The sequence below is a fragment of the Malania oleifera genome, chromosome 1, assembly GCF_029873635.1.
Source record: "Malania oleifera isolate guangnan ecotype guangnan chromosome 1, ASM2987363v1, whole genome shotgun sequence".
Taxonomy (NCBI): domain Eukaryota; kingdom Viridiplantae; phylum Streptophyta; class Magnoliopsida; order Santalales; family Ximeniaceae; genus Malania; species Malania oleifera.
The window spans coordinates 23,481,480-23,545,606 of NC_080417.1; the positions used below are offsets into that span (position 1 = coordinate 23,481,480).

The window sequence follows — 64,127 nt, forward strand, 5'->3', positions numbered from 1 at the left end:
TTTCATTTGAATTATTTTGTAATTTTATTATTTTGATAATATTTTTAATTATCATTTGGTTCAAAGCCAGAAATACATATTTGTTTAATGAAGTTTTTAATTTGTTTCAATTTTGAAAATATTATCCAAATTATAATCAAGCCCTTGCCATATCTAGTTATTATTATTATTATTATTATTATTTATTACATAGGAACTCCAGCCACCAACGAGCCCTTCGGATCCCTTGGTGTGACACCAAACTTACGGATCAGTGTCCTTCCCGCCCTAGGTCACGTTGATCAGGGTAAAGTCCCGGTGTGGACACGACTTCCATGCACTAGTTGGACGTTCAACCAACTCGACTTCCAAGACACATCTCCATTACCATCCATGGTCTTCACTAGTTCATAGAGAACTCTCACCATTCACAGTCCCCGTTGACTCATAGAGCGAACTCTCACCATCCACGGTCCCTACTGGCTCATAGAGTAAACTCTCACAATCTACAGGTATTGCTGGTTTCGTTAGTGTATCTACCTAGAATTGAATTCCCAATGCTCATTCTTACATGCTGATGCATTTTCACCGCATCATGTCCGTGGAGGCAATTTGTACCATTAAGTATCAAATACAATTGTACAAATTTATTCAGTACTTGATAGAAGGATCATGAAATTGGTAAATGGGTTGGATCCTCAATGGATGGGACTAAAATAGACTGGGCGAGTAACACATACATTTTAATTCGTCCAACTAAATAATAGGCTAGAAATAGGTTTCTATTAATAAATATATAATAATTTTATACTTATAGATTTATTTATTTATTTATTGAAGATGATGGTATGTGACGTTGCATTTGAGAGCATAGATTTCATATCTTAAATTTGAATTTGGGTGAATTTAAACAAATGCAATTTTATATTACTTCTTATTTAAATCCAAGATCTCTCCAAATATAGGGTGAAACTTTTTGGTAAGATCTCTCTTTTATCTTTTTCTACATAAATATCAGACCATAATCTCAAATGGAAAGGAGAAGTCTCAAAACACAACTTCTGATATTTTAGTTACAAGAGAAAAATAACACGTAATTATTAATTGTCGGAAGCTAGATGTGGAACTAAAAGGACAAGAAGAAAGGAATGAAAGGTTGAAATTGAAAATCAAAACCTAAATAGTAATAACCTAAGTAAAAGCGATGTTGTTGCTGCTGCTAAATTAGGAGTGACAAAACGAGTCGAAACATGACGGGTGATCCGTGACCCGCTCATTTAAACCGAATTTGAGTTTAATACAAACTAACCTGTTTATAAACGGGTCAACTTGGATGCAACCCGTTTATTAAATTGATTAGGCGGGGTTCGAGTCTGGGTGACCCATTTATGACCTGTTTAAAAATAAACTAAATAAGTTTTTATTTTTTTAATATGTCATTTTAGATGGAATGTTTAAAAATTTTTAAAAAAGAATAAAATTATATTTTTTATACGAGTGATTTATTTATGACTCGTTTATTGAACAGATAGGTTTGAGTTTATATAATAGTCACCTGTTAATAAACGGATTAACCCGAACCCGAACACGTTTAACCCTGACCCGTTTATGATCGATCTGAATCCGATCCGTTAACCCGTTTTGCTATCCCTATGCAGAATAGAGTGGATTTTTGTGGCTATAAATTATTTAGAAGGTGTAGACTATTGCTAAACATATAATTCAAGAAATATGAAACTTAGCTCATTGAACCTAATAAAAACGAGTTGCAATCTTAAAGTGAAATCCAATTTAAATGGACAGAATAAGGGAAACATTTGGAAGAAACCCATCGTTCCAAGATGCCAACAAAACACGATCTCCCCTAAAATCGCGTTTGCAAAAAACACTTCCACTCTAGTTTCCTAGAATTGATTGGAGAGCCATCTACATTTGGACTGGAAGGAGTTAGCAGTCGAAGGCACTGCGCTCCATTTTCGCCTATCAGAAATAGACTAGGTGACTTAACTGATACATCTTCTCCACAGATCACCCAAAGTTCTAGGGTTTCATCTGCTAAATCAATTCCGATCGGATCTCCATCGTTTAATCATCAAGTTCTGCTGCTCTTTCTAACCCCGTCAGTCTTTTCTCAACATCCACCATGAACTGTGAAGTTTGCCAACTTAAAGAACTGGTTGGCTTCCTTACGCGCTGTAAATCGATTCTTTTTTACTCTATATTGCTTCATTGTAATGTTGTGATGTCGATTTTATGTAGGAAGTGGAACACTTCGAGATACGGGAGGTTCTACGCTGTGAGTTATCTAAAAAAATACCCTTTCTAAAAACAAGCTATCCCAAAAATATCACTCATAGATTTTGTTTGTGACATGTTACGTAGACATTCTGCACTTTGACATATTAAGTCATCCCAGAAACACTAATTTATGTTTCTCTCTCCTAATTTAATACGGTTCGTGTAGAATTTTGATGGGAATTGTTCATTCGTTTATTTGATGGCTGAAACTGAAGTCCAGTATTGCGATAATAAATTTTAAGTACAGTACTTGAATTTATTCTCTTTGCTGCTTGTTTGCCATCAGAGTAACCTCAGTAGCTGTTAGTGCCGTCAGGTTGCCAACCTCTCAATGATGGTTGGAGATCTTTAACCTTCCATGTTCTAATCATAGGCAACTGCCACGAAAAAATGAAGAGTTATTAATATTTTGATTGATATTATGCTCACTCTGCTGCACTTTTTTTTTTCCCTTTTAATTGATGACTTCTTATTCTGTTTGTTTGATTGTTTGCTTCTGTTAGAAGGGATCGATTATGCAGTGGGATGGATAAGCAATGCCTTTTCACTGCATTGGCCAGAGTGCTAGTCTACCCAAGATGTAGATGTAGAATCCACTCAACTTTCTTTTTTTGAGAGATGCGGTTTAGCATCCCAGTTGGATGGCTATAAAAGTTGGGCTACCCGTGTGGTGACAAGTAATTTTCTAGAATTGGAATTGAAGTCTTAGTAGAGCACTGAAGACAGTGATGCTAAGAATAGCTTAGGCAGTTGTTTGTTTCTTTGTTTCTTTTGTTTTTCTATTTTGTAATCTAAAATAAATTGAAAATTAAATGTTAAAAAATTCAACACTTAAGAGTGAGAGATGGTGAAGGGAAGAAAGAAGAAGAGAAAGCCCAGTGGTAGTTTCCTGGAGCATATGTATAGCTCCTGGTTTTCCCTCTTATATATCAACAATAAAAAAAGATATAAGGACGAAAATATCCTCAGTCACACCACCTAATTACTAAAATAATATACTCTTTTAGTACTCCCCCTTGAAGTTGGAGGTGCATAAATATGACTAACCTCAACTTGGTTCAATTGTTAACAAGGAAGGCTTAAATAAACCTTTTGTGAAAACATCGCCCAACTGATCCACAAATTTCATAAAAGGAGTCCTCACAACCTTCAACAAAACATCCCTCTTAAAAGGATATTTAACTTCAACGTGCTTTATCTTCTTATGAAACACTAGGCTGCTAGCAATATAAATGGCTGCTTGATTATTACAAAAAAGTATCTATTGACTCCATTACCAAGGATCCCATCTTTGACATAGGAGACTTCACTGCATATGCTCATTCATAGTATGATCCATAGCTTGGTATTTTGCTTCATCTCTAGATGCTGCAGCTGCTACGATAGTTTGTTTCTTATTAGGCCAGGTAATAAGATTATCTCTCACAAATCTACAATATCCAGTATACTTTTGATCATCAACAAAGCCATCACAATCTCATGGATTCTATTACTTTTATACTTCAAAACTTAGTCAGGAGGTCCTTTGAGATACTGCGGAGTACTACAAAATACATCTCATTTTGGTTGGGATTTTTTATAAATTGATTCATTGACCCCATAGCAAAGGATATCTCAAGTCCAATATCAATTTTCCAACCAATTGCTTATGTCTATGTTTTTCTTCAAAGTCTAGCTTGACATCCATAGACAACTTCATGTTGGAAACTTAGAAACCATAAAAGTATCAACTAGTTTACCTCCCAACGTACGAGTCTCACTTAACAAGTCTATGGTATATTTTCGTTGAGATAGTTTCAACCCTTTCTTACACCGTTCAATCTCAATACCAAGAAAGTGATGCAGAATACCCAACCTTCTTTTTAAATTTTTCTTGAAGCCACTGGTTGGCAACTGCAATCTCGCTTTGGCCAGAACATAGATTGCTAGAAGTACCACACCTCTCGTTTTTTAGGACAAAAATCAATTGATTATGGTAGCACTGGATAAAGCCAAACGCAAAGACCACCATATTAAATTTGTCAATCAGTCTCAAGGGGATTTATCAAGACCATAAATGACCTTATGCAATCTACATACCTTACCCTCCTCCCCTCATGGTCTTAAATTTTCACAAAATTATTGAAATTTCTATGGAATTTTCATAATTTCCATTGGAATTTCTTCTTTCCATTACCCTTGAAATTGAAATGGCAATCGATGTCCTTCTTACAAAATTTCTGTTGAAGTTTCAGCTAATTATAAAATTTTTATCAAAATCTCGAAATTTTAGCTAAACTTGTTAGGAATTTTAACTATAAATGAAATTTCCTTGGGATTCAAATATGAAATTTAAACACAAAGTGTAAATTCTCTCTCATTTTATCTTATTTTTTATTATAAGGGTTTTTGAAATTATATGAAAAATTGAACTTAGATACTGGCAACAACGTTTTATTTAACTAGCGATGCCTAAATTACCTTCGTTTGTATAATAAATAATATTTTTTAATTGATTAAAGAATTTCATTTATATTAACTAATCATGTTTAATATGATTATTTTATTACAACTATTGCTCCTCATACACAAGATATCTATTATTGATGTATTTAATTTATAATTTTTTATTTCTAAAACTTGCATTGTTATGTTTGTTAACCATTTCCAAAGTTTCATAAAAGAATTCCATTCTTTACTTCTTTTTTCCATCATTAAAAAAAAAAAAAATTTGAAATCAAAATCAAAATTTATGTATTTTTAAGCTTCAAAATTTTAGTTGAATTTAAAATTTAAGACTTTGCCACCCCTTGAGATACATTGGAGGTTGCTCCATGTATACCTCTTCCAGCAAATCTCCACACAAGAAGTCATTCTTCACATCGAACTAGCATATGGGCCAATCAAAATCAAAACGCTAATAGAATTTAGTTGAGCCATAGGAGAGAAGATCTTAATATTATCAATATCATATGATTAGGTGTACCCATTGGCAATCAATCAAGCCTTAAGCTATTTGATAGAGCCTACAGGAAGATATTTGATGTTATAGGACCAATAACGCCTAACCAACTCTTTACTAGGACCCAACCCCTAGGAGGAAGATTTGCCAAGCTTCATTTCCTTGAGTGGTCAAGGCATCCATTTTTATGTCCTCTTGCTTCCACCCAAGCTTAGCAAGCACTTCAACGTGTGAAGGATGGATAGAAATAAAGGAAGTATATAAGGCAAAAGAACACGTAGTACTATGAATTTGATTCATTGAATAATTGAAACACATAATGAATGACAGGCCTTTGGAGTACTCGCTCAAGTACATCTCCAATGAGCAATAAACATATCTAAGTCATGTTGGGATGGGACAAGAAGTTGAGTCAAAATAGTGATGAGCATATGTGGTGGTCACATGGTTGTATTGATGTTTGCACCTTTTTTCGCTGTTAATAAAGCCCTCTAGTTGACTTGGTCAGTAACTAGTGGATTCAAAAGAGGAGCATAACTTTTCTTGAGGGGGACAAGAGTTGGAATAGGAAGATATTAACTCATGGTGGGGTATCATAGATTGTTGGACTTGAAGTAGATTCATTCATGGAGGACTCGACAATAGAGAAACCAGGTGCCCCCTAAAGAAAGGTGACATTGGAACTAACATATATCCTGCAATTGTGGGGATCATAATTCATAACATCTATACTCTTTATGAGTTCTCAAGTGCCTAACAAGGACACATTTTAACAACACAAGGAGAGATCTTGTCTTTATTTGTTTGTGGAACATGAACAAAACATGTGCGCCTAAAGACATGAATCACAATCATATGGATGTTTCTGGGTACACAAAGGAAAAGGGAATTTGTCTCCCTAGAACATTGTACGGCATCTTGTTAGGTGGAAAACAGGTTGTAAGAAGAACATTAGTTCAAAAAGTTTTGAGAACATGCATATGAAGGAGCAGAGACGATCCTATGACAAGTAAATGTTATTTTTTTCATTTAGCTGCTCCACTGGAAGGGTATTTACACATGATGTTTGATGAACAATCCCTTTATACCCAAGTAAAAAGAAGGGTAAAAGATATTCACCTCCCCTGAGGTTTGATAAAAAGACAGAGACCTCCCCTGAGATTTCAAAAATGCTTCAGACCTCTCCTAAGGGCTGCCTAAAAGACACAAACTTCCCCTAAAAAAACTTGTCTTTTTTCCAAACTCAAGGGGAGGTTTGTGTCTTTTTCACAAATCTTAGGGGGTTCCCTGGGGTTTTGAAACCTCAGGAGAGGTGATTGTCTTTTTGCCAAACCTCAGGAGAGGTTAGTGTCTTTTGCCCTAAAAAGAATAAGGCGCATTTTGAACAAAATTCAAATGCATTATCGAATCCAAAAATTCGAATATCAACGCCTAGGTGAGTTATATTTTCAGTAAAATTGAGTAAATATATTGAGAAATAGATTCAAGTCAGAAACAAAAAATATCCACGAATGAATTTAAAATATTGATGACTAGCCAAATTATTGGGTCTACATGGACCCTAATTATCTAAATGAATAATAGAAAACAATGATTTATGATGATACTCAACTCTTGAATGAAAAAATACCCTAATATGCTTTCCTAATTGACACTCAGATTACTCAAAATGAGAAATAGACTTGGTCATGGAAAAAAAATAGATTCAAGTCAGAAACAAAAAATATCCACAAATGAATTTAAAATATTGATGACTAGCCAAATTATTGGGTCTACATGGACCCTAATTATCTAAATGAATAATAGAAAACAATGATTTATGATGATACTCAACTCTAGAATGAAAAAATGCCCTAATATGCTTTCCCAATTGACACTCAGATTACTCAAAATGAGAAATAGACTTGGTCATGGAAAAAAATATTGTAGTTTTTGAAGGGGTAGTTGTCCCAAATGAGCATGCCACTCATCTAATGAAACACCAAGAAAAAAACATGAGTAGAAATTAAAGAAGCATGGATTTATCACCACCATGATCGAAATAGTGCAGGTGATCATTCTCAAGCTCTCTACCAAACCTATTCTTGGTTTAGAGGTCTTGAATAACACAATGAGAAGGAAAGAAAGTTACAAAACAATTATGAGATTTAGTTAATTTTGTAACTGACAATAGATTTAAGGAAAATTTTGTTACATAAGATAGATGAAAACGGAATAGAAGGAAACAAAAGATCATTGCCGCAACTAGAATTGGTGTAACCAAACCATGAGTTCTAGTAACCTTAGACTGAAGTAGTGTGTTTTGAGGCTTAAAATAAATTAGTATGACCAATCATATGGGAAGAGGCACGGGAATCAATAAGCGAGCTTGAGCAAGATGGAGAGGCAAGAAGCTGGGATGTACTTGCATGGGCCAGAGTAGCATTAGATGTAGAAGGCTGAGTTTGGAGTTGTTGCATCATGCGATTAAGATTGTTGTACTCCTCTAGGGACACACGAGATAATTCAACTCTCTGGTGGAGTTGCGAGGTGCACTTGTGGTGTCGGCAATAGAATAACCCTTGGCAAGAGATTTATTAACTCAAGTTGGTTTTCCTTGGAGATCCCAACAATGATCAATTATGTCCTTGCTATAATGCATGTAAATGTGAGAATTGCAACAACAAACTCCTCGTATTGATGCACTACCTTGGCCAAGTCTGCCATCCGAAACTTGTTCTCATCTTCCAACACTTCCTCTACCACGGTTAGAGACCAAGGTTAAACTTTCATGAGATGAATCTTGAGAAGAAGACAGAGGGCCATCTCCGGTGATATATTGGATTCTAAGATATGTTTCATTCACGGGCAGTATGGATCCATTCTGCATGTTGCATCTTAATAATCTCAATGTGGGAACTAAGTTGTTGATAGATATGGAGATCCTCCCACATACCCTTCAAAGAGCTATAATACTCATTGATGGAGCTACCTTCTTGGTCATAGTTGAAAATTTTCTCACATAGGTTAAAAACACGAGTTTTATTTTTATCTTGTGAGAAGGTTTCATGAAGATCATCCATACAACCTTGGCTGTTCTGTGGAACATCATGTTCTCAGAAGTTCATGGTTCCATGCTATTCCACAACCATACAAGCAATGTGTCAGTCTCTTTCAGCTGATCTTCATAATCCTTGGAGTTTGGAGACAGAGGAGAATGCAGCTGTGACTTGGACTTCCCTTCTGCACATATATACTTATGCACTGCCTGTACCACAAGTAGTTGAAGGATCCAACCAATTTGATGGCTGTGATCTGTATGTTAATAGTTCAGTTAAGGCTCTTTATATAGAGGCCATCGGAAACGCCCCATTACACTACAATCATACACATTATTATCAGGAATGAACAACACACAGCAACAAAGCAGAACAGGCAGCACAGTCTAGCACAGATCAATATTCTAGATCTTCAAAGGTCTAGAACTTCAGCAAGTAGCTAAGGAACATGGAACTGAAGTTACTTTTTCCTAGGGGGAATCAAAGATATAAATAGTCTTTCACTCATCCTGTCAAAATTGGATTTGACATCAGAGAACAGTTCAGACCACACTTTGACCACACAGAACATGCCAGCCTACTATGAAGCACTTAAACAGCAGTGCAGCCACTCAACAACCAACCTGGCAGCAGCTAGAAGCATCGGCAGGCATGAAACAACATTACAACATCATACCAGTTTCACTAGTCAACCAGCAGTTGGAGGAAAAATCAGAACTGCAATCCACAAGAAACAGTAGGGTGTTTTCTACACAAGCAAACTACCACGAGCCACACCACACCACACCACAAGAGTGGCTGAAGGCTGAGGGGAGAAGGATAAGAAACCCTAAACTCTCAAACCAGAAAAAAGTCCCTAGTTTAAGAGTTGACAAGGTAGAGAAAAAGGAGAGGAAGAGAAGAGCTGTAACTGTGCCGGATTAGTCAGGCTTAAAAACTGTTCTGATTCCATGTTGTGATCTGAATAAATTGATGTTAAAAGTGTTAAAGATGGAGAAGAGAAGAAGAGACGAAGAATAAGCCTAGCCAGCAGTTTCCTGGAGCATACGTACAGCTCCAGGTCTGTGCTCATATATGATAAAAAAGAGACAAGGACAAAGTACCCCACTCGCACAAAAATAACATATTCTATTTTAATCATTTTTTTGTTTGTTTGTCTATTTATTTTTTCTTTTTGGGTACTTTTGTCTGGGCAATGGTGCATTTCCCACTTCATGTATGATTTCTCTTATAATGAGGTTGAAGTGCTAAAACAAAACTAGTTTGTTGAGAAATGTACTTCATTATATACAAAGGATGGTGTTAGCTTCTTTTTTGAGTGCCTGGTATATCTGTTATAAACTATATCATATATGTGTTTGCTTGTTTATATTGTATCTTAGATATTGGAAAATCTACAAAAATAAAAAAGGAGAAAAGTGGAGACTAAAGTATTAGCTTGTGGTTGGCAGTTTTCTCCTTGTATGGAAGGGTCTAGATTCATGTCTCCTTGCTAGTTTTAAGGGGATTAAATTTAAAAGAGCTTGGACTACATCCCACGCAATGCAAATAATTTAATATGTGACTGAGGTGGATGAGTGTATCCCCTCTGGCCTTTGTTGATTCGTACATTATGAGGGCAGGACTGTGAGACGCCTATTTAAGGAGAGTTGCTTGGCTTGCTCAATGTCCACTCAATAGTGTTAAAGCTTTGTTAGTTATAAGTTATAAATTTATATTCCTTCTTAATTTCTGCATCAATTTTGAATTGACAGCTTTGTATTTCATTTGCTTAAATTTTAATTTATATCCTGCTTTTTGTTTCTGCTTGAGCTAACAACTTGTTGAAAATGGTGCAGGCATACTACACACGATTGTGTTTCATAGGGCTTTAGGTCTTGTGCGGCCCAAAGACATTGATTTGGAACTTTTTGACATTACATATGTAAGAGCGATTCACTATTTTTGGAATTGGTGTACACTCTCATCCGTTGAAGGCATTTAATTTTTCATGAAGTGTGAAAGAAGTACTTCAGTTAGTCTTAATTGAGAGTCTCTTTGCGTTTTAAATGCAGAAGAAAATCTATTAAATTTGGCATATGAGTTTTTTAGTGGAATGTGTTGGTTATCTGCAAATTCCTTTTTGGGCATGCACTAGAATTGGGAAATGAATTTGCATGTGATTCCTCAGTTTCTTACAACAAGGCAAAACTCTTTAATTTATTGTTGATTTCAACTACCTTAAAAGATAATCTTAATACCTGTAGGCAAGTGCATAATTTGCAAATTTGTTATATGGGGAAAAGAAATTTGCAAAGATGCAAATTTGGCCAAAGAAGCAAGGTTTATGTGGTTCATGCAATAGTAAAACCCCACATCATACATACTGTGGGACCCTAAGATGTGTGGCTCTTTATAAAGCCAGGGAAGATGAGTATGCAATGAAAGGGACAACTCTCCTTCTTAAGCATGATTTGTTTTTAACATGAAGCATCTTGTGAAGAATGTAATACTGATGCCTGCAGTTTTTACAATTCTGAAACATGTCTCAAGAATGATTGATATGGTCTGGATTACATTACTTGTATTACTTGACTCAATGGCTTTATGCATCTGTTTGACATTTGAAACTTGCATTTTCTTGTTATCTTACTTTGATCAGATTGTTGAACGCAAATAGAGCATAAAGTCCAACTGGAGTGTAGTGGAAATGTACTCATTGAAATATGTGTTTTCTTCTTATATTATTTGGAATGGATTGTTAAAAGCAAATAGAACTTATAGTCTGAATGGAATGTGGAGGAAGCTTATGCATGAACTGTGTGTCAAGTTGTGATTTTTTTCTATTAGAAATGTATGCCTACTTGCATTTAAAATCTGAATAAGAAAACTGTGGAGGTTTGTCTCTTTTCTATGGTTGCTTGACTGAAATAATGCAAAGACTGAAAAGCTTTTGTTTTAACTTTGAGTCTTTTCATTGTTCTTAGAGCAGCTTGTAGATTCCAATAATATTTTGATTTGTTGTGGTGTTTTTTTTATTTTTTTTAAATTTTTTTCCTTCTTTCTTCTTTTTCCTCTTTTTTTTTAATAAAATCATTCTCTCGATTGTTAACAGTGTAATATTCTCTATTTTACTTCACCCTTAGAAATGATTAATGGCAACATATGCTAATGTTGGCAATTGGCATTGGAAGTCCGAAACCTTAGGGTCTATTTGTTATCGTTGTTGTTTTCTGTTTTCGGTTTCTGTTTCTTCATAGTTAAGAAATAGATTATAAAAACACATATGTTTTTGTTGTCAATTTTCTATTTTTGTTGTTAGTTTTCAGCTATTTGCCAAAAAACTGAAAACCAAATTTTATGGTTGTCAGTTGTTTTGGCAACCTGTTGCCAGAAATTTTTGATATCTAGAAATAATTTTTTTTGGATTAAATTATTCATTTTTTACACTTTTAAAATTAAAATCAAAATTAAATAATCATATGAATTTAAATATAATTAAAATAAAAATATATATAAATTTCAAAAAATAATAATAAAGCCAATTACAAAATTTTTACTATTTTTTAATTATCATGTCCAATAAAATTTTTATTATAATTTTATTTTAAAGTAATTTTTGAAAATAGAACAATTAAATAAAATCGTTATAAAATTTTTTATTTTTATTATAGCAATTTTTATGTGTATTATTTTGTAATTTTATTATTTTAATCATATTTTTATGATATTATTTAGTTTAAAGATGAAAATGAGCCTTTTTAAGTTTTTAATTTGTATTATTTTATAAATGTTAACCAAGTAGGTTGCTGGTTTCTAGTTTTTAATTTCTGTTTCTGGTTTTTGGTTTTTGTTTCTAGTTTTCATTTCTCTAATTTTTGATAGTGACACCAAGCGGTCCCTTGTGTACAGGTGCAATGTGGGGATCCGGAACTTGAGAAGAAGATAGATGAGAAGATTGAGCAGTTCATCAGTTGGGTGGAGAAACACCCAAACAAGAAAAGTCAGGTTATGGTTTGCCCTTGGCTTTAATATCATTTAATTTGGTTTATAGGTTGTATTATTGTTATTATTATCATCTTGTATGTGTGCGTGCAAAGTTGTACCAGTACCATAAATGCTGTAAATGTTAATTGTAGAAGCTGCATGTGCTACACTGCATGGAAATATCCTTTTTGGATTTTTATTGAATGCCCCTTCTCCATCACCACCTCATAGGGCCGAACCCTTTTTTTTTTTCGGTGCATAGCGAATACCTAATGTTATTTAGTGCTAGTGTTGGTTTATGCGGTTAACCAGCTAGTTGACAGCTGTGGTTCCTTAGTTGGTATCTGGTATGTAGCTGAAGTAACTTAGTGATCACAATGATAAGGAATTTATTCTACTGAAGCCAAGTAATCCTAAATTATAATATACTTCACTGGATAGGTCGAAAGTTTTGTCCACTTGCCTGTCATTGGAAGTTCCAAGGACCAGCCTTTATATTTTGGAAGGCGCTTTCATCACTGCTTTGGCCATATTTCATTTCCCCAGACTTTGATAATACTTAACCCAATTTACTCTATCATCTTACACATTTTGAATTCTCAAATTGTTCTATCATTTTTATTGGATTTTAATGATGCAGATCTGTTTATCTTTCTATGAAGTGAAAAACAAACAAGCGTCGTGGTTTAACAAAACTGAACGCCTATATTGGGAGCAGTGGTATATCAATTTGAATGTTGCGCAGCACACTAAAGCAAATTCTAGCAAGTCTCATAATTCCAAAATTGTTGTAGATCCAGGGGGTACGATCAATTCTTTGCATTTTGTGGATGATTTAGCAATATTACTCTTTTTAAATGCAAATAGAGTCCCCTGTTCAAAATTCTTTCTCTATCAACGTTTGCAGATAGTGTCATGGAGCAGAGAAGTGCTCGCAGGGCATCACTTGAAGCATCTCTTCGTGAGGTTCTCTTTCAGATAATAAAATTTGTGAATGAGAAAAAGGATCACATTCCGCCTATACCAAGCCTGGAGGGTATCTCATTTCCCTATGAAATCACCATTCCAAGGTGAGCCTTTTGATCCTTTTAACCCAACCTGGTGATGCTGCGGTGATGCTGCTTTATTATAATTTCAGTTGTATCAACTATTATACCTGTTTCTTTGAAGGAGATTGTCATTGCTTGCTTTTTGTCAAGGATACTTCCTATCCTTTTGTTGGGTGAAAGAAGACAGTTCTTTACTTCTTATTAAAATGGTTGTGGCCTTTCTATTTTTTTAAAATGGAATTTAAGCTAGTACGTGGGCAACATTTTACCTGTCTTTGGCAAGACATGGCCATTAATATTTTGTTATAAATTGTTGGCAGTATAATTTTTTCCCTTGGCTAGTTGGCTTTCTTTGGATTACCTTGGGGGAATGACTGTGTTGTGTTGTGAGTAAAATATGATTGTCCCTGAAGTGATAATATTGGGAGTTTTTGAAAAGAAATTGGTATCTAGTACTAATATTTATGTTATCAGTCTTTCATATGTACTGTAGATTAGTACTTGTTAGAGAATAGTTGGATGAGAGAGAAATATGTTCTCTTTCACTATAGGCTTGTATTAAGGCATATTTTTTTGCATTAGTTATAGATGAACTTACCAGAGATATTTTTAGAGTATAGTCCTGATGATGTGTGTGATTTATTGATGATGTTGTGCAAGTTGATGAGATGAGTGGATCAATTTTGAATTAGTTAAGATTGTACTAGTGGATAAAGGACAGCCCGGTGCACAAAGCTCCCGCATATGCGGGGTATGGGGAAGGGGTAGACCACAATGGGTCTATAGTACGCTGCCTTACCTTGCGTTTTTGCAAGAGGCTGTTTCCATGCCTCGGACCTATGACCTCTAGGTCACACAGCGACAACCTTATCATTGTGCCTAAGCTCCCCTTCAAGATTGTGCTAGTGGATCAATTTTAAAAATTCTAGAATAAGCAAGTGATGTAGAACAGTAAAATGTTTATAGGGAAAGAGAAAAATTATGGAGAGAATGAAAGAATAGTGGGAAGAAGACGAAGGAAGATTAGAGAGGATAAAGGAGATATGACAAACAACAATGAGAAGGGCAGTATCCTCTTTCGCCGTTCTGCTTAATTTAGGGCAGTATCCTCTGACACTGGAGGGTTGTCAATTCTGTACTCACTATCAAAGTCCAAGTTATTTTATGTTTTTCCTACCCCATTAATTAGCTCACTCCTTAGTACTGTTTTATTTGCCCTACATAGCAAGTGCCAAAACCATCTTACTCGCCCATCCCTTAACTTATTTCTACAGGTGCTATGCCTGACTTACCTCAAATATATTCTTTCCTTAATTTATCTTTTAGAGTTGCACCACTCATCAACCTTAGCATTCTCATCTACAAAGAGGAAAATCACATGTTAACTTTCTACTTCAAATTCACAAGAAACTGTCCTTGCATGAAATTCACACAAAATGACTAAAACTTAATGACAGATAAACCTCAGCCAAAAGACATCTATTTACAAACAAACTCCACATTCACATAAACCTAACTACTAATCAAACTAAACACAGTTGGATTTTGGACCAAACAACTCCTTTGAACCTATTCTTCAAAATTGGTGTCCAAGTTGGGTCAAAACAATCTATCCAATAACACACTTATCATCTTGCATCAATTCCCTGCTGTTTGAAAATAACTTTACTCTGTCAAGTTGGAGGAAACATGAAGGAGTCCATTGTTGCAAAGGGAATTGTTGTGCTTCATGACAAAGGAACAAATAATGTGCTTCAATTTGGTGAGTGGAAGAGCTTGAGATGGCATCAACTAATAACTCTTCTTGTTGATAGAGAAGGTATGTGAATTTTTATAAACCCTCTTATTGAACAGTCATGAATGTCCCAAAAAATGTTGGTAAATCTTGAAGGACGTTACACTGCACAATCTCCATAATTGAACCAGTCTTGAAAGTAAGCAAGCAAGTGAAGCAACAATCATGGACCTTCAAGTTGGTGTTGTTTATCCAGGCAATCTTGCTTGTATGATTAGGATGTTCAACCTTGAATCCAACTTCCTTGCAGTTTAGAAAGTAGAAACTACATCTTTAAGGCCAGCTAGATCAATAATCATAGTGCAAAGTTGCTTGTAACAAATCACCTTATTTTTAAAAAATGCTGGTTCATCTCCAATTTTCATTTCCTTCAACTTTGTGAAAAGAAAGAATAGGTTGAAGTATTAAATAATCTCCCACGTTGCCATCTTCAATTGGGACTTCTATCTTAGCTTCAAAAACTTGATTAGCATTGTCCTCAAGCTTCAATAACTTGGTTAGCATTGTCCTCATCTTCTTTTTCTGCAATTGATGTGACTTAATTAGGACATTGTGCAGCTTGATGCTGAAAACCTTGACGCGAATTTCCGGAGGGACCTTATAAGTCTTGAAATGCTTAGGGGTCTTCAAGGAATAGTGGCCTGAACTCATTCGCCCAACTACTCAATTGACTTCTCCTGCACTCCACCAGTAGTCTTCTCAAATCAAGGGCTACAGGATTATGCGGCAAATCCTCTATCTGAGTGGCATCTCCAAGTGAAATGAGACAACAGACAGCTAGCTTGCAAGTGATTACTGGTATCAACCTTTTCTTGTACAAAGCAATCATCACATCCTCTTTCCACTTTATGTTACATAAGTAGCTGAATGGTAGAACCTAGCATAATCAGCCATACAATGATCCCTTCGCCATTTGGGGTGTTAATTTACCTACTAAAATATCACTCGTTTCCACCCAAGATCCCGGCTTAACAATTTCATTTTATCTAGTTCAAGTGGTGGCATAGCATAGAATCTTCTAAAATAAATGAGATACAATGTCTTACCTTCTTGCTTCAAATCTCATAAAGTTGTAGATGAACACACAGCTGGTGGTTGGGACTCTTGAGGTACAAATTGTTTCTGCATGGTTGCCTTGTCTTATCCCATGTTTTAATCTCACCATATCTTCTCCTTCTAAAGACCTCTTGTTCTTTAAGCCACCAAATTCGAGATTTTCTCTTCAATTTAGACTCAGCCAAATATAACTTTCAAGCTTCATTCATGTCATACCATTAAAATAGTTACCAAAGTATACACCCAATTATCCAGTTCATTAGAAAACCATCTCCACTACAACTGAAACTTTCAATTTGGTTCCCCTATTCCAATGGTCGTTTCGGTCATTATAGAGCTGAAAAGTGTGGGGCACAACAGCACTCAACCTCTTGCCTGTTTGTTAGGACAATAAATCAGCCTCTTCCCATGTCTACAACTTCAGTTGTTAGCCTGTTCAAAGTATTAGTAGTTGTCTCCAAATCTATTTTCACGTTGTGTTCCCTATTGGATTGTAATTCCACCTTTTCAAACAATTCAATTTTAGTTACAATCTTTTATATATATAATTATATAAATGTGTAAATAAGAAGAGAATGTGGTCTGAATCTGCACATAATTCAGGGGCAGTTTACAGTTTGGGTAGGATGATGAAGTGGCAGGTCTGCTGATGTGTCAAGTCTGCTGACATGTTGAATGATTTTGCTGAAGGTGATGCTTGTTTGGCAGTTTAGGTAGAATTGTGGGCTGGATTGAATACTGTTCAAGAAAACAAAAGGGGTTGAGTCCTTGGGTTGTTTGATGTTAAAACTCATGGGGTCGGGTTTGTTTTAAAAAAGAGGCCTGAGCCTTCCTTTTTCCTGTGGTATTTGTTGGGCTGGACTCTGATGGGTTATTAATGCAAGTATGGGTTTGGCTAGGTTTTCTGGGAAAAAATGTAGCTAAAAAGCAAAAGGGTAGAAACAAAAAAGAGAAGGAACCTGGGAAATATGCTGCTTCCACTTGCTGGTGCATGAGCCACCGCTGGAAACTTTCAAATGATGATTTTCCAGCTGAAGGCAGATCTGGGGATGGCGATCCTGTTGGTACAGCGGTGTGTCAAGAAAAGACCAAAAGATTTGAGATTTCAAGGGGCGACAGCTGGATATAAAATTTTGGGGATCTCCCATTTGGCGCACTCTGTTTCTGATGGTAGTGATGGTGTTGCAAAAATTTTCTGGCATTTTGGTGTTTGAAAATGAGGCTAGTGATAGTAATTTTCTGAAGAACTTGCAGCTGCAGGGTGTGAGTCTGCCTCTGCGAGTTCTATATGAGCTTTGCTGGGCTTTGATTGATGGGATTTTAGTATGAATTGCAGCAATTGGAACTTGTGGAAGTAAATTGCAGTCTGCGCACTGTGGTTGTGGTTTGAGTTTTGGGATGATTTTTCGATGGAGATTGCTATGGCAGGAGCGAATGAGGTTTGCTGTGATACTAAATGATGCAAACAGTGAAGGGTTTTTTTGAGGAAAGAGTGAAATTAGGGATAGAGTTTTGGGATGATTTTTTGATGGAGATTGCTATGGCAGGAATGAATGAGGCTTGCTGTGATACTAAATGATGCAAACAGTGAGGGGTTTTTTGGGGAAAGAGTGAAATTAGGGATAGAGAAGTAGTAGTTAGAAGAAGGGAGAAGAGAGGAGGAAGGAGATATAGGAGGAAAATCACATGTTAGTTTCGAGCTTCAAATTCATAGAAAACTGTCTTTACACGATGTTCACACACTAATTTATTGACAATATTAAAAATATAAGAGATATATGAATAAACTCCTAAAGACATCTATTTATAAACAAACCCCTCAGCTATAAGCATGACTAGTTGGGTTTAGGAGCCAACAATCCTTTGACACTATTCTTTGTGGTTGACCTCCAATCTCAAAATAATCCTTCCAATAACCCCTTTTTTGTGCTACATCAGCAGGACTAAGTCAAATTATATGGAATGTAAATTTTGTAATAATTGACGAGGAAATAATGAAATAGATAACATAAATGCTATTCCTAGAAATGATCCATTTTGTTACTTAGGATGACTTGTTTATCAGAATGGAGAGATTAAGGACATTATGCATAGACTAGTTGGATAAATATAGGATGGTTAAAAGGGAGAAGTGCAACCTGACTGTAAGGCTGGCCATCTAAAATTAGGAAAAGCATATTTAAAGGATCAAAATTATGATGTTGAAGTGAGATCCTCGGAATTTTTGAGTCTGGCCATTGCCCCATTATCAATTGTTTGTTTCTATCAAGCTGTTCTTGGAGTGTAGCTTCTCCTATCTCGGCCTTGCTACATGTTTCATCATTTTTCCATAGGCACTAGGCAATGGCAAACTTGCCCATTAGCCTCTCTGAAATCCTCTTCTTGGCTCATCCTCTATGGAATTCTGGAGCATGTGAGTGCACTTTTGACCTTTATATGCCTCACTTTTCAACCCCCACAAAATATGGCATTGGGATTTTTATTTTTGCAGGCAAGTCTCTTATTTTTCGCTTTCAGACAAATCTACCTCTTGAGTTGCTCACATTTCAGCTAAACGGTCGTCTTCTGGGGTTTCACTGATTCTTGGCATGCAGAAGCCTTTTGACTCTCTTAGCATGCTAAATTGGTTAGCCTCAGAGGCATAATCTGCCGATCCTCTCTACTTTTTTTTTCGCTGTCATCACATTCCTTTATATGGGGAACTCAGTTTTGTTGGCAAACTTGTGCTAATTTAGACTGTGTCATGGGAATAAATCGTTTGGAGCCAAACTGCCTCCTAACCATTGCAGGCATGTAACTGAAGTTCTCCCCAAGGTCTTAGGAGGGGCATCCATGGATATCTTCTGCATCAGTAAAGGAATTTATCGTGAGACAGTGAGACACCCAGGGAGCCCTCCATGCCATCTGCTGTGGTCCATCTTTCAATTGGAGATTGGTGCTGGCCAATTTCAAAGAAAAATCTGAGATTGGCGTTTCATCAATCCTGCATTGACCTGGGCATTGGCTTTTCAGGCACTTGAAATGAAACTTCATCCAAATGTTTAGTAGCAGGAAGTAACCATGGAAAGGACCTTCTCTTTTGACTTGACAGAAATTCAAAGATCAGATTGGCTTTGCAGGTGTAGCTTGGATCCGGTTGACTTCATGCTTAATCTGTTCGAAGAGTTCACAACTGTTACATTGGTGTGACCTGAAGTCTGGAAAGAGAACTAGTCCATAAACTGCTGAAGCCATGACCATTGGAGATCTGTCCATACTCATGTTGCTGCTTTGTAAACTTTGTCAAGAAGAATTCTTTGATCACTGTCATTCCTTCACCCTTGTCTTTCACATCATGTTCTAAAACTTTTATAGAACCTCATTAATTTGGCCAATCTATTCTTAAAAATGCTATTGGTTCGTGGAGGTAAATCAGGAAAAGGTGAAAGAATTCGCAGAAGTGCATTGTAATCCTTGGTTGTGGGGACCATATTGACCTTGTTGAAAGTATACCGTCGGACTGCAGGTCCAGAATTGAATCATGGCTTGAATAATTGACTTTTCTATTGGCACATAGATAAGCAATGCAGTAGGACCATACTTGCTAAAAACTGTATGATATCAACATATTGCTCATAAACTAAGCTTTCTTCTCTTGAGGCCAATAGCAATTCTGTTTGAGGTACTTGCTAATAAACTGTGCAATATGTCAGTAATTGCTCATAAACTAAGCTTTCTTTTCTTGAGGCCAATAGTTACTCTGTTTAAGGTTTGAGCCAAACTCCTATCAGCAATTGAACAGTCATCCCTTTTCATAGAAAGCTTGTGAAAATTAATTTTGCATGTATGCCCCATTTTCTTTCGTTGTACTAGATTTAAAGAGTTAAGAGATAGTTGGTGGGTTCATTTTTGGTGAGATCTTTGGCTTGGAAAGCATTGTTTTTCTGTTGGTTTTCCTACTTTCTTTTGTTTTACTTTGTGTCGCCATGCACCCATTTCTTCCCATCTCATTTTTTTTTTATTTTTGATGTGATATTATTTCTTGGAATTTTTATTTTCAAAGGGATCTTAATGATAAGGAAGTTCAGGAGCTTTCTTTACTTACACTGTTACTTACACTGTTTTACTTTGGATGCTTTGGTGTTTTCTCTTGTAAACCTAATATTTCGTCTTGTTAATCATTTGTGAATAACTAGGATTCCTTCAAAGGTTTAGGTGTGGATGGCCGTTATTAGTAGAGTTAACATCAACAATCGGTTGCAGAAGACCTTAGGCTTTGTGTCTCCTGAAATGTGTGTGATGTGCTATGCTGGTGGTGAGACTTAAGCTCCTTTCTTTCTTCATTGATGTATGCCTTGGACTTCATGGGACAAGCTTTTTGGTTTTTTTTAGAGAATGTTGTATGTGCCCTACTTCTTTGGGGGCTTTTCTGATGATTGCCTTCAGAGGTTTTGGGAGGTGTAATGATGGCAGGACACTATGGTGGTGTATAGTATTTGCCACCTTTTGGGCGCTTCGATTGGGGAAAAATGCTAATATTTTTGTGCATTTTACTTTGTCAATTGATTTTTTTTGGATTGGATTTCCTTTTTCATGCTTCATTGTGGGTTTTTGGTTAGTTTGCTTTGGCAATGTGGGTTTCTTTGATAGTCAGCGAGATTGTTCAGCATTGTCAGCCTGAACTTATCTTTGCTTTTCTTCTTAGCCAGAATCTATTTTTTTTATGTTTTTGTTTTGTTTAGGAGGATTTCTTACCGTGTATATTCTTTCTTCTTGTAATAAAGTTTCTTTTTTATTTTTTTATTTTTTGGCCTAGTGATGTGTCAAAGATGTCCAGAAATTTAATGAATGAAAATTAAAATTATTAGGATTGTTTTGGGGTGTTGGGACTAGAAAATTCAAAACTGCAAATTAAAAAATATGAGGACTATCACAGGAGTGTGTAGAGAGTCCAATAAGCATGATTAATTAACTACTAAAAATTCAAGGTTAGAATTTTTGATTAACCAACAACTAATAACCTAAAATACTAGAAACCCTAGGATGATGATGGTTGGAAGTTCACTTAAGTAAATGGGATTGGTGGTGTACATCAAAATAATCCTTAAGGCATTTCTAGGTATTTATTTTGATTATGATTTTTTTTTCTCTAATTATGTTTAGTCTATTTATAGTATTTGTTTCTATAATTGCTTTTTATAAAAATTTGAATAATCTGGTGATCCCAGGGAGGTGCAGTAACAGCCCCTAAGGATGCTCCTAAGATGAGGGGATCTCTATAGACATTCAAATGTGATTTCCAGCAGGATAATAAAGTGAACTTATATTTAAATACTTGTTCAATTGAAGTTAACTGGTACTCTAAATGAAAATAGGGTTAAATTCATGGCTAATTTAGTCAATAGGGATAACTCCTAAGTTAATTTGTACTGTTTGAGAAATGGGCTTTGTGGGAGTGCTAATGCCTACTCAACATGTAATCATACGTCTGAATTTAGATTTTGAAAATGCCAATTGACCCTACCATTTAGTAGATTAGTTTTGGAGGGAGGGAAGCACACGTGTATTTGGTTAGCATCACTGCAGCCTCGGCCTGCTGATGGGGTGTGGTGAGGTCTGGGTTTAGGTGGTGTTGCTTGTGTTGATGATTTCCAATGAGCCAAATTTCAGTATCCAACCAACATTGACATTCCATGTGGCCATGCTTTTAACATGTTTGCAGTGCATTAGCAATGCAGGGTATTTTAAAGTGAGGATTTTTGGTTTGATAGGATTAAAAATATATGTAATATAATTTTAGCAACCCTGGACACACGAGTATGTATTGAATGTATGCTCGCAGTTAGCTTTGATTCAAGTAAACATCCCTAGTGCTTTGGTATTGTTTTCTTAATAAAGTTTTGTTGTTGTTGGTTTTACTGCCATTATTATTAGGGCCAGTAGAAGTTCTATTTCAACTACATGATCATACTGTGGTGGCTTTATTCAGTTCATCAGATTCGGCATTTGGGATGGAAATGATAAAGAGGATGCTCCAAACTGGGCACCCGACCATGCTAAGCTGATTCCCAGTGTCTGCAAGCCGATATGCTTCTTCAGTATCTTCAGAGGAAAATGTTCCCCCCTATCTTGGATGTGCCTGTGGGGCAGCTTGCTTGGTGACCTTGTACAGAAGATGGCTGTCGAGCTCTACTGTGGCTCATTTCTCTTAAAAGGAAGTGGGTGTTGTGCATATTTAATTACTTCAGCTTTGTAGATATTCTCATTTTGCTATCCTCATTCTCATCTATTATCTTTCCTTAATCCCCATCCCCCTCCCCCTTTTTAACTTAAATTGCACTGTATCACATTTTGCCGAAACTTATCAGCCAAGGGTCTGGGGTTTGCTTGTTGAGTTGAATGTCATATGTGTATGTGCTGAAACATTTGGATGCTGTTCCCACTTTTTCTTTTCGTTTTGTTTTTGCTTTTGCTTCAGGGAATTTCCTCCTCCTCCTCCCCCTTGTGGTCTCCAGTGCAGGTGATGCTTAGGCGTGTGTGTGGTCGTCCAGATCTGTGGGTTTAGAAGGGATTTGAAAGGGTTTCAGCAATATTATTTTTTTCTCAAAAATAAAACAAAGAAGATTAGGACTATGTGGGATGATTCAAAGGCATAAAAGAGAAGGCGGCTTTGCATAGGAAGAGTTTAAAAATATTTAACTCAAAACAAGTTGCATTGTAAAGTCAATGGATTGGGTAGTGTAATTTTTTGGTGGAAAATACACATGAAAGATTATTTAAATAATATTTTTGGCCCAATAGGATATGCAAAAATTGACAAAAGATTTTGCTGCTCTAACTCCATTTGCCTACGTATTTATTGTATGGCGTAGTTGGAGTCCAAATTTTTTTAAAAATTCTTTTAAAATGAAAGGACTTTATTAATTTAAATAAAAATAAAAAAATGGAAATTATTTATAGTTAAAATGTGGTATCGACATGCAAATTGACTGTTTAGCCCCTGTAATAAGTACTTTAAAGAAGTATTTATTTTAGTAAGTTATATCAATAAATACCGTTTAGTGCATACTTAAATAAGTATTTATTTTAAAATGTAATTTTCCAAACTAATTTTTTAATGAGAAAAAAAAAAGGATTTTTTTAAAGTGTTTTTCTAAAAAGTCTTATATAAAAAGTACTTATAAAAGGTAATTTAAGACTACTAATAGATAAGTATTTTTTTTCTGGTAACCGCTAAATGATCCCATGGCCTCATTTTTTTATTTTTTTATTTTTTGTCAATGGTGAAAGCTTTAATTTTTTTTTTCGTAAAACAAATAAAATTCTTTCAAATATATGCCGATCTTCTTTAACTTTTTTATCTTTCAAATATTGCAAATAAAAACTTTTCAAAAATGAATAAATATATTTTTGAGTAAAATATTTCCTTGAAAAAAAATTTAAGTGCATTTTTAAAAATAACTAAATACATTTTAACAAATAGATAAAATCTCTTTTAAAGAAAAAGCAAGACTCTTTCAGAGTTAAATAAATACATTTTTTTTTTCAAAAATAATACAAAGAAATTGGAGAATAAACAAATACAATATCACAAGTAAATAATAAATCAAATATTTTTCAAAACAAAATGAAGATGTTTTCAAAGAACAAAATAATACTTTTTTCAATAGATAAATGAAGATGTCTTTGTTGTAAATAAATATTTTTTAAAATAAATATATTTTAAATGATGAAAAAAAATACATTTTCAAAATAATAAATAAATATCTTCTCCCAATGATTATCAAATGAAGATTTTGAAGAATTTTGAGTCTTGTTTTACTTAGGAATTTTGAGTATGCTCAACACTCATTTTAATTCCTTCTAGCTAAATGGCACAAAAAAAAAAAAAACTATGAAATTTGGTGTCTCTACTTGTATTTTTTGGCTCTCTTTTGTATTTTGGAATGCACATAAACTAAATACATCACTTTGAGAAATGAAGATAATGATAAGCTTATAAGTAAGCGTGGGTGTGTCACAAGGACATATTACCAACAAGAGTTTCAATGATTAGTGTTCATATTTGTGTGGCCAAATGATTACTTGCTACTTATAAAGTTTTAATTGATGTTTATGTTTCTCATTATAAGAATTTTGCTAAACTATCATTTTTTGGTTGTGTTGCACTATTCTTTATCTTTTTTTGTGAAATATAATTTAAAATTTTGGAGATTAAGTTTTTTTTTTTTTTAATGAAGTTTGAATATTAATTAGAAGCACTTGACAATATTTCATTTAACTTAATTTATTATTTTGACAGAAGTGTAATCAAATTAATTTTCTTATTTAATGAGATCATGATTATGCAATTTTAAGTTATTGCAAATTTGCGACTAATAAAAACTCTTTTTCATAACTTTCTTTATCCTTCTTCTCTTCTTTTTATAACGATATTTAAATGTCGAATGATGATTGATGTTAATGACAAAATGTGTACGTGCATATATATATATATATATATATATATATATATATATATATGTATATATGTATAACAATATATTTAAGGTTGTGATATTACTTGAGAGATTTTTCTCTAATGAATGTAAATTCTACTTGACTTTGTTTGAAAGCATAAATTTTAGCTTGTGATTTGAAATAAATGCATTAGTGTCGGCCTAATGCCCCTATATAGGAATGTGTTTGTACAATTATGATCACATGTACATTTTTTTTTTTAATTTTTTTTAATAATTGTAGAAGTAAATTAAATATATAAATAAGAGAGAAGCTTAACTTTAAATTATTTAGAATTTTAAATGAAACTATACACATTTATTAATTTTTTAAAAATTTTTTGGAATAAAATAAAAAATATTGAAATGTTTTTAAAAGCCAAAACTTTCATGCTATATTTTTTTTTTTTTTGAAAAAATTTCATATATTTTCCTTTTTTATTTTTAAGTGATCTAACTTTTGTAGTTTTAATAATAATTTTCCCAAGCCGGCTTCTGCATCTCCTACCTCCTCTTCATTGCCCACACCCTTGCTAGCTTATCTCTTCAATTACTCCCCCCACGACCCCAATCCTAGAATTTGGGGTTTTTTCAGCCCCAAATCCTTTTACATCTGGGGCTGCTTCCCCTTCTAATTAGGGTTTGTTGACTCTATGGATCATATTCCGTTTTGATTATGATAAATACTTTGGTATTTAATGTTTAGCAAGTTTCGTGTGTAGGATCAATCTTGCATGTATTGGTAAGATCATATGATGACATGTGGTGATTTGAAGAAACTGAAGACCCAATATATCTATTTGTTGTAATTTATATTAATTTCATTTCGGGTCTGTAATATTTAATTAGAAACAGTCTGTAATAATTGATGCATATAATGCATGTAGAAACATATAAGCTCAAAGACCTTAGAAAGATCTTAGGACCTTTCATAGACACCTAGAATAAGTCCCTACTTTCATGGATGCAATCTGGGGGTAAAAACAAGACTTAGGTCCATAAAATGATAAGGCTTCGGGCGACCGAACCTTGGCATTGAAAAATGCCTCGGTCAACCGAATGTTTAAAAAGTCAGGATGTTGACCTGACTTCGGGCGACCAAACTGAAATGAACGTAATGTTCTCGGTCGACCGAATCTTTAATTTTGACTTTTCCAACGACTTGAGCGCCTGAACTCCACAGTCATTTTGACCTTGGGCGACTGAACTTCAGACATTTTGAAAATTGCCTAGTTCAGAAAACCGAACATCTTTTCGGGAACCCGAACATGAAAAGCTTACTTTTTCTCATGTGTCTATTTGGACAACCGAACCTATGGCTTGGTTGACCGAAACTCTTGGGTTGTTCAAAATTTACCGAGGGTTAATCGGGGTTAATTAGGGTTAATTTGCTTAAACTCACTTAAAATAATTTTAATAATTCCCCTAGTGTCCCCAACAACCGAAATTATTAGTATGTCTATATATAGGACTTCATTTGCTCAATTAAGGAGGGATTAGTATTTTGATTAAGAGAAAATTCTCTGAATTTTTTCAAGGCTTTTTCTTCCAAAACAAAGCCTATACACTCCCCATTGTTATTCCTTTGCAAAATCTAATTTGGTGAGAGTGCCTTGAGTGATTTTACATTGATTCTACTTGCTCAAACTCTCATTGGTTTTGTTGATACATTGATTTTCTATTGAGAGTTTTTGTCTAAGTTTTTCCCCCCAGTTTATTTAATGACTTCATTGTGTGGGGAAAACTTTGAAGCTCGTAAGTCTTGACATTTGTTTTGCAAGACTTTGAGGCTTGTATTTTGATTGTGCAAAAATCCTTTTTACAAGCTTATTTTTCAAATATCTTTTGTGCTAGAATTTTGAGAAAATATTTTTAGAGATATTTTGATTACTCTTATTAAAAATCTTTGAAACCCTTATTGTAAGAACTCGAACCGTGATAAATGGGTTTAAATAAATAAGAGAGGGGCAAATTGGAAATTTGGCAGATTTCGTCGACGAAGCCAGATTTCTTTGACGAAGCCTTTGTTCTTCTTGAAGAAGAAATTCAGAGACTCATTGACGAGGAGAAGCCGAGGAGTCTCGGCTTCTCGGTAATTTCAAATTCGTCAATGAGGCCACCGATTCGTCGACGAAGTTAGTGGAAGATTCATCGACGAAGGCACCATTTCATCAACGAAGTTGCCTGGGGTCAAAGGCCTATAAATAGAAAATTTCATTACTTCCTCACTAAGAAACTTCAATCCTATCTCTCTCTCTCTCTAGATTTTTTCGCCGATCGTTGATGGAATCAGAAATCTGAAGTTACCATGAGGATCATGGAAGAATTCTCTACAATTTCTATGGATCAAAATCTTATTTCAGAGATTTTCAGGTTTCGGCGTAAAATCGAGGTAAGGCTTGGTTTTCTTTTCTGATTCGGTAGTTTTGTAGGTAACTGTTTTGTGAGCATATTTTGTACTGTGATTTGTAGGTTTTGAAACTTGGTTCGCTGTTTAGGGGCCTTGGAGTTCGAAATTTGTTATTTGGGGAAAAGGTAAGGGGAACTATGTTTATATTGGTTATTTTTTAAGTCGGACTCAGTAGAACTGTGGTCCACGGTCCTGTGTGTGTTTTGGCCACTCATTTGAAGGTATCTAATGGGGAAAACCATGGGTTTTTCATTATTACACTTTTGGGAAAAGGGGGCGACGGGCTACATCCCTAGTTTTGTTGAAAACCGTGGGTATATGTTGATTTATACTGTGATATGGGGATGGTCGTGCCTTGACTTATTTAAACTGTATTTGTTTGGAAAACCATGATTTAGATTACCAAATGGGTGTGGTTTGTTTGGTTATATGAGCATGCATGTGTGTGTGATATGTTGAAATGCTAGTAGGAACGCGGTTCCGAAATTATTGTTAGGTACTGAGAGTGTCCGGCTCTATATCCGAGGGCGTGAGCCTATTCCGAAAGATCAGGCCGAAGGGTGTGGATCCACCAGTTAGGCGCTGGTATGATGCCATGGGAGTCGGGAACTAGCCATGTGCCGGTGGCGCCGTGTTCGCGGGTTGGCTATGGGCCAACGCCATATGTCGCAGGCCGGCTTCGGGCCGAAGGGTGTGACGAAACTAAGATTACTGATCATGTGTATGTGTATAGGTGTGTGTATGCACTGTGGAAACTTGTGTATGGGTACGTGAATGCACTGTGGAAATTAGTACTGGAATGCATTTAACTGTGTGTATGTTGTATCATGATAACACTCAAAAGCCACATACCGATATAACATGTGTTCTTCCTTACTGAGAGGTGTCTTACCCCTGCTGTACGCACATTTTTACAGGCCCTTAGAGTAACTGGAACTAACGTCCTGGTGTAGGGAGCATAGTGGCCGGTGTACTGCGTTTAGCCCTGGGTAAGTGTTAGGATTGTATTTTTGGTGGGTTGTCATTTTGAGATGCATTTGGGCACCCGTTTGTACGTTTTGATAGAACCATGTTCTGCTATTGTATAGACTCTGCTATGGTACTATATATGTTGTTATAGAATGACCTTTTTTCCGCTGTGTATATGATTGTGATTGGATGTGTTTAGGGTGCTTGGGAACCCCATAGGGTCGGACCCTCATCCATTGTACTGTATCTTTGGATGTTTTATCGGATACAGGGATAGGTTAGATTATATTCTCACCCCCGAGTCCCATTTCCAGGTTCGGGGCGTGACACTTATTGCAGTTGTTTGATATTGACATATTGTTTCAAAGATTTCTTGTGAATACACTCTTACTCTTGATTGAATATTGATATTAGATTGAGTGTTATTACACGTATTGCACTAAGCATATAGTTCTTACCTGGTTGATGTGTATTGGTTAATACTCATACAAATTTTCTTGTCATAGAAGCGCTTAAATTGTATGCAAAATTTTATATTAATTGATTATATTCCAGGCGTGGCTTGAGGGGGTTTGATCTAGCCTGTAAAGATCGGTAGGGCCTTCTCCGCCCCGTAAGGAAAGTGTGTAAAGGTTGAGGTTAGCCCTACTTTAATTTGACCTAATTGTAATCGGTGCCACTCTACTCATTAAATGAGCAATAGTGGTAATCCTCGAGCTTGCGAGCTGAGGCTGGGATGTAGGCAGTATTGGCCAAACCTCGATAACACATCTGATGTTAGTTTTATTTTTCACAACTTACTTTTTGCACCTGTATGTTTATGTTTATTGTTTGAATATTTGATTGGGTTTGGGATTGCATAGAAAGATCTTAGGTTTGTGTAATACTGCTTGTGGAATTTGGTTTAACCTAGGAAGATTTTTTTAAATACCCAATTCACCCCCCTCTTAGGAATACACCAATTCCAACAGGATTAAATTCAATCCCTACACTAACCCATATGGCCCCTTTGAGCATCTTCGCGGATGTTGTCGACCTCAAAGCCATGGGCGTGTTTATGGTCGAGGAAGTTGGCATCTTTTTTAGGGATAGGCTGCCTTTGCACGCTTTCAAAACTTATCCATCTTCTTCTACGGCATCGGTGTTGTTGTGTACACTTTTGAAGGGATCGGAATGGTTCTGCCATTGGAATCCAAAACCAAAGACAAGGACAAGTTTAGGAGAATCTTAATTCTGTTGATGGCCTTCATTTCCTTGATGTATGTGGCATTTGGAGTCTTGGGCTATTTCACATTCGGTGAAGAAACCAAAGACATAATCACGACCAATTTCGGACGGGGGCTAGTGAGCTACATCGTGTAACTGGGGCTGTGCATGAACCTGTTCTTCACGTTTCCATTGATGATGAACCTGGTGTACGAGGTGGCAGAGTGGCGATTCTATGAGGGGTGATACAGCTTGTGGATGAGGTGGGCGGTGGTGTTGGGCGTGTGCCTAGTGGCTCTGCTGGTCCCAAACTTCGCGGATTTCTTGTCACTGGTGAGGAGCAGCGTGTGCTGCGTTCTAGGGTTTGTGCTGTTGTCCAATGTAAATCTTGCAGCTTGGTCTTGCGAGATTTGCTTCTCAGCTTGCCAGCCCTGTCCGTTTAAATCTTGTAGTTTTGTCCAGCGAGATTTGTTTAAATCTTGTTAGACCAAGTTGCGAGATTACATAAGCCTTAAAACAGGAAATTTTTTCCCAAACAAAGTATTATTTAATATTTTATTATAAAATAATATTAAAATGGGAAAAACTCCTAAAACCCTACTTAATAAAAAATAACTCCAAAGCACACCCCTAGCCTACTTTACAATAAATACCTCCTAAAGCCTAACCTTGCTTTTCAATCCTAGCCTCACTTTACATTCAAATATCCCCCGGCATGGCCTTTGTTCACGCATGGGCCTTTCAATTCACATGCATGCGAACGGCCCACGGTACCCATTAAGCATTCTTAAAAATAACATTTGATCAAAATTGACTTAATTTTTTTAAAATAAAAAAATAGCACTCATTTAGTCATTTATTTTATTTATTAATATCTTAACAAAAAACTTAATATATTAAAAGCAGTACATGCATATCTTAAATTTTATTAAAAAAAGGATTTAAAATTTTAAAAAATAGCACCAATATAATATAATCTATCACTTGTGTTGTGTATCATTTTTTGTTCAAATTTTCAAGAAATCTATTTATATAATTTGTAATTATAAAATATTATTTATCTAAACACCCAAAGTGTGAAGAATTTAATAACAGAGAAATAGAAAATGAAAAGAACTGAAATTGCAAGGATTCAATTATAGAGGAACTCAACCAGCAGCAGAATACAACTGAGAAAATATGCATTCGATGGATTGTGTGTGTGTGTGTGTGTGAGAGAGAGAGAGAGAGAGAGAGAGAGAGAGAGAGAGAGAGAGAGAGAGAGCATTCTGAGTATATATCTCAAATACAGAGCAGCCTTCTTCATATATATATATATATATATATATATAATACATTGAAGAAATAAAACTAATATAACTGAAGATCTAACTAAAAGTTAGTTAAGAATCAGTTGAGTCTTCTTGAGTTCCTTGAACTGCCTTGAGTTTTTCCTCTTTGGACTTTAATTCCAATTTATCAATATAGGATGCTATATTCCAACACCTCAAGATGAGCATGAATATTAATAATGTTCATCTTGCGCAAATTATGGTGGAAAGGCAACGAACCAAAAGGCTTTGTAAGAATGTCCGCAAGTTGTAATCATGAAGGAATATAAAAATTTTTGATAATATGTTGGTGTACTTTTTCCCTTACAAGATGACAATCAATTTGAATGTGTTTTGTTCTCTCATATTGTACTGGGTTAGTGGCAATTGACAAAGCTGATTTACTATTCGTATATAACAATGATGGTTGAGGATGAGCAACATTAAGATCTTGAAGAGTAAAGAGTAACCATTGTACTTCACATGCTGTGGCTGCAAGAGCTCTATATTCTGCTTTAGCAGATGATCTGCTAACTGTAGGCTGCTTCTTAGATTTCCAGGAGATCAATAAATCTTCTAAAAAAATAGCAAAACCAATGACACTTCTTCTGGTATTTGAGCAACCTGCCCAATCACTGTCTAAGAAGGCCTTCAATTGTAAATTAGAAGATGAAGGAAAAAATAATCTTTGGCCTGGTGTTGCTTTTAAATATCGAAGAACATGAATTGCAGCTTGATGATGAGATATTGTAGGTTTAGCAAGAAATTGACTAAGAACCTGAACAAAATAAGCTAGATCAGGTTGTGTAATAGTCAAGTATAAAAGTCTGCCAACTAATCTTCTATAACCAGATGCATCTTCATAGTCATTGGGATCAGCTGTATTGAGTTTGGTATATGATTCCATTGGAAAAGCAGCTGGTTTGGATCCTAAAAAACTAGTTTCTTGAAGTATGTCTAAAGCATATTTCCTTTGACAAAGAGAAATGCTAGACTGTGATCTTGCTACCTCCAGTCCCAGAAAATATTTGAGTTGTCCCAAGTCTTTGATTGTGAATTTATCATGTAGAAATGATTTGAGCTGCTGAATGTTAGTAAGACTATCACCAGCTAGAATAACATCATCTACATAGACAAATAGAGCTAAAAAGTAAGTAGTGGTTTTACTAATAAAAAGAGAACAATTAGATTGACCTTGAGTGAAACCATAATCAAGAAGGGCTTGAGAAAGTTTTGTAAAGTCGAGAGGCTTGCTTTAGTCCATATATACTTTTTAGTAGTTTGCATACCAAATTGGACTATTGAATATGTAAACCAGGAGGCACTGCCATATATACTTCTTCATGTAAATCACCATGTAAAAAAGCATTATTGACATCTAATTGATGGATATGCCAACACTTGACGGCGGCAACAACTAATAATAATCGAATGGAAGTGATTTTTGCTACTGGAGAAAAAGTATCAAAGAAATCCAATCCTTCTTGCTGGTTGTAACCTTTAGCTACCAGCCTTGCTTTATATCTCTCAATAGTTCCATCAGCCTTGTAATTTATTTGAAATACCCATTTACAACCAATGATCTGTTTATTTTGAGGGAAAGGAACAAGTTGCCAAGTTTTGTTTAACTCTAAAGCATTTAATTCATTTCTCATAGCAATTTGCCATTCAGGTGATTTGGCAGCCTGTTTATATAACTTTGGTTCTGAGATAACAGAAATTGAGGTTAAAAAAGCTTTATGGGAATTTGAAAGTCTATTAACAGAAAGAAAAGAAGAAATAGGATAAGGAATACCTATGTTGAAAGAGCAATCAATTGAAGGAGATGAGGTGTTTGCATAGGGAAACAAGGATACATTACCACAGTGATAATATTGCTGATATTTTGGTGGATTGTTTAACTCTGGAAGATTTTCCGATGTATGTATTAGGAGAAATGGGAACTATTGATTCAGAAGGATCATGATGAGATGGATAATAGTTTGATGTAGAAGGAGATAACGAATCAGAAGGAATAGAAGTTGTTGATTAAGTGAAATTTCTGGCAATGTGAGACGAGTCTGAAATAGGAACATTAGATGATGTAGTATTTGGAATAGAAGAAATAGGAATAGAAGAGTCATGTTGAAATTCCGAAGGAGAGAACCAAAAATTTGAAATGGCAGGGTTGATTGGAAGAACTTTGAAAGGAAAAGTGGTTTCATGAAATATAACATTTCTAGAAATAATTATTTTGTTGGTGGTTAAGTCCATAAGTTTATAACCTTTGACATTAGGAGGATAACCTAAGAATGGACATTTTGTTGCTCTCGGATCAAACTTTTGCCTATGATGAACAATTGAAGATGCAAAACATAAGCAACCAAAAAATTTTAGATGAGAAAATTTTGGAGGTTTATGAAATAACATTTCAAAAGGTGATTTGTTTTTAAGAAGAGGAGTTGGAATTCGATTGATGATATGAGCAACAGTCAATATACAATCACTCCAAAAAATTAAAGGTAGGTTTTCTTGAAACATCAGTGCTCGAGCTATATTTAATAAGTGCTGATGTTTTCTTTCAACGACTCCATTTTGTTGTGGAGTTTCTATGCAACTTCGTTGATGCAAAATACCAAATGTTTTATAAAAGTTGGTAAGTATAAACTCTGAACCGTTATCTGTTCTTATTGTTTTGACAGAGGTATTGAATTGATTCAAAACCATTTTATAAAAATCTAGCAGCAAAGATGATACTTCAGATTTGTTTTTAAGTAGAAAACCCCAAGTACACCATGTGAAATCATCTACAATAGTTAAGAAAAATTTAAAACCAAAATATGAAATAGTAGCAAATGGACCCCATACATCACAATGAATCAAGTCAAACATCTTATTAGAAGTATGCTGAGATACAAGAAAGGAAAGCTTTTTCTGTTTTGCAAGTGGACAATTGTCACAGATATTTGTACAATCAAAAGCAAATGAACTATCTATCTGTTGAATAAAAGGAATTCTAGAATTTGAAATGTGGCCTAATCTATAGTGCCAAAGGTTTGACTGAATTTTTGTGGTAGCTGATACAAAAGATGATATAGAATGGAAAGAAGAAGTTGACAGAGAATGATGGCAAAGATTTGTTGTCGAAGGAGATTGAGAAAAATTATAAAGTCCTTGTTTCTCAAAGGCAATCCCAATCATCTTCTTGATTAAATGGTCTTGTAAAAGACAATAAGAGGCAAAAAAAGATATACAAAGATTAGAATCTTTGGTTAGTTTAGAAACAGACAAGAGGTTAAAAGAAAAGCTAGGAACACATAACACATTATATAAAAATAATTTGTTAGAAAGCTTCACAGCTTTAGTATATAATGTTGAAACAATATGGCCATTGGGAAGATTAATTGAAATTGAAACTGATTTAGGGGTAGAATAATAAAGTTGAAGTGAAAAAATCATATGATTTGTTGGTCCAGTATCTAAGATCCAAGAAAATTCAGAATTTAATTTTGTAGATACTGAATTACAGTTATTGAAAAGATTACCAGAAGAATGAGGTGTAGTGACTAAATTTACTGTTGTTGTAGATGAATTAGTTGGCTGAGCAGATGAACCTGAATTGGCAAGAGCTAAGAGTTTATTAAATTCTTCAACAGTTAAACTTATCCTTTGATCCTCAGTACTTTGTTGATTGGAAATTTCTTCAGTTGTGATAGCAGCATGTGCAGAAGAAGAATTTCTTTTTCCTTTAGGTCCAGTCCAACCAGGAGGATAACCATGTAATTGAAAACATTTATCAATCGTATGACCATTGTATCTACAGTGAGTACAATGCAATAATGATTTCTTGGACTTGTCTTTGGAAAATCTGAATTGAGTAGGCTGAGTATACTGAGTAGGCTTGGCTAGCAACGCATGTGTTTCAGGAGCTGAATAATTTGTTAGTTGTCTCTGGATTTCTTCTTGTAGTAATAAAGAAAATACCTTGACCATGTTGGACAATGGAATAGTAAGCAGCAACTGACTTCGTATTGAAGCAAAAGAATCATTCAATCCTACAAGAAATTTTAATACGTAATCTGATTGTTGTCGAAGAATCAAGAAATTGAATAAATCGCAGGTGCAAGAAGCCATCTTGCAACATGCGGAGGTTGGAAATGGTCTGTAGCTGATATGCTCATCCCAAAGAGTTTTAAAAGCACTAAAATACTCTGTAATCGAAATGAACCCTGGTTTATGCAGCTTAAAGATTTTTCGAGATGAAAAACTCTTGGACCATCACTTCTCAAATATCGTATCTTTAGTTCATTCAAGAGATCAATAGCTGAAGTAACATACAATAAACTGTTTCTTATATCTTTAGAAATGGAATTCATGAGCCAAGAAAACACCAGATTTTTTGCACGAAGCCAGGCAGAGTGTAAAATACGATGAGTAGTAGGAGGAATAGAAATTGAGCCATCAATGAAGGCCACCTTGTTCTTGACAGTGAGAGCCATCGTGATCGAACGGCTCCAGGCAACATAGTTATCTCCTGCAAAAATCTTAGAAACCAGTAAAGATCTTGGATTATCACTAGGATGGAGGAAAAATGGGCTTGAAGAATCATTAGAAGGATTGACAGAAGAATCATATGATAGATGTGAAGAATCTGAAGAATTAAGAGGATTAGTATCAGACATGTTGTGAACAAGATACAAGAAACGACTGAATTAAATTCCAGAGCAAAATTTTCAATTTAGATTATAAAAAAAAAAAAATGTATGCGAAAGCAAGAAGATCTTCTCTGATTCCATGTGAAGAATTTAATAATAGAGAAATAGAAAATGAAAAGAACTAAAATTGCAAGAATTCAATTACAGAGGAACTCAACCAGCAGTAGAATATAACTGAGAAAAAATGCATTTGATGGATTGAGAGAGAGAGCATTCTGAGTATATATCTCAAATACAGAGCAGCCTTCTTTATATATATAATACATTGAAGAAATAAAACTAATATAACTGAAGATCTAATTGAAAGTTAGTTAAGAATCAATTGAGTCTTCTTGAGCTCCTTGAACTGCCTTGAGTTTTTCCTCTTTGGACTTTAATTCCAATTTATCAATATAGGATGCTATATTTCAACACAAAGACAAAATAAAAGCTATAAATATTATTATTTTTTAATGTAACGGGTGACCCGACGAGTACCTAACCCAAACTCGTCTAACCCGTTTATTAAACGGGTTGGGTTCACCTTGGCCCGTTTATAAACGAGTCATTTTCTCTCAAACCTAACGAGTGGATAATGGACTATCTATTGGGGTTTGATCCATTTTGCCATCCTTGTAGACACCACAAATTATACAAGGTCTTATATAACAAAAAATAAAATTTTTATTATTACATACAAAAAAAAAAAAGAAATACAGAAAAAGGAAAAATACATTTTTTATTGAAAAATTAAAAAAAATAGAAAAAAAGAAAATGAATGGAAGTGGGCTAGACAGTCTTCAATCAACAAATTGTAACCTGCAAGAAAAGGAAAAGAAGAAGTTAAAACATTGCTGAAATTCAAAAATAAATGGGATAACTTAAATGGAATTGCTAATTGATAAAATTGAGGGCTAATTGAGCAAACCATAATTAACCAAATCAATCACAATATAAGTTAAGACATTCCTTAGAAGCCTATAAATAGAGAGCATTATAGGGAACACAAACAACAAAAAATATTGAGAGAGTGAGGCAAAGAGAGGCATTGAAAGAAGGAAATATATATTCCCAGCGGGTTGATTGGAGGAGGTCATTTGAGTAGTTTTCAATCAGAACAAATTTTGATTGAAGAATTCAAAGAAAATTCAAAGGAGTTGCTAGGAAAATTGCTGAGTTTCAGAGGCTCCAAGGATCAAATTGCAAGATTTCAAATTGAAGGAAAGGGACTTAAAGATTGGCAGAGTTGAAGATCATGGTAGATGTTAATTTTTTATTTAGTGTTTTTCCCTATTTTAATTTGTATGAAAATAGGCTGCAAGATTAAATCGAGTCAATTGATCCGATTCACTTAGTTGACCCAATTAATTCATGAACCCGACCTGTTAACCTAAGACCATTTACTTGACTCAGTAAATCGATCCACTCGGTTAACCCGACCCATTTGAGTTTAGGATCCTCAAATCTGAGACCCAAATCCAAGTTGAATCTAGGTTTGTTAATATTTTAAGCCCAATTTCAATTTTAAGCCTAGAGCCCACAACTCCACTTTCAAAAATATGAGGGCCTGAGCCTAATTTTTAAAATTAAACTTTAATTTTTAAATCCAAACTTGGGCTCAAATATATATATATATATATATATATATATATATATATATATTTAAACCAAACACATTTTTTTAAAAAGCCCAAATAACTGAGCCCATTTTTTTTAACATAATTTTTAACCCAAACCCAATGGATTGACTAATTGAGTCACCCAAACACCTCACACATCTTATTTTCAATAATTAAAAAAAAAAACAAAAGAAAAAGAAAGGAGGAAGTCTTTGGGTAGTGACGTGTCAGGATGAGATGTCACCTTGCTTCATTTTTTTTAAACAAAAAAATAATAAAAAATAAATAAAGAGATTGTCATGTGTCACCATTGTGGGTAGACATGTGGCATCCACTAGGTCAAAATGTTTGACCCAATTCAAATCAAATGAATCGGTTAACCTAGTTCAAGTCCTCCTGAACCCTTTTTTAAAATTATATTTATGATTTTATTTAATATTTTAATTAGTATTTTAATGTTCAAAATTAGAGAAAAATAGTAAAAAAATAGGGAAAATAGGAAAAAATTTTAAAAAATTATTTTTGACGTCACCATGTTTCAATTTTTTTAAATAATTTTAAAAATAAAGAGGATGTCACGTGCCACCACTATGGGTGGACAAGTGGCACTCACCTGGTTTAAATCAAATGAACTGGTTGACCCCGTTCAAGCCATACCAAATCCTTTTTTTTAAAATTTGATTTGATTTATTATTTGATTTAATAGTTTAATAAGTTTTTTTAATTTTATAAATTAGATAAAAATAGTAGAAAAGTCATAAAAAATCAAGAATAGGGGAATTTTTTTAAAAAATTATTTTTGAAGCGAGAAAAAAATATTTTGAGTAGTTTTGACACAAAATTAAAAATAAAATAAAATAAAATAAAAAAAGAGAGAAAAAATCTTTAAAAATCTCACAATATTTTAGAAATATGTTGAAAATTTTCAAAAAAAAATCTACAAAAATCTGGGAATGTTTTTAAAGACATATATGTTCAAAATTTTATGATTTTACTTTATTTTTTGTGTGGGTGCGTCTTAATGATTTCAAAAAGGGTGAAGAGGTATTTCAGACATCACGTGTATTAGCTTTGATGGGGGTTTAACTAACAAGATCGTCTCGTTTGGAGGTCTTATTAGACATTCATAATCGCACTTTGATTTTCATTTTCCTTTTTAATTTTATTTATTTATTTATTTGTTTATTTTAGAGAGGGTAATTAAAGACCATTAGCTTCGATTTAAGGATTATTCATAATTAATTAGGTACCGTTCGTAGTGTAGGGGGTGCTAGTACCTTCCCCTCGAATAATCGAACTCTCATTTCTGATTATGGTAAAACAGATTGAGACTACTAGTTCTTTGGCCTAAGAATAGTTTAGAGACCAATCAATGAGTAGTAAATAAGTGTTCTAACCGCACCAAGGTAAATAATATGTTAGTGACGTCTCCATTCAAATATAATATCTATTATTTGCTCGCCATTTCGGACCATTCTCTGGTATGTTGCGACAATCCTAACTTGCACTTAGTGAGATTAGCTAGATTTGACAAACATGATTAATCAGAAAATGTGTTATACTCACGCTGATCAAACGATAGGCGTGAGATGCCTCAAGCGTGTTTTGTAATTAATGCCTATATGGTTATGCAATATAAAATCTGCATATGCATAAGAAACTATCATGATCGTCATTCGAACTTGGGCATTAGATTGTCATTATTAGAATATTTTTTAATCATCTTTAGTTCCTAGAGTTTTAGCTCGGACCTCACTCTTAGGGTTTTTCCTAATACATTTAATCAGTGGACTTAGATCATGGATCATTGAGTAAAAAAAATAATATTTTAATAAAATAATAAAGTAAAAGGAATGTTGGTGGTGTATGTTGGTGATCGAAGTGGGTCAGTAGGGGTATATTATTATTATTATTATTATTATTTGAAGAAGAAGAAGAAGAAGAAGAAGAAGGGTGCACGTTATGGTGATGGGTGGTGATGGTGGAGGCAACAACTGCGACAGTGATATCAACAAATGGTAGTAGTGATGACAAATGGAGGTAGGCAAGTGGTGATAGTAGTGATATTGGTGACTCTGACGGTGGTGATGGACGGTGGTGATTCATAGTGATGGTGGTAGCCATGTTCGCAAGGACAATAACAGCACTAGCAATTGGTGGTGACTGCAAAACGAGGGGGTAGTGGAAAGAGAAGATAAAATGCAAGATGAAGTAGATAACGTAGGAAGGAAAGTTGGGTAGAGACTAAAATATTCTCTCGGTGCAAGTTAGCCAGATGAGCTCGTGCACTTAATCAGGCATAAGATCTGTTAGTATTCCTACTAGCTTTGGATTTGCAATATATATTAGCTAGGTCAAGTTTTTTCAATCTCGATTGCAACAAAAATAGAGGTTCTTTGAGTGAAATAAAGTAATACACAAGAATTGATATAAAAGAGCTAATGGTGGTGCCTAAAATGATTTAAATCTTTGAGTTATTGACATGTCCCAGAGCAAGGTCTCGATTCAGATGTCGATGGAGAGAGTGGTTGGTTGAGATTAAAGGGTCTCTAAAATTTCAACAAAGCAGTCACTAACATATTATTTCTTAGGTATGGTTAGATAATTTAATTATTACAAATTTTTTGATTTTTAAACTAGACTTAAATCAAGGAAATCTATAGTAGTCTTGATTGTGTACCTAGAGTAGAGTTTGAGGGTACAGTTGCATTAGGAGAAGATATCAGCACCCCATGTACACCCATCTTGATAAACAATACTTGATTAATGTTGGAATTGGTGTGTTCCCAAGAGGAGGGGGGGGGGGGGATGAATTGGATATTTAAAACTTTTTCTTAATTTAAACCAGCTATTAGTAATACACAACCTAGGGTCTTTCTAAGCATATAATAATTACACAGATAAAAATAATATGCGGAAATTAAATCATGTGTAGCATTCACAGTATACCAAATATAACATACATGTGCATGAATGTAAAGTACTGAAATTAAAAGTAGACATACAATATGTTATTGGGGTTCGACCAAGACTACCTACATTCCCGCCTCAACTTGCAAGCTCGACGATTACCACTATTGCTCACTTAACAGGTGGAGCGGCACCGATTATAATTAGGTCAAATTATTAGGGCTGATCTCAACCTTTACAAATTCTCCTTGCGGGGCGGAGAAGGCTTTACGGATCCTTACGGGCTAGATCAACACCCCTTCGGGTCACGCCTGGAATACAATCAGTAAGCTTTGCGTAAAAATAAAGATGCTTCTAATACAAACAGATTTGTACTGATACGCACAAGCAATAATCAATGCACTTCCAAATGATAGGAAATATAAGCTTAGTGAAGATATGTGTGATTACTCTCAAACTAATGTCAATATGCAATCAGAGTGTAAGAGTGTACTACAATAATATCTTTCAAACAATATATGTAAATATTTCAACCACAAGTAGGGTTTCAAAGATTTAGAAAATATAGTCAAATATCTCAAAAATATTTTTAGGAATTCGAGCACAAGAGATATTTAAAACCGAGCTTGTCAAAAATATTTTCTCAAAACAAATAAGACAAGCTCAAGAGTCTTGCAATAAGAACACAAAGACTCACAAGCTTAACAGGTTTCCCCAAAAATGAATTTATGAATTAAATCACTGGGGAGAACTTTTGAGCTTAACTCTCCTAAAATCAACAATTAGTATGAGAGTATAAGCTTGTAGATAATCTCAAAAATACTCTCACCAAATTGGTTTTAACAAATGAATGAAAAAAGGTGGAATATATGGGCTAGTATGTGGAAGTGAAGCTCTAAAAATTTCAGATAAAATTTTTTAATCAAAAGCCCTAATCATGTCTTAATCATTGCAAATGAAAGCATATATATAGACATGCCATAAATTATGACCTATGGGGACACCAAGGGAATTTTTAAAATTATTTTAAAAGAGCTTAAGAAAATTAGATTGTACAACCTGAGAGGTTCGGTCGACCATTGTTAAGGTTCAAATGATCGAGTTGCCCAGTTTGGTCAACTAGGATGAATTTGAACTGGAAAGATGGTTGACCAATCAAAGGCGATTTCGAACCCTCCGAGGTTCGGTCAACCAGACATAAGTTCGGTTGACCGAACTTGTGTGTTCGGTCGACCAATCAATTTTCTACTGAAGGTTCGGTCAACCAGGGCGTTAGGATCACACCATGTGTTAGTTTAGTGGACCAGAGCGTTGCAGCTCATTTTGAGGTCGGTCGACCAAAGGCTCAAATTGTTGACCCCGGGGAGGTTCGATCGACCCAAGTCCTCTGTGTATTAGAGCTCGGTTGACTGAACATGCCAGAATTAGGCCTTTCGGTCTTATTCCTCTTATGTAATTGTCCCTAATCTCTTTATACTTAATTCTAAGACAATAGGGGACTTTTTCATGCAAAACTTTGGCTCCTATGGTTAATCTAAGGCCTTTGAGCATATACCCCAAAAAATCCGACGTCCGTCGACCGAAAGGTGATCCTTAAGGTCTTGTGGCTCCCTATGGTCATTCTATGGTCATCACTGAACTTTTATTCATATCATACATGCAATGTATTATTACAGACAAAATTTAAAACATAAATGGATTTATAATAAAAAGTCTTCTTCTTCTTTCTTTTGCTCTTCATATACTTATGGAATATGCCAGGAGTATGTGCTCGTTTAAGGTCTTTCTGCTTTCCACTTCACTTCATGTGTGTGATCTGAATGATTAACTTGTTTAAGTACTTAGGCACACATATTCGTAACATGCGGTTTGTCATTATCAAAACAAGGGATCGAATTCAAAAAGTCAACAATCTCCCCATTTGTTATGATGACAAACGCATCAGAGAAAAATGGGGTTTAGCCTAAACAGGCTCCCCCTAAGAGTATGCATAATTCGAAAATAAACAATATAGATAAAGCATATTCATAAAAGAAGATATCTCAAATAATATGCATTTAGTTTTGACAGTAAAGCACAGGCATACATGCATGCAGCTCAGCAAACCTCTCCCCCTTTTGGTCAAAGAAAGATTTAACATTTTACTCACAAAAATTCTCCTCCTTTTGTCATCAGCAAAAGGGTTAAGTTAAGTGAAAGAAATTTGGTCATTAAAAACAAACTTAGCTTAAGAGAAACATCCCCATTTGAAAAACATTCCCCCCTTTTTAACATTTAAGCACAGAAAAATTCTCTCACTTTATCATTTAGTATTTGGGCATAAATAGTTTTATAACCAAAGAATATGGCATTTAAGCACACAAGTAAGAAAACAAGATAAGTTCCATGTAAAATCATTTTCTTGCCACAAAAAATATATGGAAATAAATATATATGTATATATATATATATCATAAGGGGATATATATCCCCTTATGATGTTTTCAAGAAGTGTGGGGGGTTATGCTTGCTGAAAAAGAAACTTAAATTTAATGCAAGCAAGCAAAGTTTTTTTGATTTGGTATTTAAGTACAATTTCATAATATAACCAGAATCATAACCATATGGATACAAAGAAATAGACAATTTTAAGTGCAAGATCATATGGCAAAACAATATATTTCAACTTTAAGATGTTCAATGAAATTACTACATTTAAGCACATGCCACAATACAACTTAAAGTACATTTAAGCCAAAAAAAAAAAAAAAAGGGGGGTGAGCACAACAAGATAGTAATTTTAGCTTAAGGTCTCCCCCTATAAATTTGAATCCTAACTTAGATGAAATATAGCTTATACTAATAAAATATTTAATTCATTAAGCATACCAAGCAATAAAAGCAATTTATTTATTTATATTTTTTATTTTTAAATTTCTTTATCATAACTATACTGGATATTGATTAATTCATTTTAAGTATTGTAACCCGTATTGTAAAGACCTGAAAATTATAATAAATAAATAATAGAGAGAAAGGAGAAATTTAAAGGGGCAAAACAATGTTTGTCGACGAATGCCCTAGTTTCATCAAAAAACTTCCTAAAGGATTCGTGGACGAAGCTCAGTGTTCGTCGACGAATAGATACCGAGAGGGGGTGTTTCAGATCCATTGGTTCGTCAATGAAATCCTTACCTTCGTCGACGAACACCCTTCTTCACTTCCTCAACGAAGCCATGTGTCTTGTCGGCGAAGCCACGTGTCAAGATGCCTATAGATATGTAAAAATCGGGATTTCAACGAGAGAATTGTTTTTCCTTCTTTTTCTCTCTCTACAAATGGCTGCTCTGACTTCTCTCTACATTTTCGGTCCCGTTTCTCCCTAGTTCGATGATTAGAAGCTACCACGAAAATCCTGGGGAGATTCTTTATAATTTAGTTGGAGCAGAATTTCAATTTGAGAAATTTGGGCAACATCTCAAAATCAGGGTAAGTAGATTATTTAAGGGTTATTTGGTTTGTAGGTTTTTATGAACCCAAATTTAGTAGTAGATGTTATTATATTGGTGTTTGGGATGATTTATGTGGGTGTTATGAATTTAGGATTTTGTGGCTTATACCGCAAGCAAGTTAGGGGACCTAAAGGGTGTTTCCAGGAACTCAGGTAAGATAATGAATAGTTTATAATTCAGGAAATATGATAATGAAATTATTCTGGGAAATACAGTTGATTGACAGGGATATATATATATATATATATATATATATATATATATATATATATATATATATATCTGTGTGTGTGTGTAATTTCAGGATTTTGATATTATGGACGCCGCGGCCCTGAGTTAGAATTAGTAGACAAGTTCAAATTAGTCAAGGTAAGGGAAATATGCTATACTAGGAAATTCAGAAATTTTGTTAGTAAATTATAGTATTTGTTTAATTGGGTATGTAGTATTAATTATATAGCTTTATAGATTTTGGAAGATGAGTTTAATTAATTGTGTGGTTTGAGTAGATATTTGTACAATTCATAATTTATACAGTTTTTCAGAATATTATGATTTACGGTATTTTGGCACAGAAATATGTTTTGCTAGATTTTACATAATTTATGAATTATAGTGTATATACAGATAGATATTATATAGATAGATGCATATTTTAGAGATAGATACCTTACAGAAGAATATATTTTACAATCATATATTATATAATAATTACAGAATTCCATGATTTTCATAACCATAACACTCAAATATTACAGATTATTTAGTCAGATATTGTAGTAAGATATTACAGTATTTCAGTCATGATTTGTAGAGTTATGGTTATTTTGGAATCATAATGAAACAGTAAGATAATTATATATTAGTACTATATAGTATTAGACTCTGATGAAATATTTCAGTTAGATTTAGTCAGCAGAGTACGGTACCTTTGCTATTTCAGATCAGAGTGCAACCACATATCTCAAATAGTGTGTGGATTCCATCTACCGTGCCTATGGAGGGATTGCAGGCTCCCCAGTATTCTGGGTTGAAGAGGCCGGTTTGATGAGGTAGATGCCAGTACCGAGCCTTTGGAGGGATTGCAATAAGGCCAGATTGAGAATTGACAGAGTATCAGTTGACTTATCCTGGTAGGCCAACTAGGGTTAAGTCCCGCCTACGGCCTGCACAACCCTGGCATGAGGGGTTAAATCATGACATGCAGATTTCAAGGTAGTTTTCGCAATTATTATATATATACATACATACAGATTTTCATAATATGAACATATATATTATAACACTAGCAGTATAATTAAATAGAAAGCTCAGATAATATTGTTGTATTTTAAGCCACATAGGTGTGAGTTACACAGTGTTATATTTTACATGGTATCTTAGTACAATTATTTATCAGTAAATTATTTATGTAAACTCATTTGTCATATACTAGTAATAGCATATTTCGTTTTACTGAACATTTTCTCATCCCAGTAAATTAACATTTTTCAAGTGATTCAACTAGATGAGCAAATCAGGCTTGTAGGTTGAGAGGTTATCCACACTACCCTGTCTGTAATGTACATGTTATTAGGAGATTGTATTTTTGAGTAGTATTCAAGAGGTTTTGGGTATAAGATACTGGAATGGTGTGTAATTACGTATGTATATTTTGAGAAAATACTGGATTATGGTATTGCATGTAAATATGGATGTATGACTTTATGTTTTCTGCTGCATAGGTAGGTTATTTTGTGAACAGGAATTTTCTCAGTGCCGACCTGCAGTGTATTTTATTTCGTAGTATATTTTATAAGAAAAAATGGTATAAATTTTCAGGTCATTACATGTATAGTCTCCCTAAAGCCTTCAAATGCATTAGAAAGTATTTACTATGGTATGAAATGATACTTATAACCTAGAACAATCCATATCTATTCATAAACCTTTAAGCACTGGATATGATGTTTAGGATTTTTTGAAGAGCCTCAGTATTTAAATAGCTAAACGTGATGCGAATGAGTCTTTTATGCTTTCTCTTTACAATTGGAGCTCAGCTCCCCTAAGTATATGATGATTATGTATGGATGAAGTTTAATATTTAATTAGTTTTCACTCAACATTTCAAAAATATTTTTAACAATTATTTCAACATAGTCATCTTTGTACATGGTTTTAAGTTGGGAAAATTCATGTCGAAATTTCAGCAGCATGCCGTCTGTAAATTGGACATTTTTCTATAAAACCTGTACCTGATAGATGGTTGTTCTCAATAAGATATTCATATAAATCATGCAACAACCTAAAATCCACTACCAGTATGCAATTCACATCAACTGTATCTGCCATGCAAGAGACATTCTAGACTAAGCATGCAATTAGGTGGCAATCAACAAATGATACAAAAGATAAACTATTCATTTGAAGATATACTTATTTAACACATAATGAATAATAGGAATTCAGTGCTTTTCATATGAAGGCTTATGAGCATAAAAGATGAAAGAATATATGCTCCCCTTGAGTTTTGCACTCGATTCATTTTATGCCTTTCTTTCATCTTCAAGTTCAAAAACCCAAAGTTATAATATTAGTGATTTTAGCTTGGCTTTGAAGTCTTAGGCTTATTAGACCAAAAAAGTCATAAACAATACTTCTTCAGGGTCATAGGCCAACACATGCCTCTTTTCTTTTATGAATTTCAATGCGTGAGAGGCACAAGATGGAATGTCTTTCAATTTAAACTACATGTGCATAGGTCTACTTGAATTTTGTGCACTCATCTAGATTGAGACCTGTTGCAACCAACTCAGCCATTCAACTTATCTCTAAGGATATGAAGCTCTAAAGGATATGATTTTACGTTTTGAGAGCAACTAGAAGTATATTATTATTTATGGAATAGTGCTATTTGGAGGATGGAAAGTACCCTTTAGATATGATCACAATTTAGAGCAAGGATACGAACCAACGAATGAGAGAAACCTTACCGAATATGATCGTGGTTTGGTAAGGAGTTCAATGGATGGGATGGTGAACCAAAAGAGAGGATTTTTATATTTTAAGTTCAAAGGGAATATTTTGATTTAATTAATAAAACTTGAATCCCTTAGTGGTTGCCTCTAATTTTGATTATAGCAAGATGTCTTATGAAAAGCACACTTAATATATATTAATCATTTATGATCAATAGTGTTTTAAGCCTAGAGTGATGACTTGATTTTGATTTTGGCTTTCATATTCAAAAAAGAGTTTAAGGTATAATTATATGTGGTATAAGATGGATCCCTAACACTCAATCTTGTGCAATAGACAACAATGACTTAACTTAAGGTATTATATTTAAGCGCCATGTCCAATTGGAAGTGGATGCAAATACTAGGTTTATATAATTTAACCCCGAACCACTCCCTAAGCCTATAGTCATCACAACCCCTATACATAGGAACTAAGGAAATATTAAAATATTTATATAATTTCTATTGAAATATGATCCTCCTTAGACTCTACAGAGTTAGTCTTCATGATTACCCACAACATTTCTTTATCTAAGCCTCTGACACTTCCAAGTAACCAATAAACCATACACGCCACATAGTTTTGCAATATAAGCAGGTATTAAATATACATAAAAGATTATACTTATTTATTATGTTTTTACCTGATGAGGCATGACTGTGGGTTTGATATACAGAACATGAACCCTTTTTGAAAATATTTTTCATTTTAACTACAAAAGGTTCGTTATGATTATTCTTTTCATTTTCAGCTTTGATTATACCTTTAGAATAATTATTTATCTCTTTCTCTAAGCAGATGATTTTAAAAATCTTCTCAATCTTTTTCTTTTCAAGAATAGCATGATAATCTTTTAATTCGTCTAATTGCTTTGCTATCCTTTTATTCTCATTTTTCAGAAATGATTTCTTCTTTGATAAGTTTTCTAGAAATTTTTTCATTTTTAATAAAGTCTTATCTAACTTTACATACGAAGGCATGCTTTCATTTATCAATTCAGCACGTGATTCATCATAAGATATATCATAGTTATTATATGAATCATTGCATACAATTTCAGCAGTATTATCACAGGGAATATTAGATGATTTATCACATGACATGACAAGACATTCAACATAAGAATCATCACATGCATCAATAATAGAATTATCATGACATTCAACAGATGATTCAGCATTTGACATATCACAACATTTAACACAAGAATCATCTGTCAAGATAGAGAGAGAATCATATACTTCCTATTCTGTTATTGCACTCACTCTGTGATTTTCCACTTCCAGAACATTTGAGCTTAATGCTACCAAAGTGGTGGTCTCCTTCCCCTGGGTCTCTCCATACTTCCTTTCGAGCTTAACCTAGATCTCCTGTACACTCTTACATGCCACAATCTCATCAAAAATATTAGAATCTAATGCAAGATATAGTAAGTCCATGACATATGAATTTGCAAGCATTAAATTACTATCATTTTCTAATGGCATACAAATTCCTTTATCAATCACCTGCCATGCCCTCCAGTCCATTGATTTTATGAATATGCTCATTTTAATTTTTTAGGCAACGTAATCAACACCACCAAATAATGGAGGATTGGAAGGTGATTGTCCCTTTATGAATGAGGATACACCAAATTGAGCCATTGCGATCTTTTTGAAGAAACATTTAAGTTTAGTGCAACGAGGCTCTGATACCAATTATTGGAACTAGTGTATTCTCAAGAGGGGAGGCGAATTGGATATTTAAAACTTTTTCCTAGGTTAAACCAGATATCAGTAATACACAACCTAGGGGCTTTCTAAGCATATACCAATTACGTTGATAAAAATAATGTGTGGAAATTAAATCATGTGCAGCATTCACAGTATACCAAATATAACATATATGTGCATGAATATAAAGTGCTGAAATTAAAAGTAGACACACGATATGTTATCGGGGTTCGACCAATATTGCCTACGTCCTTGCCTCAGCTTGCAAGCCCAATGATTACCACTATTGCTCATTTAACGGGTGGAGCGACACCGATTACAACCAGGTCAAATTACTAGGGCTAACCTCAACCTTTACAAATTCTCCTTACGGGGCGGAGAAGGCCCTACCGATCCTTACCGGCTTAGGCCACGCCTGGAATACTATCAGTAAGCACAATTTTTGCGTACAAATAAGGATACTTCTAATACAAGCAGATTTGTACCGATATGCACAAGCAATAATCAATGCACTTCCAAATGATAAGAAATATAAGCTCAGTGAAGATATGTGTGATTACTCTCAAGCTAATGTCAATATGCAATTAGAGTGTGAGAGTGTACTACAATAATATCTTTGAAACAATATATGCAAATATTTCAACCACAAGTAGGGTTTTAAAGATTTAGAAAATATAGTCAAATATCTCAAAAATATTTTCAGGAACTCAAGCACAAGAGATATTTAAAACCGAGCAAAAATATTTTCTCAAAAAAAAAAAAAAAAGAGACAAGCTCAAGAGTCTTGCAATAAGAATGCAAAAACTCACAAGCTTAATAAGTTTCCCCAAAAATGAATTTATGAATTAAATCACTACGGAGAACTTTTGAGCTTAATTCTCCTAAAATCAACAATCAATATGAGAGTATAAGCTTGTAGATAATCTCAAAAATACTCTCGCCAAATTGGTTTTAACAAAGGAATGAAAAAAGGTGGAGTATATAAGCTAGTATGTGGAAGTGAAGCTCTAAAAATTTTAGAGAAAATTTTTTAATCAAAAGCCCTAATCATGTCTTAATTTTTGCAAATGAAGGCATATATATAGAGATGCCATAAATTATAACTGTTGGGGACACCAGGGGAATTTTTAATATTGTTTTAAAAGAGGTTAAGAAAATTAACCCTGTTTTAACCCCAAATAATCTCGGTAAAAATTTTGCAACCCGAGAGGTTCTGTCGATTGAGTTGCCCAGTTTGGTCGACCAGGATGAATTTGAACTGGGAAGATGGTCGACCAATCAAAGGCGATTTTGAACCCTCCGAGGTTCGGTTGACTAGACATGAGTTTGGTTGACCGAACTTGTGTGTTTGGTCAACCAGGCAATTTTCTACTGAAGGTTCAGTCGACCAAGGTGTTGGGATCACACCACGTGTTAGTTCAGTGGACGAGAGCGTTGCAGCTCATTTTGAGGTCAGTTCACCGAATGGTCAAATTGTTGACCTTGGGGAGGTTTGGTTGACCAAAGTCCTCTGTGTATTAGAGCTCGGTCGACCAAACATGCCAACATTGGGCATTTCAGTCCTATTTCTCTTATGTAATTGTCCCTAATCACATGATACTTAATTCTAAGACAATAGGAGACTTTTTCATGCAAAACTTTGGGTCTTATGGTCAATCTAAGGCCTTTAAGCATATATCCCAAAAAATCCGGCATCAGTCGACCAAAAGATGATCCCTAAGGTCCTGTAACTTCCTATGGTCAGTCTATGGTCATCACTAAGATTTTATCCATATCATGCATGTAATGTATTATTACAGATGAAATTTAAAACATAAATGCATTTACAATAAAAAATCTTCTTCTTCTCTATTTTGCTCTTCATATACTTATGGAATATGCCAGGAGTATGTGCTCGTTTAAATTCTTTCTGCCTTCCACTTTACTTCATGTGTGTGACCTGAATGATTAACATGTTCAAGTACTTTGGCACACACATTAGTAACATGCGATTTGTCATTATCAAAATTAGGGATTGGACTCAAAAAGTCAACAATTAACATATAGTTACCCATTCTTATTAAGCAATCAATTAAGACTTATAATTGTTTCATTTTTTTACTATCAATTAATTTTAATATTATTGGATTAGTCTTCACCAATGTGATGCAATTCTCGCCATCTCGTACCCAAAACCATGCATGAATTTATATTTCACCACATCTAATAAACATGCACTTTAGTTGATTGTTTGATGTAGGCAGTTATATTATCATTAACATATACATGTCATTTGACACTACTAGTTGATTTGGGTAATATGATCTTTTTTTTTGTGAAGTAATTAAATTGGTTGGTTGTATGTGTGTGCTTTAAATAACAAAGGGACAAATCTTGACTTAATGTTGGATGCCGGCACTAAATGTTGTCAATATGTTTTCAAAAAATCGATGCTTAATTAAACGTTAGAGGTTTGAAAAATAAATATGTTTCTTATTTCTCATCCAATTTGTAATGATTAAAATAATTTTAGAAAAAGTTAATGACTAGGTTAAACCGTGTAAGCACGTCACACTTTATATAACTAATGGCATATTACTAAAATTTATTGATTTAATTTATTCTTTTTTAAAATTATTCAAAATCATTACAAAGAGAAGAATATGATTGTGTTATCTAAAATGTAAGGTGATGTAATTAATTAGACATGCCAAAGTAATCTAATTTTTTAATTAGACATATTATCTCTTAGGTTGCTGAAAGGAAAAGAAGAAAAAAGTTAAATACACGTGCATATAGATACACCAGTTTAAAAAATTATATAATTTTTGTAGGCGGACTTATGACTTGGGTGATACCAAGGTCATGGATTCGATTTCCTATTGAGACTTGAGAGTTTAACTCGATAAATTATCAGGAGTGCGTTAATTAGACAGACAACTTTTACCCCTGAGTTTGGTTCTGCATCATAGTGTCTAAAGTGGCGAGATGGTGGCTTAGAGTCTCCGGGTTATCAAAAAAAAAAAAAAGAATTATATAATTTCAAAAGATAAATGTATAAATACACACACACACACACACATATATATATATATATATATATATATATGAGTCAAACTTCCCCGCTGGTTTCTTAATTAATCGAGCTGGATCAGCGCTGGACTGCGTACATCTAAAGCCAAACTCACAATTCAACGCCCATCTCACGGTGTCTCCATTCTTGACCGTTTATATATAGTTCAAATAGAGAACTCATTAACTAATCCAGAGAGAAATCAAGCTAGGAAGGAAGATGAAGAAGAGCACTGCTCATTTCGTATTAGTGCACGGAGCATGCCATGGAGCTTGGTGCTGGTACAAGCTCACCACCCTGCTGAAATCGTCCGGCTACCGCGTCACGGCTGTGGACCTCGGCGGTTGCGGCGTCAACCCCAAACGCACCGACGAGATCGCGACGGTCTTTGACTACTCGCAGCCGCTGATGGAGTTCATGGCCTCTGTCCCCTGCGATGAGAAGGTGATCTTGGTGGGTCATAGTTACAGCGGTCTCGTGATTTCGCTGGCTATGGAGAGCTTCCCGGACAAAATCTCAGTGGCAGTGTTCATCGCCGCTTATATGCCCTCTTATAAATCTCCTCCTGCATCTTATATCCATGAAGTAAGTAAAAACATTTTCATCCCACCTCAACAATCATATATATATATATATATATATATAAACATAAATGTACATAAGTATATGTATACTTTGTTTTTTTTTTTTTTTATAATAAAACGTGAAGAAGTTAATTTTTTTACATTTTTTAAATTGATTAATGTTTTTTAACTGTTAAATGGGGTCGTAGATTTTTAAATAAATGGAAGGTTTTCTTTCCTATTTTTTGTCTCTCAATGTTTCAAAGACTAAATGGAGTCATAATGTATGAAAATTATAAGAGATTTAATTACTCAAAAATAGGCGGGTGGCAATATTTCACCCTTCGGATTTGGTGTCGCATCATAGTGTCCAATGTGACGCAATAGTGGTTGAAGTCCCCAAGTTATCAAATATATATATATATATATTAGAAAAAAGAATATATACACACACACATAAACACACACATATGAATGAAAGAATCCACCTTTTCAATGGACAACAATTTAACTAAATAAGTAATTAATGTTTAATTTTTATTGATTTTTAATAATATTAAAATATTTTTTTTTAATTTTAAATTGTATTTGATGTAGAGAACAAATACTTCATTGTCAATTTTATTGCTTTCCTTAATCCAAATGTATCTTTAACAAAACTATTTGTTATAGGAAAGACCTAATGATAATGACTCATCTCTTGTATATGATACTATACAACATTTTGAATTAAAATGTAGGATCATAGTATTTCTCTATAGTGGTTTATATTTGATCGTGTTTACATAGTAGCCAAAGGTGAAACCTTAGGGATCGTTTGGCATCACTGTTAAAAATTAGATAAATAAAAATCAAAAACTAGAAACAGAAATTAAAAACTAGAAACTCGCAACATGTTTAGTCAATTAATACAAACTAAAATTTTAATTAAAAAATGTTCATTTTCATCTTTAAGTCAAATGATATTATAAAAATATGAAAAAAATAATAAAATTACAAATAATGCACATTAAAAAAATAAAAAAAATGCTATAATAAAAATAAAATTTGGTATAATTATTTTACTTTCAAAATTTACTTCACAATAAAAATTTTATATTGATATGACAATTGAAAAAATAGTAAAAGTATTTTGCAATTAGCTTTATTATTATTTTTCAAAATTTATGTATATTTTACTTTTAATTATATTTCAATTAATGCGATCATTTAATTTTGATTTTAATTTAAAAGTGTATAAAATGAATAATTTAATTCAAAAAAACTATTTCTGAATATAAAATTTCTGACAATAGGTTGTCAAAATAATTGAAAATCATACAATCTAATTTTTAATTTTTTGGCGAACAACTGAAAGCCATAAAATCTAATTTTTATTTTTTTGACAAACAACTGAAAACCGGTAATAGAAATAGAAATTAATAGCATAAACAAACGTGTTTTTATAATCTGGGTTAACAGAAAACGGAAAACAACAAGGATATCAAATAAACCCTTAAGGTCTCATTTAGAACTTGAAAAATCCTAAAATAATTTTAATTGATGATATACTAGAGATTTTGCAAAGACTCTTTGTGTGAACATAGTCCGACCACATAATAAAGTTGTTATATTCACATCGATTTCTCTTATTTCCTTTCGACTTTCTATATTAGGGCATATTTCACGACATATCTAATTAAATATTAATTTTATTTTAATATTTTTTGTGGGTCCATTTTTTTTTTTTACTTTGGAAAATAGTACTTGAAAAGGACACCAATGGAGTCCTTGATGGACAGCCAGTTCTTCTTTGATGGGGGCATGGAAAAGCCTCCCACTTCAGTCAAGTTTGGCCCAAATTACATGACCGCCAAGGTTTACCAACACTGCCCGCCGGAGGTGAGTGAGTGCTCATAGCAAATTTTTCCCACTTAAAAGGCTATTATTAATATATATAATCATATATAGCTGACGTGTGCACACGCAGGATCTGGAGTTAGCAAAAACGTTGATAAGGCCCAACGGGTTGTTCGTAGAGGACTTGACCCGAGAGTCACTGTTAACCGAGGAAAAATTCGGGTCGGTGGATCGGGTTTTTGTGATGTGCGGAGGAGATGAAGTGATGGGGGAGGAGGTGCAGCGATGGATGATAGAGAACGGCCCAGGCCCAGTAATCACAGAGGTGAAGCTCATAGAAGGGGCTGGCCATATGGTCATGCTCTCAAAGCCCAAAGAGCTCTGCCTCTGCTTCCAACAAATTGCTGCCAAATATCACTGAATTACTATTAATTACCCCTTCAATAATTTTATTTTGAAGTTTCTGTGAAATTAGATAAAGTCTTCTAAATCTTACATTTTATTAGTTTATGTTTTTTTTTTCCCCTTAAAAATCATAAATATCATCTTTTTAGAGAAGAAAAATTTTAAATATTATTCATGATGTTGCTTTTGAATAAGTTCCGAAAATCAACCCTTTTATGAAAAAATAAAAAATTTCAAGGATATAGCTTCATGCCTATTTTATGGGTTTTCTTTCTAAAAAATTAAAAATTATTTTTAAAATAAAAACTTGACTTTTAAAAAGTGTTGATACAACTTTTAGATAGGTTCATAAAACTAATTTTCTAAAAAAAACACAGCATTTTCTCCTTTGAAAATTAGAATTCAAAAGATTTTTTCTTTAAAATTTGTGCTTTTCAAAAGTTCAATTTTTTTCTTTAAAAATCTCAAAAATGTTTTTAATTTATTAAAATATTTTATGAAACTACATTGGGTTGATCCTTCTAGTAGGGTGTGTAGGCGGTCTATATCTGTGATGACCTGGGCCCGAAAGTGGGGTCCAAAGTGCTGCGTAGGAAAAACATATTATTCTGATACCACAACTGTAATGCCCCGAATCTAGTGGGACCCAGAGTGCAATACTCCATATATAATCTTTGATACCATACACTATAGTATCCTGATACCCTAAAATAGGGCACCAAGTACACCTGTTTATAACCCATATAATACAACACAACGGGATAAACATATACACTCCAAAGACAATACTAGAGTACTATTGTCTTTCAAAATACATACACGAATCCCCAAAAATCCATAATACATCCCGAAAATACACAAATTATATTCATATACATAATTGTGTCTCACCAGAACTCACCCTGAACAATGCTAACTAGCCCTGCTCTGGAGCGCTCTAGGCTTAGTTTCCTGGATTCCCTGAAACGTTAAAGATTATAGGAGTGAGACACATCTCAGTAAGACGAAACAAATTATTATCAGTATGTGGCAACATGAGTTTTACTATAGTAAAAATACATCAATTAATGAACTATTCTTTCACTATGAAATCATATAAAATTGTACTCATACCTTTATATATATATATATATATATATATATATATATATATATATATTTCAAAATACTTACTTTCTTTCCAAAACATTCTCTGGCATATAAATTTCTCTGTATACGTAAATACACATATATGTATAAAAGAACTTCACTAGATGGACAAACATACAACGTCATGAATTAACCCCGCATAACCAGGTTTTGTGGTCCAAAGACTGGACTTAGTCATGGCTGGCCTACCACCAGGTTAAGTCAAATTATATCTATATATGTATCTATAACTGTAAGTATGATTTGCCTACCCAACTGGTCCGAACTCCATGGGGTAACTCTACTATTCATAGGCCAAATCGACTATATACCACCAATACTCTCACAACAGTGTGGCTGCACTAGTATCTATGAAGTTACGATACCCTGCTTAGTTCCGGTCCATCAGGATTCTTAAAACATATAATGCGATTTATAAAACAAAACAATAACATGATTTCATTTTCACAATTTGGTGTAAAACTATCATACTATAATTCGGTATATAAAATATTGTAATATTGTAACTCAGTATAAAACACTATTACACTGTAGTTCTGTATAGAACACTATTATTCTGTAACTCTATATAAAATGTTGTCATATTGTAGTTATATATGAAACACTATCATTCTATAACTCTGTATAAAAACTTTGTCATATCATAACCTTATATAAAATATTATCATACTATTACTCTGTATTTAACACGGTCGTTCTATAACTCTGTTAAATTCTATCATACTATAATTACGTATAAAAACACTGTCATATCATTATTCTGTATTAATCTCATGCCACACAATTTGAGTTAATAATTCATAATATAATATTCTGCCTAGGATAACTATTTTTTCTACTAAAAAGTAATGGTGTAATCATCTCTAGGGTTTTACTCAACCTCAAAATACCTGTTTTCCAAAAATATACATATAACAATAATAATTCAAAATTCCTATTTCCACAAGCGTGAATACTCAAAAAACACATTTTTAATACTTTTGTAACTATATTCTTTATTTTAATCGGGTGAATTTCTAGAAAATACCTAACATAATTTATTCCCTTTACCTTATCTCAGAAGTGGTGCCTACGGCGCCCATGTTAGGGATTTACACTGAAAGACATGTTTTATGTAATCAGTTTTAGTATTTATTAATAATTTCAGTTATCCCATTTTAATAAGAATCTTTGTGAGTAATGTTTGCCTGACATTATTTATTTAATGATTATGCATGTGTGTCTTTTATTCTATATAGTAAGTGATCTAATATGTAGAGTACAACTTATACACAGAAGATTAGATCATCAGTTCTTATAGAATATAAGTTTATTGTTCAAAGTCTTAATGAAATTGGACACACCCTTGGTAGGACTGTAGTAAAAGGTTTTAATAAGTCTGTCTTAAATGAAAAGGCTATATATATATATATATATAGATATATATATATATATATATATATATATATATATATATATATAGCTGACATGTGCACACGCAGGATCTGGAGTTAGAAAAAATGTTGATAAGGCCCAACGGGTTGTTTATAGAGGACTTGACCGGAGAGTCACTGTTAACCGAGGAGAAATTCGGGTCGGTGGATCACGTTTTTGTGATGTGCGGAGGAGATGAAGTGATGGGGGAGGAGGTGTAGCGATGGATGATAGAGAACGGCCTAGGCCCAATAATCACAATCGTGAAGCTCATAGAAGGGGCTGGCCATATGGTCATGCTCTCAAAGCCCAAAGAGCTCTGCCTTTGCTTACAAAAAATTGCTGCCAAATATCACTGAATTTCTATTAATTACCCCTTCAATAATAATAATTATAATTATAATTATAGTAATGGGAATGTAAACATACCAGAGTATAGGAATGTAAGGAATGGGTAGAGTAGGTCAAGAGTTGTTTTGTAGCTAGACAAAGATTAATTGACAGTGTTCTGTGTTTTTCCTAGAATGATGATTTTAGTAAAATCACAACAAACCATTGATGGTTTCGTGTTTGTGTAGTAGGGCAAACCTGGACCTGAAAGTCTAGAAGTTAACATAATTTTTCTGCAATGATTGTGTTAATTGTGCTATAATAGAGGAATACTAATCTATTCCTATACTATTTCAGAATGGAGCTTAAGGACAACAATTGGGATAGTAGCTCGGAAGGAACTGTGAGTGAAGGGTCTCCGTCCGTGCCTCGGGGATTGTCCAAGCAGATTATGCGGGAGATCAGGCAAAGTGTTACGGAATGGGAGTGTCCACCTACGGCTGCGGGTTGCATCATTGAGAAGTTCACCCACATGCATCCTCTGAAATTTACTGGAGGGTCCTAACTGATTGTGGCAGAGAACTGGGTGCAGAAGACAGAAAAGATTGAAAGTTTTGCAATGCACTAATGAGTAGAAAGTTCTCTATGCTACATTTCCGCTGGCAGGAGAAGTCGAGAAGTGGTGGATGGCTGTGAGTCTGCTTGAGGAGCAGATAACTGATTCATTATGGATGTCGTGGGGCCGTTTTAAGGAGGTATTCTTTGAGAGATACTTCCCGGCCTCCATCCGTGATGTAAAGGCAGACGAATTCTTGAGTCTGACTCAGGGGACCCTGATAGTGCAGAGTTATGTAGGTAGATACATCGAGCTATCTTGCTTTGCGCTGTGTATGATCTCGAACTAGTATAAAAAGACTCAGAGGTTCGAGAAGGGCCTAAGGAATAATATTCGTAGACTAGTAGGAATGTTGCAGATTTGGGAGTTTCATACTCTAGTGGATAAAGTCGCCATGGTTGAGGCTAGCCTCTTGGAGGATGAGGTGGTACAGGATCAGAAGAAGAGGCCGGTGCCTTCTGGTTCTCAGACTGGTTTTTGGTCAAGGGCGGTGGAAGAAGAGGAACTACGGTTCAAGTAATTGCCAGGGTACGGACCCATGGGGTCAATAGGAGAACTGATGTCATGAGCATTGTACTGGGTGCCACAAATCGCATGATGGTGAATGCTAGCCATTTGTGGGTAACTATTACAACTGTGGAAAATCGGGCCACAAAGCCCGAGACTATCGTATGTAGATAACTAGTACGCCTACATCGAGTTAGAATCGGGAAATAATCAGGTGCCTCGGGGAAACTTTTAGGGAAACACAGCTCAGGTGAGAGTGTACTCGCTTACTCCAGCCAATGCAGAGCATGTTGGCAACGTGGTGACAAGTACCATGTTACTACTTTCAAATAAAGCTATTGTCTTATTCGATTCAAGAGAAATTCACTCATTTATATCTGCAAATTTTGTGAAACTATGTGGGGTTGAAACCCAAGTGATTAATGAGGGGTTGTCTATGGCTACACCATCTGGGAGTGTAGTGATCTGCAGGAAGATGTTAGGAAACTATCCAGTGATAATTTAGGGAAGGCCACTACCGGTGAATCTGGTAGTGTATGATATGTTCAGTTTTGATGTTATACTAGGGATGGATTGGTTATCCTCCAGTTTTGCTATGATTTACTGTCATAAGAAAGTGGTGGTGTTCAGACCTCGTGGAGAACGGGAGTATGAGTTCATAGGATTGTGTGTGCGCTCGACGCCACAGATTTTATTGGAAATGCAGGCAAGAAGGTTACTCTTAGATGAGTGTCAAGGGTACCTAGCTTGTATGAAGGAACAACCTTGGGATGATCTAAAATTTGAAGATATCTGAGTGGTTAACGAATTTTTGGATGTATTCCAGGAAGACTTACCCAGTTTACCTCCTGATCGTGAGGTGGAGTTCGTTATTGAATTGCTGCCAGGTAAGGCACCGATTTCTAAAGCTCCATACCGGATGGCTCCAGTTGAACTTAAAGAGTTGAAGAAGCAGTTACATGAACTACTGGATAAGGGCTTTTATTAGACCTAGTGTTTCGCCTTGGGGAGCTTCAGTATTGTTCGTGAAGAAGAATGATAGGTTAATGAGAATGTGCATTGATTATCATGAGATCAATAAGGTAACAGTGAAGAACCGATACTCATTGCCTCGTATAGATAATTTGTTTCACCAGCTGCAAGGAACGCAGGTCCTTTCGTAAATTGATCTACGGTTAGGGTATCATCAGGTGAAAGTTAAGATTGAGTATGTTAAGAAGACTACTTTCTGAACTAGATGCGGTCACTATGCATGAGTTTCTAGGTCATGCCTTTTGGGTTGACTAACGTTCCGACGGTATTTATGGACCTGATGGACAGGGTTTTCCATGAATACTTGGGCCAGTTCATAGTGGTATTCATTGATGATATTATGGTATATTCTAGGAGTTCGGAAGAACATGAATACAATTTGAGGTTGATGCTTTAGATACTGTGAGGAAGGAAGTTGTATGCTAAGCTGAAAAAATGCGAGTTCTAGTTGAACCAGGTTGCATTCCTAGGTCATATCATGTCAGGAGGTGGTATCTCAATTGATCCAGGTAAGATTGAAGCAGTGGTTGATTGGGTGAAACCGAGGAGCGTGCAGGAAGTTTGAAGTTTCCTAGGACTAGCTGGGTACTACCGGTAGTTTGTGGAGGGATTCTCTAGATTATCTGGCCCTTTGACACGGTTAACAAGGAAGGATGTGAGATTTGATTGGACCGACGAGTGTGAGCAGATTTTTCAGGAGTTGAAACACCGACTAGTCATTATTCCAGTGTTGACCATCCCATCTAGGGACGGTGGTTTTGTGATTTACAACGACGTATCTCTAAAGGGTTTGGGATGTGTGCTTATACAATAGAGGAAAGTAATTGCTTATGCTTCTCGGCAATTCAAAGAGTACGAGAAGAATTACCTTACGCATATATTGAAAAGGAGTTGGAATTGTGATTGTCATCATCATTCCACATGACTAACCACTGGAATTGTGATGCATATTAAGAAGGATATGAATTGGAACCACTTATTATCTAAATATTTTTAAAAAAATTAAAAAAATTAAAAGATATATACGGACTCAAAATAACAATGGAAAAGACAAATTCAGTGATTAATGACAACTATAGATACTAAAGATATTTTAAAACTAAACAAGTTAGTGGAAGCTACGATAATAAAAAGTATACAATAGGATAAACAATCAAACCAACAACCAACTGCAACTGAACCAACAATCAAAGAGACGATCAAAATAAACCATTTAAACAATTGGTTAAGATACAACTCATCGAACACAAAATAAAAAAGGAAAGAAAGAAAAGATAACTGTTACGTTTGTGGTAAACCTGGACAACATGCACCTCAATGCAGGTTTCGCCGAAGTGTGGTAATATTAATAATAACGATAAGCCTCAAGTCAATATAATGAAAGATAAGGTAATTGCTATCATACTATTTTAGTATTCCAGTGAATCTTATGAAGAACCTATGTAACTGGGTAGTAGATACGGGATACATAGAACATAAGTGGACCAATAGGATGGAGTGAATACGTAGAACCATTTATTATGACTGTCATCATCATTCCACATGACTAACCATGTGGAGCCCCCCCCCTTACAACACTCCTTCAAATAGGAAGGAGCCCCTCTCTCTAGACGATACCCTACGCCTGGTAAACGAGTCCTTTAAGGTGGACCAACCACTTCAAGTAATGTCCCCTCACTTGGTCCACTCCTTCAATAGGATAAAGCCCCCATCTTTAGACGATGTCCCCTCGTTTGGTCTGCTTTTTTTAGGTGGAGCTACCTCTACAAGTGATGTACCCTTTCATTTGGCCATGGTTCACAACCCGAACCATGAAGAACTTGTTTTAAGAACAATTTGTGTATGATTGAAATTGCTTCTTGAAAGCTGATTTGTACAATTTGAAAATCTAAATGCACTCTCAAATTATTTGTAAATTTGAAGCTTAGTAGAGTATAGGTTTTCTCTCAAAAAATATTTTGCATTAAACGTGAGAGTATGGAAAATAATTTTCTTAAAAAATGACCTTTTAAAATTTAAATACTAAAAGGCTTTCAAGCAAAATATATGAAAGTGAAATATGCTCTACCCTTTCTCAAGAAGCTTTTCAAGCAAATTTATATCAATGAAAATATGCTCCAAGCTTTTCCTGATTAATCTAGAGATTTTCTCCAAAAAAAAATTTTAAAAAAAAAAAAAAAAGAGAAACTAGGGTTTTCTTTCTCAATATGATTGACCTTTAAAATATAAAAAGCAAGAAGATATATAATTAAACTCACTCACTTATATATATATATATATATATGTGTGTGTGTGTGTGTGTGTGTGTGTGTGAGTTTAATTATATGCTCAAACATTTCTTGAATAACTCAAATAATTTCTCCAAAAATGATTTTCAAAAAGTAAGAGAAATATGAACTTTGATTTTCAAAATAATAAGGAGGTTTTCAAGCTATACATATGAAAGTGAATATAAGTTCAAGCCCTCCAACAAACCCTTAAAGGGATTTTCTCCAAAAAGAATATTCAAAAGAAGAGTAGGAGAAAATATGGATTTGATGCACAAATAGTGTTTGAAAAATATAAAAATTACTGGGTGATTTGTTCATACAATTGAGTATATAAAGTTTCTTTGTACTCTTCCTTCTTCCTAATCAAAACTTTCAAAAGATAAAAGACAACGATAGTTTTCTATTTCGAAAAAATAAAAAGAAAGAAGAAAAGAAAGGCTTAAATGAAGCATCTGGCCATGGCAACACCTGATAATCAGAACTATGTGAAGCACTCAGGTACAAGAACTCCCAATATAATTATGCATCACCTTTTGTGCTGAGATCAGTCCAATTTTATGTGTACAATATAGGAGCCAGCTGCAGTATGCAATAGTTAATATCATCAAATATGAGAAAGGCTTAAGAAAGCAGAAGCAAACTGCAGATTTTATTCACAAAGTGACAAGGAAGATTGCTTGGAAACTTCAAACGCAGGGCTCAAAACCTTCCTAGGAAGATGAGTAGAAATACATGAGATGGGCAAACCATTCGTTTATCATTCACTAGCAAGTTCATTGAAGTATCTGAATCAACAAGGAACCTCTCCCCGTAATAATAAGCACGGGGTGAAGTGGAATAATACACAAATTCATTTTCACAACAGATTTTGAGATGCCTTCACGTTTCTTTTGACCGCCACGGCCACCGCCGAATCCCCTGGCGCAAGTGGGTGCATGGGCAGCTAGATGTAGACTAACATTATTAAAGCCTGAATGCATGGCGGGTGGGCATGTCTTTTGTGCATCTGTGATCACTCTTTGGCCCGTGCCAAAAATATTTGTTAGGTGCACAAGAAAATGCTATAAGGATGTGGGATCGTGATGACATGGGCTCATGTAATAGGCCATAGTAGATGCTATAGTGTGACCTGCATTGTGTGGCATTATTCGTGAGGCACATCATCAAGGAAGACAGATTTCAAAAGAGAAGCAAAAAAATTGTTTTGGAAGTATCTTCTGTCTTCTTTTGTTTTTGATTTTAAATTTGTATTGGTTATTTGCTTCCTTGCGGAAAGAATGGGAGATGGATTACAGATGGGCATGCAATGAAAGTACTACAATAATGTAAAATTGTAAAAGTTGGATTCACAAGATTCAGTGTGCATTATTAGTAATGCTTGATCCAATACGACACTTACGTAAACGTATATAGTCTACATCTTCATGAAGACCAAATCTACTATACAAGATTTGCTCTTAGCTATTTCCACATTCAAATCATGTACAATTATTGGGAGAAGTACATAGTTGACCAATCTTCTATATCTTACATATTATTCATCACCACCAACCTAACATTTTGTAGTCCTGTCAAACTAATCAGAATTGATTATTCTCAAATGAAAACGTGATGACATCGTTGATGATGTAATTGATAGAAAGAAAAATGATAGAAGTGAAAAAACACACGTAAGAGAAAGGGAAATGAAGGAAAGTGATTTTTAAAAAAAAAAAAAAAAAGTTCATACATTAAAATTTGTACAACTTTATTCAAATCATTTATATAAATTTAAGGTGCAAAATCTATACCTTCAAATACAAAATTAAAATTTTAATTTTAACTCATTTTCCTTTGTTCACTTTTATAACCCAAAATAAAAGAAAATAAGCAAAAAAATCCAGAGAGAGATAGAGAGAGGTCAGAGAGGATAAGCTCACTTAAAATTTTGTAAAACAATAGTAAAAAAAAATACATTATGTTCAAATAACATTAAGCTAAATACATTATGTCCGAATAAAATTGCTGCTGTTTACAAAACTTCCAAATGCAAAGGAAACAATGAAAATAAAAGCTTGTACAAATTCTAATGTATGGATATGCAAATAAAGCAGTGAGGTTGAGCGAATGGATATAAGAGGCTGCGCCTAGACAAAGACCTTAGATGACACTTCAATGCATTTTTTTTTAAAATAAAATAAAATAAAAAATGCCCTAAACATGCCTCAAATCAAAATGAAAAAAAAAATAAATAAATAAAGGGTAACTGTAAAAAATACTAACAAATGTTTATGGATAATATATACATTAAAATTATGCATGATGTTATTAGACATTCTTCTCATATTATATTTTATATTTTTAAGATATCAGTAACAATTTTTCATCTCTATATTTATATTTTATAATTTTTAAAATATATATAATTTTTTTCTTAATAACTAAACCCTAAACCGTAAAAGCCCTAAACCTAAATATTCATACTTTAATGTTTGTAAACTAAAATATGATAATATTATTAAATTTTTTAAAAAAATATTTGAACTTTATTAATAATTAAAAAAAATAATATTTTTCATAATATTATTATATGCAATCACATGAAAGACATGTGACACATCTACCAGTCATTAATAAAAGGCACTATATTAATAAATTAGTATTCTTAATAACATCATTATTTAAGAGGGGCATAGAAAATCATCCTCTACATCGTGCACTAAAGGGAAGAATAAGAAGAAATTATACAAGGAGTAAACATGCATGTGACCCTACTAGTTGGGCTTACTGTAGGGACGACTCTCATTTTTCTTTTAGTGCGTTGGTGCCATATTTAAGGATGGATAAGAAAAATTAAAAAATCGAATTAAGCAAGAAAATCAAATCAAATGAAAATGAATATTTGGTTAGTCATTTTTTTCGTTTCGATTTTGGTTCAAATTTTTTTATTTTTCTTTTATCGATTTGATCCATTCAATAACTATAATTAATCAATCCGAGCAGATATATTATAAATATATTTAAAAACTACATATTATATATAATATTATGTAAAATTTTAATAATTTAA

General features: G+C 34.2%; 2 protein-coding genes and 1 pseudogene across 7 annotated transcripts; all 3 read left to right on the forward strand.

The window, feature by feature from the left end:
• The first annotated feature begins 1,767 nt into the window (after nucleotides 1–1,767).
• Nucleotides 1,768–22,526, forward strand: LOC131156381 (autophagy-related protein 101). 6 transcript variants are annotated; one of them, XM_058110021.1, is made up of 7 exons: nucleotides 1,768–2,155; nucleotides 2,239–2,275; nucleotides 10,095–10,180; nucleotides 12,148–12,243; nucleotides 12,863–13,025; nucleotides 13,130–13,292; nucleotides 22,091–22,526. In XM_058110021.1, exons 1-7 carry the CDS (start codon nucleotides 2,123–2,125, stop codon nucleotides 22,164–22,166), a joined length of 654 nt encoding a protein of 217 aa, XP_057966004.1. In that variant the 5' UTR covers nucleotides 1,768–2,122; the 3' UTR covers nucleotides 22,167–22,526. The 6 variants fall into 6 exon arrangements, with proteins under 6 accessions (XP_057966004.1, XP_057966031.1, XP_057966023.1 ...); XM_058110048.1 differs by lacking the exon at nucleotides 22,091–22,526 and adding an exon at nucleotides 20,298–20,902; XM_058110040.1 differs by having other exon boundaries at nucleotides 1,798–2,155; nucleotides 22,036–22,526.
• A 2,557-nt stretch (nucleotides 22,527–25,083) lies between these two features.
• On the forward strand, nucleotides 25,084–29,670 carry LOC131153381 (amino acid transporter AVT3B-like; annotated as a pseudogene).
• Nucleotides 29,671–50,717: 21,047 nt separating this feature from the next.
• Nucleotides 50,718–53,846, forward strand: LOC131154480 (methylesterase 10). Its single transcript, XM_058107284.1, has 3 exons — nucleotides 50,718–51,539; nucleotides 53,261–53,398; nucleotides 53,487–53,846. Exons 1-3 carry the CDS (start codon nucleotides 51,174–51,176, stop codon nucleotides 53,775–53,777), a joined length of 795 nt encoding a protein of 264 aa, XP_057963267.1. The 5' UTR covers nucleotides 50,718–51,173; the 3' UTR covers nucleotides 53,778–53,846.
• Nucleotides 53,847–64,127: the final 10,281 nt, after the last annotated feature.

Bases quoted from the DNA above. Each gene is read 5' to 3' on its own strand.
- LOC131156381 (XM_058110021.1), top strand. From the start codon at position 2,123: ATGAACTGTGAAGTTTGCCAACTTAAAGAACTG. The intron at 10,181-12,147 runs GTAAGAGCGATT...CCTTGTGTACAG, and splicing joins AACTTTTTGACATTACATAT to GTGCAATGTGGGGATCCGGA. The intron at 13,293-22,090 runs GTGAGCCTTTTG...GGCTTTATTCAG, and splicing joins TATGAAATCACCATTCCAAG to TTCATCAGATTCGGCATTTG.
- LOC131154480 (XM_058107284.1), top strand. From the start codon at position 51,174: ATGAAGAAGAGCACTGCTCATTTCGTATTAGTGCACGGAGCATGCCAT. The intron at 51,540-53,260 runs GTAAGTAAAAAC...TTTGGAAAATAG, and splicing joins CTGCATCTTATATCCATGAA to TACTTGAAAAGGACACCAAT. The intron at 53,399-53,486 runs GTGAGTGAGTGC...GTGCACACGCAG, and splicing joins ACCAACACTGCCCGCCGGAG to GATCTGGAGTTAGCAAAAAC.